Source organism: Polypterus senegalus, chromosome 10 (genome assembly GCF_016835505.1).
Source record: "Polypterus senegalus isolate Bchr_013 chromosome 10, ASM1683550v1, whole genome shotgun sequence".
NCBI lineage: Eukaryota > Metazoa > Chordata > Cladistia > Polypteriformes > Polypteridae > Polypterus > Polypterus senegalus.
In genome coordinates, this window is record NC_053163.1 from 10,795,531 (window position 1) to 10,859,977 (window position 64,447).

The following is a 64,447-nucleotide window of genomic DNA, read 5'->3' on the forward strand; positions in this document are numbered from 1 at the left end:
TGATGAGTGTTGTTGTCATATATATATATATATATATATATATATATATATATATATATATATATATATTTACACACACACACATAAACATATATATATATATACATATCTATACATATACACATATATACATACATATATATCTACATATATACACACACATATATACACACATATACATACATACACACACATATATACACACAAATACATATATATACATATACATACATATCTACATATATACACACACAGCTATTTCGTATCAGTGCAATACGCTGTTTGTTAAAACGGTTGACTCCTGCTCTTACATGCAATAACAAATCAAATCATTCAGTTGTCTTTGCTCATATGTCATTTTAGAGCTGGACGCCTGGCATCTTTTTTTGGCCACAAGTTCGTTTCTGTTTGGTGTGAGGTTCTGTGTTGTGGAGATTCTCAGGATGGATTGCAGGTGCTCATCAGTGAGGCGACTCCTGTGTGCTGTTTTGTTAGTCTTTATCACTGAGAAGAGCTTCTCACACAGATATGTGCTACCAAACATGCACAAGGTTCGAGCCGCATGTAGACTGACTTTTTTTGTTCTTCAAAGTCACCAAAGCGCCGTGCAAACTCAGTGCGCAATAACTCTAGCTTCGCAATAACTTGCAGCATCATAAGGTAGACTTGATTAACGCAGTGTTTGGCAAGGCAGCTGAAGCGCTGCATTATGGGATCTGTAGTTTATTGTGTTACCAGCGCTTCATATACCCGGGCTTTAATAACAATAATACAGTATATAACATGATCTCCCGGGCCGGATGTGGCCTGCGGCCCTTGAGTTTGACACATATGGACTAAATAGAACTTGAAAAGATATATTTTTCAAATGTGATCGCGCAATTCAGATAGAGTTGACGCAAGACTACAGCCTGCATGCCTCAATGAGTCATCCTCCCTCGCTCTTACTTTTTACCGCTCATCTAATGAATACACTGAGTATGGCTTTACCAAAACAATCATTGATGGCGAATAAAGTATCCATTATTCGAGTATGTAGAGCGGGATATATATATATATACATATATATATACCCGCGTATCGCAGCGAAGTAGTGTGTTAAAAAAGCTAGAAAAGAAAAGGGAACATTTTAAAAATAACGTAACATGACTGTCAATATACAGTATTTGTTTTGTGAGTGTTACTGAGTGTTGCTGTCATCAAGGATTTGATTATCATTATTTCTTTCAATCAGGTTCGTATTTGTAGGATGTGTTGTGTTCAAGTTACATTCCGTGTTTGTCAATCGTTGTAAAGATGACAGGTTTCATTCATCGATTCATTTCTTACTGCATCAATAAACAGCTCGTCTTCTTCTTTATCTGAGACCTGACACACTGCATGCACGGTTTTTTACACTGTCTTCCTTTAGCGGGACATTGACTTTTTCCAACGTGTGCTTTGTTTTGGATTTATGAATATGCTTATCAGACCCTTCATATTTTTTGCTGCCTTTTCAATTGTGTAATTCGGTTTTGTTCAGCTCTTTGGAACTGTTGCTTTTTATCTGTGCATTGCGTCAGTTCACGTGAGCCACTCGGTGTACATGCATCGAAGGTTCCCAGCTGTGCTGGTGCCATCTCGTGCTATGTCCATAGCTTTATTTAATGTTACCTTAGTCCTGGCACTTAAAACTTTCTCTCGCAGTTTCGCTGAGTTTGTGTCAAACACCACCCTGACCATCTCATCTTCCTCTCCATAAGCACAGTCCTTCACCCGTGAATATTTACCCGTGGCAGTTTGCTATTGGATTGCCGCTGACGGACGGCCTTATATGGGCAGGCACTAAATTACAAACGCCAGCGGCAGCCTGTCTATGAACTTAATTTAAAGTGTAGGTTTACATCGTGCTTTGTTTCAAGTAGCAGAACTCATGAATATGGTTGTATATGTCACTCGCTCGCTTCTGATTGTTTCGCTGCCTTCTCAATTATATAATGCATGTTTTCTTGAGCACTTTTTTGAGCTCTTCCTGGTTTTCTATGTACTGTGTGATTACATGGGAGGCGTGATGATGTCACACGAAACTCCGCCCCCACGGCGTTCAAGCTCATTTCCATTACAGTAAATGGAGAAAAACTGCTTCCAGTTATGACCATTACGCGTAGAATTTCGATATAAAACCTGCCCAACTTTTGTAAGGAAGCTGTAAGGAATGAACCTGCCAAATTTCAGCCTTCTACCTACACGGGAAGTTGGAGAATTAGTGATGAGTCAGTGAGTCAGTGAGTGAGTGAGTGAGTGAGTGAGGACTTTGCCTTTTATTAGTATAGAAGATTATTACTTATTATTTGACTGAAACCTTTCTATAAAGTTGACTTGTAAATTCTGAGATACAACTGGTCACATTTCTTTTGATTTTCAACACAAGCACACACAACTGAAGCGACTTGCTCATGGTCACATACTGTCAGCAGCATGACTTGAACCCACAGCCTCATATTGTATACTATTCATGACCATTGTTAGTGTTATTTTTTCATTTGATTTTGATATTTTTTGTTTCATTTAATTATGTCAATGTGGAAAGTCAGTTGTTAATTTTCAGATTTACACGTTGATATTCTAAACAAACAAGTGCAATTTCCTGCAAAATAATTTCATTAAGATACACTATATATATATATATATATATATATATATATATATATATATATATATATATATATATCTATCTATGTTGCCCTCTACTGGATATTTGGTGCTGTTAGTTTAGTACTATTTCATCTGCTACTGTGTCCATGTGGGTTTCCTCAAGGTGCTTCAGTATCTTCAAACAGTCCAACGCCATACAGGTTAAGTGAACTGGCACACTTGAATTGGCCCTTGTTGTGTGTGTGTGTTCACCCTGCGATGGACTGGCACCCAGTCCATGTGTTATTTCTGCCTTGTGCCCAGTGGTTCCTGGTATGGGTCCAGCTACCTCATGGCACTACCTTGGAAAAGTAGGTTAAGAAAATGGATGGATGGATGCTGAATGATGAAAGTTCATGCCGTGTCTTTTAGAGAACCAAAAACCTATTGGCATTTGTACTTGCATATAAAAGAGAAAATGACTCGTTTTTGTCAGCTCCTATTAAAGAAAGTAAACACGTTAATCTGAAAGAATTCCCATGTCTTGTTGTCCCTGACCAGACAACTGCAGTGGGTTCAGCTTCCCTGACTCCACGGGATTTCATTGTAAAGGCTGTCCACAGAGCAATGCCATCTTTGTAAATTTCTGAAGATTGGGATGTCCCCACATGTTAGGATCTTCCTCACTTCTGCTTGTCTCTCCTTTGTAGCTATTTTGGGGAAGTGATGGAGGGAATAAAAGTTGTGCCCATAGTGCTATGTGAAATGTATCAACCTTCCATCCATCCATCCTTTATCCAACCCACTATATCCTAACTATAGGGTCACAGGGGTCTGCTGAAGCCAATCCCAGCCAACACAGGGCGGCAAGGCAGGAAACAAACCCCGGGCAGGGTGCCAGCCCCATCGCAGGTATCAACCATCAGAGAATTAACCAAACTTTTAATGAGAGTGTCGAGAACGTCTGAAATACGTATTCTAATTTTAGGATCAGTCTGATTAGTGCCTCATCTCTTTGTTAATTCAGGCCAAGAAGTTGTAGGAAGCCTTACCACCATTCCAGAGAGTGACAGGCGGACTCTTTATGATGTGAGTGTCTCCCAGTCTGAAGGAGCACACGTAGGTCCCTTTACTGTTCCTTGTATGGTTCTTTATTTTAAATGTGGTGGCTGATATGCTGCCCATTGGCTGTGAGGCGAGAAGCACACCATCTTTGTAGAGTTCAAATTGACCGCCTTTAAAAGGGGTTATTCTTTTATCTTTATGGAACAAGCATGTAAACTCCGCATCCTCATCCAAAATTGAATTCTCTTTTTCTCTGTAATGGAGGAACAAGACCTGTGAGTCTAAACAAAAAAACAGAAACAAATGAAACAATGAACCTTCAAGTTTGTTACAATAAATATGAAAACATGTTATGTATTATTATTATCATTACTATTATTTCATTTTCTACTTTAATTCTGTTAAACATACAGTCATATGAAAAAGTCTGGGAGCCCCTCTTAATTCTTTGGATTTTTGTTTATCATTGGCTGAGCTTTCAAAGTAGAAACTTCCTTTTAATACACGACATGCCTTATAGACACAGTCGTATTTCAGCAGTGACATTACGTTTATTGGATTAGCAGAAAAAATGCAATATGCATCATAACAAAATTGGACATTTGCATAAATTTGGGCAACAGAGATATGACATCAATACTTAGTTGAGCCTCCTTTTGCTCCTTTGAGCCTCTAGACCAGGGGCGGGCAAAGTCAGTCCTGGAGAGCCGCAGTGGCTGCAGGTTTTTGTTCCAACCCAGTTGCTTAATTAGAAAATGAGCCAATAATGTAATTTAATTGCTTAGTTAGTGCTTTAACTCTGGCATGTCGTGATTTGTGGCCTTAAATGGATGAGTAATTCTCATTCCTTCACTTTTTTTTCTTCATTTACCTTCCAAGTATTTAATTAAACCAATTAGTGCACGATAAATTCACACAGAAGTGTAAATGGAAACAAGCTAAATGGGGAACTGCTGGTTTCTTTTGTCATTTGTATCTTATTGCTAATAAGGAGCGTTTAAAAACGAAGGACACAGCTGTTTAAGACTAAAATAAGCAATAAGGGTTCAAAATCTTAACAAGTACTTCATATTAAGCAATTGGGTTGGAACAAAAACCTGCACCCACTGCAGCCCTCCAGGATCGACTTTGCCCACCCCTGCTCTAGACGCTGTCCTCCTATAGCCTGTGATGAGTGTCTGGATTCTGGATGGAGGTATGTCTGACCATTCTTCATACAAAATCTCTCCAGTTCAGTTCAATTTGATGGACAGCCTGCTTCAAATCATCCCATAGATTTTCGATGATATTCAAGTCAGGGGACTGTGACGGCCATTCTAGAACATTGTACTTCTCCCTCTGCACGAATGCCTTTGTAGATGTCGAACTGTGTTTTAGGTCATTGTCTTGTTGGAATATCCAACTCCTGCGTAACTTCAACTTTGTGACTGATGCTTGAACATTATCCTGAAGAATTTGTTGATATTGAGTTGAATTCATCCAACCCTCGACTTTAACAAGGGCCTCAGTCCCTGAACTGGCCACACAGCCCCACAGCATGATGGGACCTCCACCACATTTGACAGGAGGTAGCAGGTGTTTTTCTAGGAATGCGGTGTTCTTCTTCCACCATGCAATGCGCTTTTTGTTATGACCAAATAACTCCATTTTTGTCTCATCAGTCCGAAGCACTTTGTTCCAAAATGAATCTGGCTTGTCTAAATGAGCATTGGCATACAACAAGCGACTCTTTTTGTGGCGTGAGTACAAAAAGGGTTTCTTTCTCATCACCCTGCCATACAGATGTTCTTTGTGCAAATTGTGCTGAATTGTAGAACGATGTACAGATACACCATCCGCAGCGAGATGTTCTTGCAGGTCTTTGGAAGTGATCTGCGAGTTGTCTGTAACCATTCTCACAATCCTGCCTCTGGATATGCCACTCCTGTAATTTTTCTTGGCCTGCCAGACCTGCTGGGTTTAAAAGCAACTGTGCCTGTGGCCTTCCATTCCTTACAGTTGAAACTGACAGTTTAAACCTCTGAGATAGCTTTTTGTAGCCTTCTCCTGAACCATAAGACTGGACAATCTTTGTTTTCAGATCTTCTGAGAGTTGCTTTGAGGATCCCATGCTGTCTGTCACTCTTCAGAGGAGAGTCAAAGGGAAGGAAGCACAACTTGCAACTGACCACCGTAAATACCTTTTACCACTCATGATTGGACATACCTGTCTATGAAGTTGAAGGCTTAACGAGCTCATCCAACCAAGTAATCAGCATTGAGCAGTGACAGGCATTCAAATCAGCAAAATTACAAGGAAACCCACATTTTTGCACAGCCAGTTTTTCACATTTGATTTAATTTCATACAACTGAATATTGTGTCACTAAAAATCTTTGTTAGGAAAACACCGCAGTACTCCGATGTTCCTAGGAAATGAAAGACATACCACTGTTATCTTTTTTGTTGAAAGGAGAGTCAATTATTATGCAGGCTGAGAGGGGTTCCCAAAGTTTTTCATACGAGTGTACTGTAATGCACAAGTACTGCAATCAAAGTGAAAAATATTGTCTGTTCACTAAAATAAATACAAGCACGATATTGCAGTTGGTCTTTCTAGATTAGAGACCCCATCACTAAATTGTATTCTGTTGCGGGGTTCCAGAAGAAAAATTGTGTTATATAATAATGATACAAATTATACCAATTTCCAGGAAGCTTTGAAGATAAAAAGTATGCAAAAAACAAATTCCTTGGATGTAAAGCATGTAAATGTCATTCTGGGAGCGCTTCACAAATATTTTAACGGTTATGGAAAGAATAAAAACCAAAAAATAACAATGGCTGCAAACTAAGACAAACACCCACTAATATTAGATTAATACATAATAAGTAGGAATAGAAATACAAAAATGCAAATCAGAAGCACACAGACACATAGGAATAGATGCATAGAATGTGGAAAGAGAATCATAAAATGCCACGAAAAATTAAAGAAAATGCCAATTCATAATTATAGCCAGAAATGATCATGAAGACTGAAGCAAAAACATTATGTAAAACAAAGCAATATGCAAAATGAACAATCAAATGAGATAAAACCCAAATTCATTTTAATACAAAATATCAGACACTGCTATGGAGACATTACTGGACTCACTGAAGCATGATAGCTGTTGTTCTAATCAAGAATGAGAAAATAAAATCGGCTTTAGGGTTTCTAAATACTTTCGTATTATTCTTGCAACATTTTTGGTCAAAATATTAGATAATTAATTTTCTATTTCTTGATAAACTTAACTAGCCTAGAACAGGGGTAGGCAATGTCGGTCCTGGAGAGCCGCAGTGGCTGCAGGTTTTTGTTTCTTAATTAGCCGTCAATTATTGCTGATGAAGCCCTTATTGCTTAAGTGATAGTTTGATGCTTCATTTTAGTGGTCTCGCTTGTTAAGTTTCCCCTCCCTTAATTAAACAGCTGCATTCATTGTTTTAATGGCTCCTTATTAGCAATAAGATGTAAATGACAAAGCGGCAAGTAGTTCTCCATCTCGCTTGTTTCCATTTACATCTGTGTGTGTTCATCATGCACTGTTTGATTTAGTAAAACACTTAATAGAACAATGTGACAGACTGAAAATGATCTGTTTTAGGCTTCAAATCATTTGGATGATACCCTTGGAAAGGAAAAAATCTACAAAATAAGAACATAACATTGCAGACTAACAAGCCATAAAATTAAATAAGGTCTGAGATTGGCAAGGATTGGTTTCTAATGAAGCAACGAACGAAAATCTGCAGCCAACTTTGCCTACCCCTGGCCTAGAAGATAAGACTGACCTAAATGACCTAATTTATTATTAACCTGCTCACTATAAAAAAAAAACAATCAGTTTGAAGCATGTCTTATTTACCTTTAACTTTCAGACTAACAGATTTATTGTTTGTAATGTTTAGTCCTCCTGGACTCTCTTCTCCATAAGCACACGAGTAACTCCCGGTCTCCTCCACAGTAACGAGATGAAGTATAAAAGTGGCAGCTCCCAATTCTTTCAGTCCTGGTTGGGTTTGGACTTCACGGCCATCTTTAAATAAATAGAAGGCTCCATTTTCCGACTCATTTAGGTGGCTTGTTGGTACTCGACATTTGAACATCACTGTCTCCCCTTCTTCAGCTACTTCTTTGTCGGTGGTCACTTTTCCTAAATACAGCTGGCCTGCAAAGGCATGGCGGATTTGTGTTAAGAGTGGGCAGAGTTCAGAGCCCACTGTGTAGTAACTGGTCCAAAAGTTTACCAAACTGGTCTGAGTGGAGGTAAATTGATATATTTTGGCAACACTAACTTACAATAATTTCATTAATAAACATGTAAAATGGATTAACGGCTCCAACTTTATATTAGGTACCAGAAAAATATCTAAATGTAATGAATATATGATTTGTAATATAATTGTTGTGATTTGGAGTCCCAAACATAGCAACATGGGTGTAAGGTCTCCAAAAAGGACAACAAAAAACAAGGCTACAGCCTAACCAGCCCGCCCAAGGAGACTCACTCCAAATTCAACTTGCCTCAAAACTGCCAACTTCCAGCCTAGCAGACCCTATTGTTGTGAGGACCAGATGTGATTCTAAAACGAGAATACACGTCTGGGAACGATCCGTTAAAAAGTGTCAAGTGAAGAGGGGCAAAATCTTGTGCTGTAATGGCCCCACCTAGAGGGGAACTTCCTAAAACTCCCGCTCCCAAGTTTCTCCAGTTCATGCTTTTTAAACCAATCGCTGGGATTTCAGGGAAACAGCAAAATATACTGAACAAAAGACTTGAAACTGAGAGAAAATAAAAGCCCATATTGCTGTTATCCACTCAGGAGCTCAGTAGCACAAGGTATCTGAGACTTAATAATTAATTGCATGATGTAATGAGCTCTGTGATAGTGGAGACAGACAGACAGACAGACACACAAAGACCACCACAGCTACTGTGCGCCACACATTCGAGAAGCGCCCCATTCTGCTATGATAACTTTCTGTCATTTTAACTATTGTATTACTATATGACATAACAACAGCAAAAAGAGTTTAGATAAGCATCGTGGTCTATGGATATGTACCGTGTTAAAACGCTGCGGCTATTTTATCATGACGTGTTTGCATTTCCAATTAGACAGTCATGTTACATTTCTGTAGTCATTTGTTCAGATGTGCAGTTAGATGGTGGATGCCGTGTAGCCTTGTTCAGGGTTTACTGGTGTCATTTGGTCAAATTGTTGATCCGGGTGTTTTGAGTGCTGAAATCTGTGTCTCCTGAGGCTCTTCGTTATCTGCTCTCTTAATGGCAGTCCAGTCGAGGGAGTGTGGCACATCGTTTTACTTCATATTCTCATGAATATAACTTCCAATTCTTTCAAGCTATGACAACTCAACGGAGGCATAGCAGCCACCCACCCCGACACAGACAGACGCTAGAGGCACACTTTCAAAAGAACACTTGATTTTATTTTGTTTCTTCACTTGTCGGCATGTCTTCCCCGTTCCCACAAGTACACAACACAGTCTCCGCACAAGCACAATCACAACCCAATCCTTTGCTTTTCTTTTCCTTTCTTTTTCTCCTCCAGTCCTCCTTGGCAAGCTTTGTCTCCCTCCTCCCGACTCTGGCTCACCGAGTACTGTCTGCTGGCTCCTGTTATATGTTAACCGGAAGTGCTGCAGGTGTATGATGGCCTACTTCTGGTCGCACTTCCGGGTGTGGTAAAATAACCACCCATACGGGCTCAGAAGCAGCTGCAGCACCCCTGGATCCCAACAGGGCTGTATACAACTCCATCTCTAATAAAAACCTGCAGGAGTCCAAAGTGCCACTGTAACTCATGGGGGCTGCCATCTAGCATCCCGGGGAGGTAATGTTCTGTTCATACTTGTTTCCCCGGTCCTATCAACAACAAGACAAGGACCTCAGTGGTCCATGACAAAGCTTATATCAACTCCTACACTTTCATCATAATGCTGAACAACGAGAGCCCACACAGAACCTGCGACAACATGTCATTAACGTTTACCACTCATCCATCGATGCCATCAAATAACAATGTATATCCTGATGCTACAGAAAGGTTTTTAACCTTTTTTTTAAAGTTATATTTATTTTTAAAACATGCAATGTGCTCTCTGTACACGAAAAAGACATTTCTATGTCTAAAAGGGTTTTTTAGGAGATGGTTCATTGTAAACCAAAGCTTGCTGTTTTGTCAGACCAGTTAACAAGATCTCCTCTGATCTTTGCAGCTCAAAATCACTACCACTACTTTGAGCTCTGCCTTCATGAGGCATTGGATTGGTTTAAAAAACGACAATCAGTGAACCATCTAATTGTTCCAATCCAGTTTTATACAAAATTCACTCATGGTTGTCTCCAGCTTCAACGAGATTAAACAGACCCTAAGCAAGGCAGGCTAGCAAAATAATCAGAAATGTCACATAAAAGTCTAACAACAGGAAAGGTGACTTGTGTACAAAAGGGCAACCAAAGAATATTTACTAATGAAGCATTTATTAGTAACAACATTCAAAACGGCAAAACTAGGCAAAAATAGTTACTTGAAAGGCAATCCTAAGCAAAGAAATTCAAATCAACGATCCAGAAGAGAAAGCCAAGGACTGAAGGAAAACAAAGTAAGAAAACCAGAAATCAAAAAAAAAAAAAAAAGCAAAACTCACAACTCTTTTAAAAATAAAACCTGAATGATCTCCTACTTCTGAGCCTTCTCTGCTCTGGTTAAATGGAGGAGTAGTGACATCAGGGTGGCCCCGCCTCCTGGGGCCTAATCCACAAATCACAAGGAATATCAGGACATTTAAAAGAATGGTACATGACCATGTAGTTAGGATATAGCAGGTTGGATAATGGATGGATGGTACATAATTACAAACATCATACAAAATACACAAACATATGAACAATAATTCAAAAACAACAAAAATGGCAATAAAACACAAATATGTTAATAAATAAAGGGCGTGCAGAAGCAATATATAATAATGTTTGTTAATGACTTAATAATGAAATTTATTATAAAATGTTACTAATATATGAATTATTATTTAATGACATTTGTAACTATTTGACTGTAATTCATTTGTTAGTCATCATATGTTTGTTAGTGACTTCTTCATTGAAATTATTATAATATGTTTCCTTTCCTATTGTATGAAAATACTGATTAGTCAGAGGAGTAGTGAATTCTCTTAAAGTGATTTATGGCACTGGGTCAAAAACCTGCTCTCAGTTTAAATTGTGATGCATGAACTTTTGCCAAGAAGTCTTTAGCGTGTGGCACTGTGCTTTGGTGGGTGTAAATTATAAATAAATATATGTGTTCCAAAATTAAAGTTAGCAAGTAAATCAAAAAATGTCCGAAACTAAATATGTGTATAATGATGGCTTCAACAATTATTAAAAGCAAGCAAAGTCAAGCAGGATTAGAATGAAGTGAGTTATTATAACGCTAAAGTGTAGCAAATGGCATTTAATAAGTTACGTAAATGAAAAATCTTTTATAGAGTGTGTGCAAGTTGTTAATTGGGGTTAGCAGACATGGTTAAAAAGTGATACTGTGCTTCACGAAAATAGTGATATATAATAATAAAGAAAATAAAAACACTTTAAGTTCATTATTATTTAATTGCAAATGCAAGAGTACTCTTTTCATCCCACCAGCTCAGTCCACTTTAGGGTCACAGGTTGTAGGCTTTTTTGGCAACATCAGGTGCAAGGCAGCCTCCAGCACTGAGAAGCCAGACCACCCCGGCCCACCAGCGAAAGCTTGGTCTTAAAAAAGAAACTGTGGGCTATAAATGGAGTGGGGAGACTGGGATAATAAAATACTGAATGTGGCTTACAGTTTGGAGAAGCGGACGATTAAATAATAACACGAGGAAGACTATAGTTATCTACTCAATTATCTCTCACATTCATAACAAAACATTAATTGACTCTCACAAATTAGAGAATGTTATATTTTTTTAATAAAAATAGTACACCCAGTTGAGAAGAGAGTCCCCGTGCCTGTGGTGTAATAATTATAAATCAGATTATTTAATTTCTTCTCTTCTGCTTGCAAGCCTAACATTTTTATAGATTAATTTATTATAATTTTTATTATGTGATTGCATTTTTCTGATATAAAACACATACCTGATGAAACCAGGCAGAACACTGCAGCTGTAAATGAAATGACAAAACAACATTAAAATCAATTTCAAGCACTTTTCTCAATCATGAAGAGACTGTGAAGAAACCTTACCTGCTAAGATGATGTCGACTGTCCACTGCATTCTTGTTTTATGCTCAGTTAATCGTTTCTAAAAATGACTGAAAGGATCTGAAAGCTGACCAAGATGCTGTGTGCCTGAAATAAAAAGAAAAGCATCTCGTAAAGCACTGAAGTATTTGACCCTTAGACATGGACAACTTGCTACCTAGTGGGCGGTTTGAGGGTTTGGGAGGTGCTAATAAAACGTGTGGCTTTCATAATAACTCCCCTCTACTCTAAAAACACCTTCTGCCATTCTAAGGTTTTTCTGATCTTAATCATTGCTGTGAGCCACCCAACTGTCCATTCGCAACAAGATAACATCACAGCTTTTCTCTGCAATTATGTAACCCTGAGAAGGTAATGCATTGAAAAAGCATTCAACACCAACAGTTTCGTCTGCAGACATCCCATATTTCCCAGGACATTTCAGCCCTAATTTAATTGCTCCAGCCTATTCTTAAACAATCTTTACTTCTCCCACACTTTAAACATGACTAATATCCCATTGATGGAACTTCTGCAGTCCTTGCAGCATGAAACTTGATCCTTGAAGCTACCATACGATTAATCACCAAACACATCAAGATCAGATGATTGCAAAACTCAGAAGACGTCAACATACAAGCTGAGAGTGCAGCTTACTTTAGCGGCCCACACACCCCCAGGAGAGGCGAGAAACACATTCCTCAATTAGAGAATCACCACATCAAAGGTATGGACCTCAGCTAGAGAATGATCAGCCCAGCATCTCCAACTATCAAATAACAATTTACAAATTCTGTTTTTTGCATTTGAGGTCAGCAGTTTGCACGTATAATTAATAACATGTGGACCCATATGATCTGAGCGGGTATGTAAGACGTCATCCTACTTCCATTGAGTTGTCATTTGTGTGAACAGCATTGATCTCAGTGAAGGATTTGGGGTTCACAGAATTGTAATACTGTGTTTTCTCTTGGTAGAATCCTCTGATACTCTACTTCCCCTTTGTACAGTTGTGGACAAAATTTTTGAGATTGACTTAAGTGTTGGTATTCACAAAGTTTGCTGCTTCAGTGTTTTTAGATCTTCTTGTCAGATGTTTCTATTCTATACTGAAGTAGAATTACAAGCATTTCATAAATTTCAAGGGCTTTCATTGACAATTACATTAGGTTTATGCAAAGAGTCAATATTTGCTGTTTTGAACCTTCCTACTTTTTCAAGACCTCTGTAATTCACCCCGGCATGATGTCCATCAACTTCTGGGCCAAATCCTGACTGATGGAAGCCCATTCTTGCATAATCGGTGGATTTTTCTTTGTTCACCCGTCTCTTGAGGATTGACCGCAAGTTCTCAATAGAATTAAAGTCTGGGGAGTTTCCTGGACATATGTTGTGTCCCGGTGCGAAGAGCATCATTTTTTTTTCTTTTTCTTTGTGTATGTTGCTTTAATTTATTTTACCCTGGCAGCACCTTGGACAGCAATGCAGGTCTTGTGTGAACCCGCCCCTAATGCGATTGATTCGCTGGACAATCACTGACAAGGTAGTTGGGGCGGGGTTGAGACAGGATTTAAGATGGCCACTGCTGTTTGTTTGGGGTGCTTGCTTGGGAGAAAGGTGTCCTGAACTGCTGTGAAGGGACTAAACGTTTGGACTTTTTGTAAAGTGGTTTGCTGCTGGCTGCAAGGGCGACGTCGTCAGGACCTGAAGAGAGTGGACTACGGTGCGGTGGTCCAAGTCCGGAGGGAAAAGTGGCGTCGGCGGCGGCAGGGGATATTTGTCCCTTTTTTCTCTTTGTGTCCAGGTACCCGATCAAGGCAAGTGAGCGAGAACACAGAGGCTGATCGGGTGACGCTGAGAGAGATTGGGAGTGGAACCAGGCTGACGGAATGGACGGCGGGTGGACCAGAACGGACAGAGCGAGCGACTCAGACCCCCGCGATCCCCAGTCAGCCTCAAGGGAAGTGGCTAATAGCGAGTTGAGAGTGTGTGAACTGGCCTTATGGCTGAGGAGGGGGAAAAGAGGGTCTGAGGGTTTTTCTTTTGGCTCTTTGCCGTAGGGTCCGTGATGTGACGGAGGAGAGACGGCGACGGCGGTGTGGAGCAGCAACAGTGATTGGCTGGTTGGAAGAATACCATTGCTGGATTGCTGCAACTGGACACCGTTGTGGATTATAGGGAAGGTGTTCAGCACTGGAGAATCAGGACTTGTGAGAACTGGGAACTGAGCATTTGAGCACCGGGGACATTGGGCGCTGCCAGGGGTTTTTGGTATTCGGTTATTTTGGTTTAAGTGAGCGCCTCGTGGTGAGAGCACGAAGGCCCAAGAACTGTTTAAGTTTGTTTAGTTATTTCTTAATGTTCAAGTATTGGGTTATCGTTTGTGGAGTTTAGTTATTCATTTTTTTTTTCCCCTTTTATGCTTCCCCCCCATCCCTTAATAGTATTTATAGTGTGCTGTGTTTCCCCCGAGTGATATAATTTGAGTGTTGTGGGTATAAGAATTGAGTGCTGTGTTTTCCCAGGGTGATATAACTCGAGTGCGGTGTGAAGAAGAACTGAGGGTTGTTTTGGTTATTTTGGACTGCTGTGTTCATCACGGGTGGGTGGGAGTGGGGGCCCGGACCAAGGGGAGAGACTTACCATCTGGATAGAAAATCTTGCTCATTCAATAAATGTGTATTTGAACTTGCCGCTACGTGTGGTCCCTCTGTTTTGTTGTGCTCCGGAGGTGCCAAAGGGGTGTAACAAACTTAAACGATAAACCAAAATAAATTGCTGTTTGGGTCTTTTACCCCGGGCCACCACACGTGGACCCAAAATGTCTGTTTTGTTCCCTGAGCCTCTTAGTTATCACTCTTGCCTTATGGCCTGGTGCCCCATCATGCATTGTTGGTCACCCAACTGTTCTTGGATAATTGGGAGAAGTTGCTCTCGGAGGATGTGATGGTGGGAGCTGGTTAGGGATATCGCCCGAGGCATAGGGTCAGGACAGAGAGTGGGCTCCCAATGGCATCTATTTACATAGGAAATCGTCACAAAGAGAAATCTGTAAAAACTAACTTTGAAGCATAGGATAGACCTGCTGCAATGACAAATTCAGAAATCTCCCCAAATGAGCCACCCAATCACCGTTTGGAGACTATTCATGATAAATCTTTAGTTTAAGTATTGCTAAATGTTGCAAGCAGTTTTCATAAGTCACAAAGAGGATTTATACGCAGAAAAAAACAAGAACGGGAGGAAAAGAAGAAGCAGAACAGTGGTAAGTAGCAGTGAACCTCTAATGTTGATTTAATTAAGTATGGCTGTGCTGAAGCATCTCGGACACACTGAACGAAAGAACAGACAAAGTGTTTTACAACAGTAGGGGAAAATAGCTGATGTTTCATCTGGAGCAAAAAAATCAATTGAATCTATCAATAAAACAAAATATACAACTTGAATAAAAGCCGACATCCCAAATTGGAGAAGAAACTGACAACAAAGTCATTTGTCCATCCAGTGGTGAAAGATTGAATGTGGGTTTAGTGGACCAGAGGAAGGGACAGGAGCAACCGGAAACACCTGAACAGCAATGAATTCTGCATTGAAGGCAAGTTCCATTTGTTCACTGTCTGTGGAGGGTACCGTTGTGTCCTGCATGTAGAGCTTAGGTATTCCAGCCAGCAGTACAGACAGCTTCACTTGTCAAAAGTATGTAGTCATTTAGAGCTGGTTGGGAAAATACATGCTTAGGAGGACCTCATTAACCCTTTTGGCCTGGACACCATATTACTAGTACATATACAGTAATCCCTCGCTATATCGCGCTTCGACTTTCGCGGCTTCACTCTATCGCGGATTTTAAATGTAAGCATACCTAAATATATATCATGGATTTTTCGCTGGTTCGCGGATTTCTGCAGACAATGGGTCTTTTAACTTATGGTACATGCTTCCTCAGTTTGTTTGCCCTGTTGATTTCATTCAAGGGACGCTATTGGCGGATGGCTTAGAAGCTACCCAATCAGAGCATGTATTACATATTAACTAAAACTCCTCAATGCTAGAAGATATGCTTCCCATGAGGTGCTCGATTGTTTGCTCGTCTCTGCCTCTATCTCACCCTCTCTGACATTCTCTGCGCCTGACGGAGGGCTGTGAGCAGAGGTGCTGTTTGCACAGAAGCTGTTTGCCTAGTGAATACAGACACACCTCTAAGAAATGCTGCTTTATCGCGGTGCTTCGAAAAGCACACTTATTTTTTGATGGTTTGCTTTAATCTCGCTCTCTCTCGGACGTTCTCTGCGCCTGACGGAGGAGATGTGAGCAGAGGGGCTGTTTGCTTAGAAGATACCGACGCTCCTCTCAAAAATGCCGCTGCAAACTTAAAAGCACACGTATTGATTTTTTGATTGTTTGCTTTTCTTTGCGAGCGCTCTCTCTCTCTGAAATTCTCTGCTCCTGAAGAGATCTATTTGCATTCTTTTAATTGTGAGAAAGAACTGTCATCTCTGTCTTGTCATGGAGCACAGTTTAAACTTTTGACTAAAGGGTGTTATTTCATGTCTAGAGGGCTCTAATAATGTTAACAGTGTGGGAGAGTTTATAAGGGCTTAAAATATATACAAATAACCATACAAACATATGGTTTCTACTTTGCGGATTTTCATCTATCGCGGGGGGTTCTGGAATGCAATCCCCGCGATCGAGGAGGGATTACTGTATATGCGGCTATTTTTGAAAAGTACAGGTACGTTTGCAGCCATTGGTCCCGGGTGTGCTGCTATTGGTGCAGACTGGCGAGACTGGCATACAGTTCACGAAACACGGAAGCGAAAATGGACTCTTCTGGACTATGTGCACCACTTTCACTTTTAGTTCCTGAAGAAGACTGAAGTATTTAGCAGCTATTGTATAATACAGTAATAGTGATTTTTTTTTTATTTTATTTTTGAGCTTCCTAGACACTCTAAAGGTACAATATCTCACAAAATAATTTTCCCATAAAAACTGAAAATCCTGGGCCCTAAGGGTTAAGATCTTACTGTGCTCCACAGGTGACACGAATAAGAAAAAGGAAAAAAAAAAAAAACATTTTGATGGGAGAAAAAAATTGGTGGGAGGAGGAAAATCGATAAGACACAGTTTAGTAAACTCTGGCAGCAGTAATTCCAGTCTAGTAGTGGAGGACATGAAATTTGAAGGTACTATGAGAAGACATGCAAACTACCCTCATGAAAAGCTGACCAAATCATGGCACATGTACACACTCATAGCTTTTTCTGTGAGAATGACCAAGACTGTGCCACTAACGTTGACACTCGATCGTCCTCACGATCATTCTAGCATACATGTACCTTCTGGTAGTCTACAGCTCGGAGCGGGCTGGCGGTTGGTGCCTCACAATCCCGTCTCAGTTATTCTAACAGCAGATTTTATGTTGTTCAGTCAACGTGATGCTGTTTACACGCTATATTTCAGTCTACTTGTCATTTAAATGTGCCGTGGCTGTTAGTATTGCACTACATCTCATCCTCACTCTACTTATCACTGCTGCCTATGATGAAGCAGGTTTTTCATTTTTAAATCTGTTTAAATCTCACTTGAGACCCACCATGTGATGTGCCTGGAGAGTCTCCCATCCCAAGCTCACATTTACACAGAGCCCAGTGTTCTTAGGTCTTTGAAATTGGAAGACATGATAACTGCAAACAGCCATTTTGAAATTTACATTAATATTTTTACCAGACATTTAAACATTTCTATGTTGATTTATTTATTTTTTTTGTTACATATTAGAACACTAGAACAATCTAGACAAGAACAGGCCATTCAGCCCAACACAGCTTGCCAGTCCAATCTACTTTATTCTTAATTTTATTTAATTCTTCTAAAATAACAACAGGTCAAGTTTTGTAAGGTCCTTAAAGTCTTACTGTCTACCACACTACTTGGTAGTTTATTTCATGTCTATGTCTTTCTGTGTAAAGAAAAATGATGTACAATTTGTATTTATTATTATCATCATGTGCACCTGTCATTTATTTTGAACTTTATTTACTTGTTTAGATTTTTTAATTGCTCTTTATTATTATTATTGAGTTTCTATTTTCTATATAAATGTTTTATTAATATATGTTTTTCACATAATGTTAACCAGCTTTGTGGCGTCCTCTGTCACTTGTTCAGTCTGTCCCAAAGGCATCAGAAAGTGACACTGCTGTGGAAAACATCTGGCATTGTAAAGTGGGCACCTCTTCACCTAATCGCTACAGGCCAGTGGGACTTCCATCTCACATCATGAAGACATTTAAGAGACCAGTCCTGGACTATATGAGTCCTCTTGTAGTAGACCACCTGGGCCCACTGCAATTTGCCTGCCAGACAAAGATATGGAGTGGCGGATGCAATTATCTGTCTACTCGACAAGGCTTCTTCTCACCTGGACAAAGCTGTCAGCACCGAGATGATGACGTATTTTGATCTCTCTGGTACCTTCAGTACCATCCACCTAAACCTTGTTGAAGGGTAAGCTCTGAGATATGCAGATATGCAGGTGGATGAACCTGTGGGGTCCAGATGATGGACTAACTGATGGGCAGACCGCAGTTTGTGAGACTCAAGGACTGTGAGAGCACCACAAGGCCTGTCTGCTTCTCTCTTCACTCTGTACACCTCTGATTATAAATATAGATAAATATAACAGCAGGTCAGGTGTCTTACAGAAATTCTCAGATGATTCTGCACTTATGGGGGTGTATTGATAAAGCGAATGAGCCAGAGGAGAGGAGTCGGTGGAGAACTTCTTTTTGTAGACCTCTACAAACAAATTGTGGTGAGGGACAGATCAGGACGGGCAATTCATTTCCATTGCCATAATGCAGGAAGCTTTTAACAAGAAACAAAACAAATTCTGTAAACAGCTGTTTTTAATAACAAAGGCCTTTCCACAAGAATTTCCAAATTATTCCATTTTAAAGAAAGATAACTATGTGTACGCTTGTTTGTTTTATTTTTTTGTTTTCAGTCATATTGTCTTAAACTTGGGAGAAAGCTGCTGTGACAGACGGTTTACCAAATCAATTACAGAAAAGTAATAAAAAAATAAAGATACATATATTTTTAATTTGTTTTTTAAATGTTTTCATTCCAAGTGCTATCAAGAGAAAGCCCTCTTCACAGTCCTGCTGGCATCACAGACGAGGCAGAAGAGCACAAGACACACCAGTGCAGATAAAGAGAGTCTGATGATGTTGGCCACAAAGTAGGTCTCTGAAAGAGAAATTCACATATTTAAACTTTGTATATTTTAGTCCATGCCCAGCCAGGACACCCCTTCGGTATATGCTCAGGGGAGCAGCCATGGATTTTGCAATACCTGCCCCTGGACGCTAGATGGCCGCCCTCCTGGGTTGGAGCAGTGCCTCTGTTTCCCGCAGGGCTCCACGGGAGTTGGAGTTGGGTGCGGCCCTGCTGGGTCTCACAGGCGCCACTAGGGGGTGCTGTAGCTGGGACTCCTGGGCCATTGTGGGCAGTGTTTTCACCACACTTGGAAGTGCAGCCGGAACTCGGCAATCAGACACCTGGAGCATTTCCGAGTGGACTATAAAAGAGGCCAGCAGCCACCACTCCAGGAGCCTGAGTCGGGAGGAGGAAGAAGAAGCTTGCCGGGAGGAGTGGTGGTGCAAAGAAGTACTATGTGTGTTTGTTTGGTGTGCCTGTGGGTCACGGGAGAGATGTGTCCCACAGGTGAAGAGAAATAAAAGTTTCTTGAGTTTATTTGTGCTTCTGGTGTGAGTCTGTGTCAGGTCGGCATCTATAAAGACCCTTTGTTACAACACTTTTGATAATTTCTTAGAACATGATCAATCAAATAAAAGTGCTCTTCAGTGGGGATTGAAGAGACTTGTCTATAATCAGTCTCCCCAGAAAAGGAAAATGAGAAAATATGAAAAATTTGAGATTTACTTGTATTAGTTTAAAGACAAAGAATTCACATTCTTTACCAAGGCAATCAACAATGGAAATAAAAGTGCGGTGAAATCTGTTTGTTGAGCGCTAATACAACTTAACCATTGTTGCTTTAGTACACTAGAACATTCAGGAAAAAAAATAAATAACAACTTTGCAATTTGAAAAATCCACGCATTCAAAAGGCGACCCTATAAAGACCTAAATCAGAAGGTGACATGGCTCTACCTAATTTTCAATTTTATTACTGGGTGGTAAACATGCAAGCTATAAAAACCTGGACATTGACACAAATAGATGAACACACACAGGCTTGGTGTGCCACAGAAATGAAATCCGGCAGCACTTCTTTATATTCCTTGCTTTGTTATCATCCATATACTAACAACCCAATTGTGCTTCATTCATTCATATTATGGAACCAATGTAGGAAGCACTTCAAGTTAAAGAATATTTTATCTGTGGCACCGCTACATGATAACCACCTCCTTTCCACCCTCTCAAACTTACACAGTTTTTAACGTTTGGCAAACATACAGGATTAAATCATTTCGAGATTTATATATAAATAATGTCTTTGCATCCTACAAACAATTACACTCCAAATGTAGTCTCACGTCAACACAATCTTTCCACTATTTATAATTGAGAAACTTTGCTAAACGAAATCTGCCCAGTTTTCCTCACCTCCCACCTATTTCTATTCCAGAAGAGATACTGATCAGTCTTGGGGACTCAGACAGCATTTCTATAACATATAAAAACATTTTAAAGTCCCTCCCTTTTAAAGATCCCAGAGTACAGTGGGAAAAGGTTCCCTTACTCAAAATTTCAATAACGGAGTGACAGGCAGTCACATACAGAATTCACTCGAGCTCAAGATGTGCAAAATATTCAAATATTCAACTTAAAATCTTTTATCAGGCTCATTTTAAATTGTCCAAAATGTTTCCAGTGCAAGATCCAACCTGTGAACGTTGCAATCGAGCTCCAGCCACATGTTTTGGGCCTGTATCAAATTGACATCATTTTGGACCAAAATTTTTAAATGCCTATCAGACCGCCTTGGTGTCCCAATCCCTCCTAACCCACTAACAGTTGTGTTTGGTGGGCTCACAGAGGGGCTTAAAGTGGAGAAGGACAAACAAACTGTGATTGCCTTTACTTCACTATTGACATGTAGACTTACTTTGCTCGACTGGAAGAATCTTAACTCACCTCTGTTAAGTCAGTGGGTAACTGATGTTATATACTATTTGAAATTTGAAAAAGTCAAATTCGCATTTAGAGGATCTGTACAATACTTTTTTAAAATCCTTGCAGGTCTGATCAATAACATTTTAGAATAAGCATTTATATTAGGGAAAAGACTCCTTTCTCTCTTTACTACTGTTAACAATTTTGCTCTGACTGTTGGCCTTCCTCTCTTTCTCACGGGTGGGGGTTGATTTGAATTTAGTTTTGTTAAGTTTGACTTGATTGCATGGAATTTCATATGCATTTAATAAATTCAATAAAAGATCAAAAAAAAAAAAACCTTCCTGATGGTTCATATTAAATTAAAGTTACATACCCACTCTTGGCTTGGTCTCTTTAGGATCAGCACCTGAGAAACGTTTAAATAAAAATAATGTGAAACACTTCCTTAGAGTCTCAGATGTATTAACTGGTACTGAGCACTTTCTAAATTCAAGCATAGTCTAGAGCTTCATTTGGAGGAGGTCATAGATATAAAGCATTGGTACCACTTGAGTTTCAGTACTGAAAAAATGAATCTGTTACTCATCTAATCTTATGTAACAAGACCTTAATAAAGCTTCTTTTCACAAAACTTCTAAAACATCGGCAGATTGGTTATTCATCTCTGTGCAGTGTGGCATATTGACATGCTGGTAAAAGGACTTGTTAATGTGAAGGGTTTACAGGTCTGATGCTAAATATGTAATATCAAGAGAAATGGGTCTCAGTTAAGCTACCTCAGAGCACTACAAAGTGAAGGTTTGTTAGCAGGTCACATTGCAGAGATGAATAAATGCTTTGTGATCTCAGGACTACCCAAAAAAGACATCAATCAATTGCAACAAGCTGCTAGAATCTTAACCAGGAAAAGAAAATCCCTCCAGTTCTGATGTCACTACATTGGTTACCTATGCCATTTAGAATTGACTTTAAAATACTGCTTATGGTTTAAAAAGCCTTAAATACTCTTTTTCCTTCCTATATCTTGGAATGTCTTTCACCCTACACTCCAAATCATAACCTTAGATCTTCAAATGAGTGTATGCTTAGAATTCCAAGAGCTAAACTTAAAAGAAGTGGTGAAGCGGCCTTCCGCTGTTATGCACCTAAAATCTGGAATACTAGATTACCGATAAAAATTCATCAGGCTAATACAGTGGAGCACTTTAAAAAACTGGTAAATACCCATTATTTTAACATGGCTTAACCTTGATATATATATATATATATATTAATTATCATTATCATTGATGGTGATTCTGAAATCCATACTCACCCCTACTTTCTCTTCTGTTCTTTTACTGTTCTGTTCCACCACCTGATCAAAGTATCGTGATGTCCCTACATTGATGGATTAAAGGCCAGAAGTCCACATGACCATCATCATCAAGTTCTTCCATTAAAACCCAGAATACCATGAGGACTGATTGTGATCACTGATGTCAGGTAGAATGCCTAGCGGGGGCTGGGTGGTCTTGTGGCCTGCAGATTTTGTTTCTTTTCTTCAGCCGTCAGGAATATTTTTGGTTGTTTTTTTTTTCTATCTTCCCAGGCCATTGGACCTTACTTTTATTCTACGTTAATTAGTATTGCTTCATTTTATTTTTGTATTTTGCCTTTTTTTCTCTTTCTTTATCGTGTAAAGCACCTTGAGCTACATCATTTGTATGAAAACATGCTATACAAATAAATGTTGTCGTTGTTGTGTTAATGAAGACCCAAAGAAGTGTTTATTAAGGTCTTGTTACCTAATAATAAATGAGTAACAGATGCATTTTTGCAGTACCTAAACTAAAGTATCACCAAAGCATTTATTTCCCAGATCATCTTCCATTCCATATTTTCTGGTCATGCCGTTCATTGTGCTGTATAGCCTGATGACTTGCTCTAATTGGTTTTGAATGCACTTGCCTGTCTCCTTTGCATCACGAAAATCTGGACTGCCACTTGTCCCGTTGGTCACCTCTGTTTAAATAAGATGAGACAAGATGATGACATTATTATTTTTAAATAATTTTTCTGTAGCTGTGTTCAGTGACAATTATCACATACCCCATTTATGAATTCAATTGCTTTAAAAATCCATTTTTGCATTTTGTGGGATTTTCAACTTTAAGTTACTTTTTTGAAAAAAAGAAGACAATCTAGTCATACTGTAGCTTGAAGACAATGGAGCTGCTTGAAAATCGCCCAAATGCCTCCAACTCCCCTTCACTTTTACATGCCAGTGTTTACAATTCACTGCACTGCGTAGATCACTTAGTGATGCCAAGGTCGAAATTGAAGCAAAGAGGGGATTGGTAGATCTCTCACTTTATTACGTTAGGTCTGCACTGACATTAGTTACTTTTAGATCATCATTAAACACAATTCTTTTTTTTGGCCTTTTGCTGCATAAGACGTTAAATGTTACATACGCTGGTTCATGTACATTCATGATTATGAGAGTATGGGGGCTATTTGAGTATCCTTTATGTACGGTTTGTCATGATTCAGCTTTTGATATTTGTATAGTGCTCTCCATCAAGATACATTTTTTTCCCTTGATTCTCCCCTCTGCTCCACAGTTTCAAACTACAAGTCAAACAATTCAGATGTGATTAAAGTGCACATTGCAGACGTAAATTTAAGGGGATTTGAATACATTTCGGTCTCGCCATATAGAAATGACAACCCTTTTTATATATTTTAATCACATATGTGTATGAATGAGTAATTTCAGTTTGTGTTTTTTAATAAATCTCTAAACCTTTCGGAAAGCATGTTTTCAGTTTGTCATGGTGCATTACTGATGGACAAAAATGTCAGATTTATACATTAAAATTTAAATCTATAGCATAATAAAATGTGCAGAAAGTGAAGGGGTCTCAATACTTTATGAATCTGCTGTATTTGCATTCGCTGCCCTCAATAAAACTTTCAGCTTTTCACAAGTCGCATGGCTTTTATTAAATGATGCTTCCAACTTTCTAATTATTGCTTCTTAAAAGTTGGTTTTATAAAGAGGTTATTATACCTACCTTTTGCATAATCTTTTTTTCTATTGTTACCAAATAAGATGAACTTCAAGACTGTAACTGTTGGCTAGTATTAGTTTTATGAGAAGTTCACTCACGTCGATTATAAACGAATTTAATGAACAGGCTTACCTCTGGACCTGAAGATGTAAGGTTTACTCTTAATGGTGAAAAAGTCTCCCAGTCTGAAAACGCACATGTAAGTCCCATCATTGGCCAGGTTGACATTCTTAATCTTAAATTTGGCCGCTGACAATTGCAACACAGACTGTGACCTGACAAGCACTCCATCCTTGCGAAGTTCAAAGGAGCCCAGTGGGTTGTTCTTTATTCGCTTCTCTTTTGTTAACCAGCAGGTAAAATCCAAGTCATGTCCTGCTGCCGAATTCTTTTCATCAACTTGAAGAAGAAGTAGCAGCTGTGATTCTATAAAAAAAAAAATATAATACATATTTTTAGATTGCCCAGAAGTTGACTGCAGTTTTTTATTTTTTCCATTCTACTCTACCTCACTGAAGTATTGTGTGTGGAATGGTAGCTCCTGAAAATCTTATTAACTATTTGATTGTGTGTGGTTTGTTTTTTCACCTGTCATCAAAGACACTGATCAGCAAAATAAAAATTATTTTTCACTCCCATCAAGAATTTTAGTTGTACTTTATAGATTTTAGGGTGCAGAGAGTCAAGCGGCCAAGTAGTGTCGTAGACAGTATGACTTTAGGGACCTTCTTAACTTGGATTTGATTTTATTTTGCAAGAATTAATTGGACAGGACTGACAAGCTGTACTCAGCTGAATGTCCGGTTCTTGCCTAAACCTTTATAATGCTCTATAGTTTTTATCTCAATATATACTGGGAATGGAAAATACTCATGTCATAAACCAAATTTAACTTATTTAAAAAAAAAAAAAAATCAATCATCTTTTTCTTTCAAAAACGGCACCTTGTACTGAATCTGATATTTCACAGAAACGGTTTACAGTGAAGAAATTCCAGTTACAGACATGGATTTAAATTGAACAAATTTTATTGTGTGGGTGGATTTTTGCGCAGACTAGTGAAGACAACCATTATTTTTTTTGTTAAATAATAGGGAGAGGTCTGGGTGATAGAGGTGGGAATTGAGCTGGTAAAGGAGTTTGAGAAAAGGGTCCAGAACTGAGTCAAGTGAGTTTGAGGGTCATATTTTATGACTGCACAAATCCTATACTGCTCACAAATTAAGAATTTGGAAGCTATTTTCCACAAAAGTGAATAATGAATTAGTTTAATGAAATTATAATGTATGTCAGGAATCAAACTAAACAGTCTTTTAACATCTCAGTGTCTTATTGTTGTATATTCAGTTTTATAAATGCAGAATATTTTTCTACTGGTTAACAGTAATCTACAAATAACAGCTACATATAAGTTAGAGGTGCTGTTTGTTCTAAAGTAGAACAAACAAGATGTTTGGTACATTTATATGTTCGATTGTGACAGTTTCACAGTATCTATAGCTACAACATCCTTAATATGTTTTAAATTTAAAGCATGTTACTTACGTATGTAATAGATGTGTGTTTTTAACTTTTATGTGTATTTGATATTTTGTCATTTGGTGTGTTCAATGCTGTAAGCCATAAAATAAGTTACATAATAAGTGCTAATTAATATTTTGAAATAACAAATCTAATTTTATATGTTTGCATATAGCTTGAAATCTTGCAACGCCAAGTATAAAAACAAGCATTGCAGCATTATCTCAAAATCTGAATCCATTTTCTGTAATGAAAGTATGCAATAAGTATGGTTTGTTTCAAAGGTACAGTACATTGGTAGTGTAGCAGAGAAAATAAATGTGTGCAAATGAGCATAAGGAGTATCACCTAATATGCCATTGCTGATAACACAAGAATATACTGCATGTCTTCAAGTTACCTTACCCTTAATAGTCAGACTGAGTGAATTGTTATTTGCATCTTCCAGATACTCCGGACTGTCTTTACCAAAGGCACATGAATATTCCCCGGACTGCTCCACCGTGATGCGTTGCAGAATGAAGGTGACGTTTTTCTGACCTCTTACACTGGGCTGGGTCTGAACTTTCTTCCCATTTTTGAATAAATAGAAGGAGTATTCTTGCTGACTCCATTGGTGATGTGAGGCTGCAAAACATTTCAAAGTTACCGTCTCTCCTTCTTCAGCAGTTTCAGTGTCGGCTACGAGTATTCCTGAATAGAATTGTCCTGCATTAACAAGGAAAAAGGAAATTATTGAATCGTGCGTGGTTTCCTTGTTCACATGTCATAAAAGATTATAGAACAATAGGAATTGGGAATTTAGCCAGTCAAGAAGTATCAGAAAAGGGTCCAGCATTGGATTAAGTGAGTCCAATTAAGGACACGAGCAGAGAAAGAAAATGCCATTTTGATAAAGCTGAAAAGTACCTTGAGTCAGCCCTAAGAGCAGCACTTTCTTTGGTGGGTATGACATGTATTACATCAGAAATATTTATCTATCTATCTATGATCTTTTTTTGACCATAAACCTTGCAAAAATGATACATTTTGCAACATTTCCAAAAAAAAGACATATGTGGGAGGAGGTTAAAGCTATCATATATAATAATGTACAACCTTAATTTAAGACTATAAAATGACAACAGAAGTTCAGAAGCAGTTTCTCTATGACCAAACAGTGAACTTTGTGAGCTGGAATGTCAAAGGTCTCAATCATGAATTAAAGAGGAAGAAAGTATTCTTTCTCCTCTAAACACCAAGATAGTATTTTTACAGAACACTCACTTAATTAGCAAAGAGAGAGGACTGGCTAAATATTCCACCTCAGCTATAAAAAGACAACTAGAGGTGTGGGAATCTTAATTCATATTGCAATTTCATTTGCAGTATCTGATCCTGAAGGGCGATGTGTGATGGTGAAATTATTTAGTTGTAAAGTGATTTTGATTAATATCTAAACACCCAATGTGGATGATAGAGACTTCATCAAAATGTATTTACATCCATTCCTAACTTGAACACTCATACAATTCTAATTGCTGGAGACCTTAATTGTGTTTTAAATTCAGATTGGATTGGTCTTCAACTATAGGAGCGATAACATTTAATACTGCAAAAGTAATCACACTGTTTTTAATTGATCATAACTTATCAGACCCATGGAGATTTCTAAATCCATACTTAAGATCATATTCCTTCTTTTCACCAGTAAGATAGGTGAAATATAATGAATTTCCCTTAATATATTTCCAACTATATTACAACTATGACATGCAATAGAGTGTGTGTCCAAATTCAAGACAAATTGTTCATTTCCTACCTTTTCACCCGAAAAAAGCTAAATGCGGTGATTCTAATTTATTTCGAACCCCCGTAACCCACTAATATTAGTTCAAGCTTTTCAACTTTTTTAGTTTTAAAAACTTAGTTATTGATAAGCTTATTATTTGTGCTTTGCCACAGTCTGCTTTGATCTAGAATATATCTAAATTTAAAAAAAGCTATTAGATAGTTATTGGATGATATTTTCAATGTCATGTTAATTTATTTTAAAAGTATATTTCACTACATAATCTTAAAATATGTAATCTAAGGTATATTGCACAGCCCTTACAATACATTTAAGAATATACAATAATAGTTTTCTAAGATATCTTGTACCTTATAATACGCCTAATATTTTAAATACATTAATTTATATATTTTTAGATGATTTTAAATATATTGCAATATACAAAAATGGCAATAATGTATAATATTTTACAACATATTTCAGTATTTTGTAAGAAAAAGCAATATATTTAGCATTAAAATATTTTTTTACACATTTTAAAATATATTCATATAGAGAGTAATATATTTTTTAAAATATATTTTATATACATTACATTTTTGTGAGGGAATAAATCTTAATATAGTGTAATGGGGAGTCATTTCCAGTAGTAAACTGCCCTGTTCACAGAAACATTGCATCCCACAAAATGTTTTCTTGTAAATTGTTATTTTAAAAGTGTAAACCCTACTTTGCTGAAACTATTCTCAGATTATTAAATGTCAACAGGCTTCTCCAAAACAATGCCTCTAAAATCATCTGAGACAGAACAACGTTGAATGTTGAAAGATAAACACTTTGAACTTAACTAAAAAATCATGTGTAATAATTGAGAAATCATCGTTCTAGTTTTGGTATATTAAAGTTTAAATCATTAACCTCGAAACCATTATAGAGTTCTTCCATTATTGTATAATGTTATTATTATATACATAATTGAGACAAAAAGCATCAAAAACATATACTGGGTACAACTCATACAAATTACCAGACTGAAGGAGCGCTTCCTTAACTTTTACAGAATGTACGCATGCTAATTTTTGGAAGTAGTGGTATTAATTACATGATGCAGTAACAAAATGTAATAGGCAAACTTATTCTAATTTAATATATTTTTTTTAATATTTGGAAAATTCCTTACTGTTGAAGTGGTTCTTAAATAGCAAAATAAAAAAGGGTAATATTAATCAAAATTATTAATTCATTCAACTATTTCTCCTTTCAGGGTAATAGGGGTCTTGAGACTATGTGAACAGCATTGAGCACCCCGGGGTGAGACCCCAATCAATCACTAGGCACACACAAACTTACACCACACTCCCTCGTACTGGGCCAGTATAACGTCCAAGTAATACACACGTCTTTGGGATTTGAGCAAAAATAAAGCATCTATTCTAAATATTTAAATAAAGACAATTTTTTTCTGTGCCGTTAACTGTTTTTGTGTATTTTGAAAAAGAAATAATGTACAGTATGATTTCTGTTTATTTAGAAATGCTAAGCTCTTATCTGTGAATTATATTGTAAGCACCCATAAGATAACAGCAGTTTTGGCACGTAACAAATATATTTCTTCATGGAACATTTATCTACTAATATTTTAATTAAAATTTGGTACCTCTCATCTCATTAAAATACATTAAATACCTGCTAACTGAGCACATACCTGATGAAGCCAGTCGAACCAGAACAACTGCAAGACAAATTTGAAAATTATTAGGAATAAAGTATCGTTTTGAAGGCTAGCATTTAACAAAATCACAATGACAAAAGGGCTCACCTATCAGAGAGATGAAGGCTGCCCATTGCATGTTGTATTTTTGTGGTCAGTTTCAAGTTTCCACACAACACTCTCGTGCAGCAAAGACGTGTGAAACACACTAATCTCAAGCTCAACTGTTCTTCTGCAAAGATGAATTGGGTTTCTTTTTATCACCAAAACGTGAGCGTCTGTTTAAGTGTCATTGGAGAAAATTGCATGTGACGTGATAGAGAGACAGATATTAAACACAGAATGTGAACTCATTGGATTTGATCCTTTATGCTAAAGGTTCAAGTTGCAATATCAATAAATTGGGCGCCACTAGGTCAAGCGCATTACAGATGGAGTGATGCTTTTAGAGTGTGGGACAGGTTTTTAACATTAGTGCCCTGCAGTCTGTCTTAACTGCGACAATCAATCGGAATTCTGAAAATTTTTACTCATTTAATCATAACCTTAAAGTGCAACCATTACATCACTAAACCCAGAAAAATGTACACATTAGGAAAGCATTTTTGAATTCATCAAAATATTTCAGAGAGGATCCTAAACTTCAGAGTGGACTTATTTACATAACATATAAACAAACAGTATTAGGTAATAATGTTTTACAATATGTAACAAAGAAAAAGGTAAGGTGGGATGGCTAAGAGGACAGAAAAAACACAATTTAAAAAAAAAACTCCAGTTAGGCTGGAATAAAAAACAAAATTTGCAGGGGTTCCAAGGCCAAAAGACCACCCAGTGCTCACTGGGCATTCTAACTAACATCTATCTATTATACAACCTGCTATACTAACTACAGGGTCACGGGGGTCTGCTGCAGCCAATCCCAGCCAACACAGGGTGCAAGGCAGGAAACAAACCTCGGGCAGGGCGCCAGCCCACCGCAGGGCACACACACACACACCAAGCACACTAAGGACAATTTAGAATTGCCAATGCACCTAACCTGCATGTCTTTGGACTGTGGTAGGAAACCTACGCAGACACAGGGAGAACATGCAAACTCCACGCAGGGAGGACCCGGGAAGTGAACCCGGTTCTCCTAACTGCAAGGTAGCAGCACTACCACTGCGCCACCCTTCTACCTAACATAGATGGTCTAATTCAGTTCTCATGGTTTACAGGCTTCAAATGGAAAAATGTGATGATGACAGTTATGTGGACATCTGGGACACTCGCCATTAATTCCATAAACACAGCGGGCAGCACGGTACCTCGATCAGGAGGTGGTGACGGTGCAGAAAAAAAATTGACGCTGACAAAAATAATATAGAAAAGTTAGCAGGTTTCTGTTTATTTCCTTAGAATTGTTTCCAACTCATTCATTGATGGCTGGTTTATACAGGCAGTCCCCGGGTTACGTACGAGATAGGGACTGCAGGTTTGTACTTAAGTTGAATTTGTATGTAAGTCGGAACAGGTACATTGTTTTAATAAATGCTATTGTTGACCGACTGTAACCAAGTGCTGTGCAAATGAATGATGGACTTTCACACCTCTGACCTTTTTATTATTTCTACTTTATTTTCAATGGTGATAGTTTTTCTCTTCTTTACTGTATCACCAGCACTTGCATCAGATTTGTGTTTCAGAGACAGTATTGAAGGGTGAAGACAAAAGGTTAAGATGAGCTCTTCTGTACAGCACTGTACACGTTATCACAGCAGGAAGGCACCCGTCGTCAACACGTCTGATGTACTGACAAGAGACAACTTCCTGCTATGTGTGTAACAGTACAAGCAGGCTTGCTATTGAGAATGACTGAGGGCGGCGAGGGGGGGTTCATCACCAGCACACCTCACAGTCACCTCCACTACAATGCCTGCAGCATCAGCCCACCGAGAATGAACACAGGTCGGTCAAAGGAGGGTAGTGAATTGCCCCCATTCAATAGGCAGCCATCCGATGCACACTCAAATGCTACCCCTGCCCCATTCAGCCACAACCGAGTCACCGCTTGCAGCATTACCAGCCGTGTGCGCTGGGCGGGCAGTGAAACATCCCCCCTCTGCACCATCCAGCCTGCGTCCAGTCAGGAGCAGTAGCTGCGGCAGTGTAGTGGGCAGGCAGCGAACCATCGTCCTGCACACGAGTGATAACTGTGGCCCCGGTGACTATGGGCTACCGTGGGATACTACAGTGCGTGAGCAGCGAAATCACCCCCCTCCAGCCACCACTTACAGCATCCCCAGGCTGAAGATGACGGAGCGGCAGTTACTGAGGCGCATGCTGATAACATTTTCACTTTAATTTTGCAGTTTCACATTGTTGAGATATCTTTTTTTAATTATATGTTTCATTTTAATGTGACACCATCTTGTTTTTAGTAGGCGCCAGCATACTATGTTTCTGCTGCTCAGATGCGGGTCGTCTGTCATCACAGACACATACTGGAAAGTCGCTTCATATGGCATATCAGTGTGATGTTATCAGCGTGACGTTATTGAAGCTGGCTTCACAAGTCAACGGTTATCCAACTTTGTGGATTCTGTGAAAAAACCTTTTAGTGCTTTGATTCTTTGTTCATGTGTTGGGTTTGTCATATGGAAGTTTTGAGTTTTTGGTTAAAACTTTGCTAGTATTAACATAGTCAACACTCATCGTAGTGCACATTATTTAGTTAACCTCCAAATGCTAAAAATATTCCTGTTTCCTGCGTGTATATTGTTTGATTGTCACTTTTGAAATTTATCGCAGGATTTCCAGTGTGTGAGCAAGCATCGCATGTGCAGATGTACAGGTTTTGCCAGCTCCCAGCTCTGACATCCAACTTCTGAGGTAAATGGAATGCAGCAATAATTCCCCAATTTTTTATTTTTTTGAGTATTTGGCATTTATCAGAGTTTGCTTTTGTCTCTGCCATATTACTTACTCTTTTGTAGTGACTTATAGTCTATTGACGTTGTAAGTTTTGGATTGTTCTCTTTGTGTCATGGTTTATCTAGCGTTTTGTTTCTGACTCAAGTAAAGTTTTCTTTAATGTAATATTTTTTGCTGTATTTTGAATATTTTTGTTCTCTTGGCACTTGTTTGTTTGTTTGCTCCCAATAAAATGTCCCCATGTGGCAAGAAAAAGACTACAGCCCTCTTATTTTCCTCAACTTGTACTTTTAGCCATCATTCCTTCTTATCTGAGGCTACATTCCATCTATTCTTAGTGCATTTCGCCTCATCACATTTTGTAAAATAGTAGATTTTCCTTCCTGAGAAGCTCAGCCAAATGTTTTGTGTTGTTTTTGTAACGGAGGCTGGTGGTCCTCATGTTATTTGCATATCCCTCTATTATAAAAAAAAAATCCTGGAAAGGAAAAGCATGTGATCTTCTCGGAAGTCCTCGGAAGACACTTAAAAGACCCGTGAGACGCAAACAATATCAAATAAGAGCACGGCCAGCAAAACACTCAGTCGTGTAAAGGCACGTAGCACACACAGATCCTGTGCTTTCAGCACATATAAAGTGTATAAGGACAATACGTTCTAGATTAAACGTCAACGATTAAGCAAAGAAGAAAGAGCAGCACGGAGAAAAGAGACCCAAAAGCTTTGGAGAGAAAAAAAGGCAGATAACAGATTATGAAAGCAGTAAAATTCGAAAGTATTGTAGCACCCCAGTCAGGCTGAAGCATTTTTTGTTTTAAGTGACTGTTAGGTCCGATTGAGGGAGGGCGGAGTGCAGCACAGAAGACTAATAGCGGGGTATTGATTGATGCGGTTTGAGACCCGGGGGCATGAGGGGTTGGAGAGGGTGCTAGAAAGTTGTGTTTGGGGTTACGAAGTCGGCGATTGTTCAAGAACTTTTGTGACACTTTATTACGTCAGTTGCTACAGTATCAAAAAAAAGATAGTAAAGATTGCATTAGCGCAAACGAAATGAATCATCAGGACCAGGTGTAACTGAAAAAATAGCAGGACAAAGCGAGGTCAGAAATAAAAGGCAAAGAGAAGAAAACAAAGTCTTTTTGCCTTCTCATCATTCAATGCACAAAATGTAGATTTACACAATAATGGATCATACGCTATGAGAATCTGTGGTCCCGCACCAGTTAAAGCAACGACAAGTTTCGTTTCAAAGAAAACTCAATTCAGTCAGGTGTATATTTATGACCACGGAGAAGCGATGCAAATTTTAACAGGCGACAAGAAAGGTAATGTATATATTTTGCGAATAACATTAGACACCAAAGGAGAACATGATATGCCATTTGTATTAAAATGTTTACAGTTTCCCATGAGAATAGCTTTTGCAATGACAATTAACAATTGCACTATGTTCCATTTGACCAGGGAAGTTGGAATTTCCGAGTTCCCAATAGGATGTTGCAACTGGAACAACACCACAAGTCTGATTTCCTACTCAGAAAGTTAGAAGAGCCTCATCAGCACTGACCTCAGAATCAAAGATGGCTGCACCACATATCAACAGAAGTGAATTCAGCAGTATTAAACTGCTGGTTTAATGAATTGCAGTGAAACACAGTAAACTAAGGTGTAACGTCATTCCCAGCTCCGACGTCCAACTTCTGAGGTAAATGGAATGTGGAGATAGCTCTTCAATTTGTTTTTTGAGTATTTATCAAAGTTTGATTTTTTGTGTCAGTCATATTACTTACTCTTTTGTAGTGACATTTTAGTTCATTCAGTTTACAGGTTTTTTTTGTTTTCTTTGTGTTACAGTGTGCAGTAATCCCTCGCTATATCTCGCTTCGACTTTCACGGCTTCACTCCATTGCGGATTTTAAATTTAAGCACATCTAAATATATATCACGGATTTTTCGCTGGTTCGTGGATTTCTGCGGACAATGGGTCTTTTAATTTATGGTACATGCTTCCTCACTTGGTTTGCCCAGTTGATTTCATACAAGAGACGCTATTGGTGGATGGCTGAGAAGCTACCCAATCAGAGCACGTCTTACGTATTAAATAAAACTCCTCAATGATATACAATGTGCGCACCGAGCGGTGCTTCGCATACTTAAAAGCTCTAACAGCCCTTATAGATTTTTGATTGTTTGCTTTTTCTGTCTCTCTCACTCTTTCTGACATTCTCTGCTCCTGACGGAGGGGGTGTGAGCAGATGAGCTGCTTGCTCACTGGCCTAGAGGATACGGACGCTCCTCTAAAAAATGCTGAAAGACAACCTTAACATTGCTCCCTGCCTTGGGGCCACTTTATTGCGGTGCTTCGCATACTTAAAGGCCCAACAGCACATACTGATTTTTGATTGTTTGCTTTTCTCTCTCTCTGACATTCTCTGCTCCTGACACACATTCCTTTGAAGAGGAAGATATGTTTGCATTCTTTTAATTGTGAGAAACAACTGTCATCTCTGTCTTGTCATGGAGTACAGTTTAAACTTTTGACTAAAGGGTGTTATTTCATGTCTAGAGGGCTCTAATAATGTTAAAAAAAAAACGTATTTAGAAGGTCGTAAACAGGTTTTTTATGCCCTAACTGCAAAAATGTTAGATTTATAAATAAAGAATCCTACTTCGCAGAAATTCATTTATTGTGGTAGAGCCTGGAACGGATTAACCGCGATAAACGAGGGTTTACTATATCTATCTATCTATCTATCTATCTATCTATCTATCTATCTATCTATCTATCTATCTATCTATCTATCTATCTATCTATCTATCTATCTATCTATCCTCCCTGCTTTCCTGAAGTGGATGTCAAATAGGGGGGGCCACCTGATGATGCAGCTGGTGGGTTGTGGCCCCAGCTGTATAAACGTAGAAGCTTCAGTTTGCAATTATGCAATTTTTTTTGTTTTTGCTTTTCCTGTGGATTTCCTGGATTTTGATCCCTTGTTCTTGTTTAAGGTGCTCTCTTTGTTTTGTGACGCTGGGTTTGTTTCCTACAGGTTTTGCCTAAAAGGTAAAACCTGTATATTTTTTGCTCCTTCTCCTTTGCCTTGCTGTTTTTTCTACTTTTCCCTTTTCTATTATTAATGTGTAATCTTTGTCAGAATGCCTCAAATCTCAGGCTTACCACTGTTTATAAGGTGTTGTATCATATAACTTCTCCCCACCTTCCCTTCTACATCTTTAACCTCAGGCAATTAGGTGTAGTAAAAGACCAGCACAAGTTAAATTACAATTTAAATAATGTATTATTGATAATATTAATAAATGATAACAATATGCAGCGTACATTGAATATTGGCAACCATACAACCTGATAAATGCTAATGTGTAGTTTCAGGCAGCACACAAACTTGTTAGTAATTTAAAATGTCTCTAGTTAAATCCTCATTTTTAGTCAGCTTTCTTCAGAGCAGGCCACATGCCTGTCTCAATATGGCTGCCAAGCTGTGCTCTTCATTGTGTTGTCTTTTTTCAGTTCACGGTGAGTGTGATGCTCCTTAATCAGTTAGTAAGAGAGACAGAGAGGGAGGGGTAAAACAAGCAAATTTATAGATTTTCTGTTCAAACCCGACAGCCAATAAGGTGTTGTGATACTTAAAGGCTTCTGATACAAGCTAATTCCAAACAGCCATACTTCAGACCAATGGGGGCAAAGAATACCTTCACACCTACCCCTAAAACCATTTGTTCAGCTGATGTTTGCCGTCTAGACAGTTGGCCTCCATGTGGGGGTGGACTGAGAGAGTCCAGCAGAGAATCACTTGCCAAACTGGTTTGTGGCACTTCACCCAAACCTGTCATAAAATTAGAGAGACTCAGTCCTAAAAGGGGGGTACGGGTACATAACCATACAAATAAAGACATGCAAAATATTTATCAACTTATATGCAAAAATTCACACCACAGCACTTGCCTTTTGTGCAATGTGATTTTTGAATTCTTTATATAAATTCTTTAATTTTTTTAAAGAAACTTTGTTATTTTTGGCCTAAGTCTTGGTGGTGCTACTCCTGCCTTAGTATTCTGCAGTATTTTTTGGACTTTAAAGCTTGAGCCCCACATTGGGCCTGCTTAGTCTAGTCCGCTGATTTTTAATTGGCATTGTCTGTTGTGAGGCATTCCTGGGGTAGTCAGTAAAGGGATGGTTTGGATTGTGGGGTTTTTTGAGGCCTACACCCAATTTTGTACTTTATTGTGGCAGGGAATCATAACACTTTTGATTTCCAAATTTTATATTCATTACACATGCTTTGCTGCACAGAGGTCTTTCGTAGTGAGAAGTTATGTATGTGCAAATGCGGAAAAAAATCTAAAAGTGCATGCATGCGCCATCTAGTGGCTGTGCTTGAAAAGAGCGGACTGCACCATACAAACGTACACATATAGGTCTTTTGTTTATATATGTCTAATAGTTCAAGATGAACATGTGTAAATGGAGACACATTAAATGGAGAACTGCTGGTTTCTTTGTCATTTGTGTCATATCGCTAATAAGGAACAATAAAACAGGATGCAGCTTTTTAAGATTAAAATAAGCATTTAAGGTTGAGAAACACTAGCAAATGAGATGACTTAAATGAAGCAGAAAAAATGTCACTTGAGCAGTAAGTGGTTTAACAGCAACAATTAACTTCACGTTACGAAACTGGGTTGAAATAATAACCTGCAGCCACTCTGGCCCACCAGGACCAACGTTGCTCACCTCATTCTTAAATGTTTATGTTTAAGTGTATTGGGGGGAGAAAAAATCAATAACTGCATCTGAAGAATGTAAAACTTTCTGTTAGACTGTCCCTGCCTCCCATGAGCCTGTATTGAATTTAGCAGTTTTGAGACTTTAAATTTATTCTGTAATGCTTCAGTAGTAAAACAAGACTTTGGCAGATACATAGATGTGAAGGGCACTATGTAGTATGTAGTCTCAATACCAAATATTTGTGGAATCGGACAATAGCACATGAGTAGGGTGCTATTCTATGCCACTAGGTTATTGTATGTCTTTAATCTAGTTATTATTTTGCCAAATGGTACCCTGCTGATTTGGTTACGTGTATATTTGTGGCATTTATTCTACGATCTTGCATGTGATTTCAGTGTTTTTTTTATCTCCTAGCCAAAAAAAGCATGTTGGGTCATATTAAACATCAAGGCAATGGCAATTTGCATTTTTTGACGTTGACAGACTTATTAACAAAGAGTTTGCCCCCCATGAACACACTGTTAATCAATAATATTACACAGAACTGCTGAGGCATCCGCAGGGAAGCATCAAGAAAATAATGTCTGCAGCAGTGACACACGCAGAATTGAATTTTACACCAGGACGATATACCTGAACACACCGTTGCACCAGGACAGCTGTTTCTTTATATTGCATTGTCAGTCAAGGAGTTTTTGGACCAAGACAATGTGGTTGTGTGAGAGCTAGCCCGAACACCATCAGACCGACACCAGTATTTCTATCAAATACCCGTTTATTTACAGTTTTACATACACACACAGTGCCCCACACCAATCGCCCTTACTCGAGCCTTTTAATGTCCATGGGCCACCTTTTTTCCCTCCATCACTGGAGCTTCGTCCTCCTCCAGCACCCGACTCTCACACTCCGACTGTAGGAAGGCGGCCCCTTTTATAAACTCCCAGATGTGCTACAGATGGTCGCTGATGTTGTTCAGCGGCACTTCCTGGTGTGGTGGAAGTGCCGTATGAGCACCCAGAAGCACTCCGGGTGTCCCTGGAAGGTCCTTTCTCCACCTTCCCAGGTGTGGCGGAAGTGCAGATCTGCCAGGCTTTATGAGACTTGGGCCACCCCCTGGTGGTAACCACGGGCCCCAATGGGTTTGAGCCTCCCTGCTACTTCCCCGTGGTCCCCTTGGTATCCAGGGCGGTTGCCCCCTCATGGCCCGGGGGACGTATAGATCGCCTCCCGATCCTTCCAGGCGTCCTAGCTGGGTCTGGCCTCCTGCCACAGGTTGTTGCTTTGAACCAACACACCCCCACAATGAATTCACCAGATCTCATTCACTTTAACTTTGTTTTGTTCCCAAATTTAAAACTGAGACTGAAGGAAAGGAGTTTTGTTACAATGAAAGAAATCAAGGAAAAATTCTCATTAGGTTCTAGCCATGGTAACAAAAGAATACAGGAAATGCTTCCTGGGACAAGTGCATTGCAAGTCATGTTGTAGTGTTTTGTCAGTGAGTAAAATGGAATTGCTTTAAGTTGTGTAATAGTTTGTTTTTCTTTTAACAATTCCATGACTTTTGGGTTCCCATTCATGGATCGATAAATTGAATTTTATTTGTCTCAAAGGTAAACACCATTTACAGAAGCTCAAGAAATATTATGACAAAAAGCAACAACCCCCTTAAATACACTAAAAAATTATAAAAAAGAAGAAAACCTTTGACATGACTAAATATGTGAGAGCTGGCCCAGTGAGGTATCATGAAAGAGCCACAAAAGTGTTTCTTGACACATTTCTGCTGAATAATTTGTCAGCTGAAAGTCTTCTGTGCTAGTGTGTCATAGAGAGGATCTGCAATATTGTTCATAAGGACACTCAATTTTGTCTTCATGCTGTGTTCCGGTACCACCTCCAGCAAGTCCAGGGAGCGTCCCATAACTGACCCTCTTTTCTTACTCAGCTTGTTGAGTCTATAGGCCTCTTTTGAAGTGATGCTGACCCTAGCAGCGTTTTCTGACACAATTATTGTCCAGTAAATAATTTGTAGTTAGAAGCCCTCAATTCTGATGTGTCACAGAGAGGATGTGCATCATTGGTTATAGTGACCATCAATTTTGTTCTGTTTTACACAAGTACTAGGTTCAAATAAAATGTTTTTTATAAAAAAAAATTACCTTAACAAAATGTTTCTTCTTAATAATAACCAGTGGATGAAGCATAGTAGATTCCTTTATACTGGACCCAGGAGTACTTCCAGTGTTACCAAATTGCACTTCTGGGTCAGTCAGAACCTCAGTGTGACAAGAAAGCCTGCCTCCAGTAGCCCCATTAGTGGCAGCTAAGGACCCCAACAGGACTGCCCACAAAAAACTTGTGAGTGTCTGAACAGGAAGCACACGAGAGGGATGTCACCAACTAATATGGGAGCACATTGCCCTGGGAAGCTGTCTCCCCCTGTCCATGTGTTATAACAGCCTCCCAACCAGGAAAGGTACCACTCACCAACCTGGGCAGGATACCCAACCACCCACATCCTTAATTAAAAAGACCTCCTGGCCAGGTAAAGAACTGTCCTGGATGTTAGCCAACCTATGTTGTCTATTATAAAACCTTCAAAGCCAGTGTGTCACACAGAGGATGTCAACCATTGGTCATAGTGGCCAATAGTTTTGTCTTCATGCTCTGCTCCAGTGCTACCTCCAGCCAGGCCAGGGAGCATCCCATGAATGACCCTGCCTTCTTACTCAGCTTATTGATTCAGTAGTCCTCTTTTGAAGTGATATTGACCTCAGTAGCATTATCCATCCATCCATTATCCAACCTGCTACATCCTAACTACATGGTCACGGGGGTCTGCTGGAGCCAATCCCACCCAACACAGGGCGCAAGGCAGGAAACAAACCCCGGGCAGGGTGACAGCCCACCGCAGGGCACACACACACTAAGCACACACTAGGGACAATTTAGAATTGCCAATGCACCTAACCTGCATGTCTTTGGACTGTGGGAGGAAACCGGAGTACCCATTGTACGTTAAATAATTTGTTAGCTAGAAGCCCTCATTGTGGGTTGTTACAGAGAGGAAATGCATTATTAATCATAGTGGCCATCAATTTGTCTCCATGCTCTGCCCCACTACAGCCTCCAGCAGGGCCTGGGAGCATCCCATAACCGAGCCTGCCTTCTTACTCATCTTGTTGATTTGGTGAAACTTTCTTGAACTGATGTTGTAAACTGATGATTCTTTTCTACTAACATAACATTCTCAAAACTGCTTAATCCAGTTCAGGGTTCTGGGTGATTGGAGTCCATGTTGGCAGTATTAAGTAAAATGCAAAAACCAGCTCTTGGCAAAGTTCACATAGGAGCCCAAGAATCAGCTAACATGCACGGGTTTAAGAAAGTAGGAAGAAAGCTGGAGTACCCAGAAAAACGGCCACATAAATATGGACTAGACATGCAAACTAACAACGGATAATGACCAGATGCAGAATTCGAAAACAGGATGGGGAATCTGCAAGGCAGTAGTGATGAGCAGTATGCCACCATGCCATCTTTGTTATATCGGGCATTTTTGTAATTATTAGCTGCACTGTAATGAAGACAAAATCAAGTTTCTTTTTTTAATCAAGCTTTGTACTAGTTTATATATATGTTTTTCATTCACTAAAAAAAATAAGTCTTATAAATATAGCTTTTGTTAGGGAGTGTTCACAGTTGAATTAATAATTTCAGCAGTTTTTCCTCCCCCAACGACTGTCATTCTGAGAAGACTCACATCATTCTAACCACATTCAGTGCATCTGCAAGTTTCTCTGCAAAGGAAAAATTAGCTTCTGATAGAATTAGACGAGGTAAGCAAGCAGTGGGTGACAAAGCTGCCTCTATTTTTACATTCAGACAACTGCCGAACAGCTCGTCACTCTTACGTTCAGTTTAAATGCGGCCAACATGCGCTTCACTGTTTGATGCAAAAACAAAAGAGAAAAGATAAAAAGTCCAAAGCAAGCAAACAAAGTAGGGAAATTCTAACAACTCAGGCAACTCTGGAGGTGTTAGGACTCCAGCACACCACCCACTTGTTAGAGGCCCAAATATACACTCTGCTTATTGATTAAGCTTTATTTTTGCATTTCCATTTTTTTCAGCAATAGCTTTAACACTATAAGCAAAATCAACAATTTGTTTTGTTTACATTCTTTTTTAAATTAGATCTAATTCCACCAAATAAAAGACAAGGTCACTCCACAGGACCAAAGTCAACCTTATTGTGTACTCTTTCTCCATATCCCATTCCAATCTAAGGGGGTCCTCCATCTTTTGCTTTGCAAATTTTTTTTAATTGTATTTAGATTAACGCATGGCTCTGAATAGCAAACCCGGGGAGTTTTGGGCAGCCTAAAATTTAATAAAGCCCTGAAACAAAGTGGAGACAAGTTAAGCTGGAGGGTACTTCAGTGTCCTGTGATTTCAGCATACAGCGAGTGGAGTGGTATGTTATATGTCCGGGTTTTGCGTGTAATCTGGGAGTACACCACTGGGTCAGGCTGATTCGTGGGTGAGATGCTGGTGTCACGTGCCTTGTGTTGCAGTTCTGAGTAGTGGAGTGTTGAGTCAGCATTCTAAGGAGAGACATAATAAAAGAGTCAAAGAGGATGGCTACCATTGGTAACATTGCTTCTTTAATCACAAATTGACTGACTGACTAGCTAACATTACAAATAGAAGCAAATATAACCAATATTAGGATGGCACATTGGAGCAGAGGTTAGGACTGCTGTCTCACAGCTCTAGGTTCAAATCTCAGCCTAGTCACCATGCATGTGGAGTGTGCACTATCCATACATTTCCATCTGGTTCTTCAGCTTCCTCCCACATTCCAAATACACGCGTGTTCGGTTAAGTGATGTCTATACACACATGAGTGTGTCCTGTGATGGACTGGCATCTGGGAGAAAAATGAGCATGAATTGCCAAAGTTAGAAGCAAGAAGTTGGGTCACATAAGGGGTCACTTTGGTTCCTGTTAGTCCTCAGTCATCAGTGCATGCAGGGCTGGATTTTGCTCTACACCAGATTTTAATAACCGGATTGATGAATAACTTATAATAAAAAAAATAATAATAATTGAATGAATGTAACTCTTTCCAAATTCAATCTATCCATTTTTAAAAATCTGCTTAATTCAGTTTTCACAATCCTGACAGCACTGGGCAAGAAGTAGTGAACTGACCCAGGACTGTGTGCCAGTCCATCACACGGCTCAGGCTCACTCAGGTCCACTTATAACAGGGATCTTCATTCATGAAAGCACTGAGAAGCTATATAGCTAAATACCAAATTTCATTATCAGCAAGGACTGTCTTGTAATTAGGAAATTTGTTGGAATGAAAACCTGCTGCCACTGCAGCCCTCCATGACCGTGAGAGAATACCCCTGATTTAGAGCATCCGATTAAACTAACGTACATATTTTTAAGTGTGGATGGAACACCAGATTTTCCCAGTCTTTTATATACATGGGAATAACAAGCAAACTCCACATGGACAGCCACCAGGCTAGGATCTGAATCCAGATCTCTGGCACCAACCACCGTCTCACCATACTACCCCTATAAAAACTCTGTGAATGTTACAAGATGAACAAACTTTAGCGCTTACCTCAGATGTAGAGGATGGATCCATTTGTGCGTCTGCATTTGAAACTGCCAAGTAAAAACATAAATCATTTTTAACAACTGAATTGGCTGTTTGGATTGAGTAAGTTACAGGTGACATTCTTTTTTTATTATCACAGAACGAATGCAAGCAATAAGAGAGTGAGAGGTTAGGAGCACACGCTGATACAGCGCATTGCTGCACCCACCACACGACAAACCAACTCAGGATCCAGATTAAGACGCGAGTGCAGCCATGCAATGGGTGACACCTCAGCACCACACTAGTTCAGAAGGAGTGCAGCCAGTGTGAGTTTTTTTATGGTGACTGGAGTGCCAATTCTGCCATCAACTCCCAGGTTTTTCACTGCAGGTTGGAGGGCCTACATGCAGGGCTGGATGCAGATTAACGTCAAACCCAGGACGGAGCAATTGCAGGTTAAGGGCCCAACAGAGCAGAAGGATTCAAAACCAGCAACCTTCCGATTGGAAGTGCAGACCCCTAATCTCAGAGCCACCACTCTGCCGACAAGCAATGAGATACGCAGTTAAATCTCATTTTAGCATCATTTCATTAAGGCTCACTTTAAGAAATCCTTAGAACATCAGGACAGTTTGGACAAGAACAGGCCATTCAGCCCAAGAAGCTCGTCCATCCAGTTCACCAGGATTGTCTAAAACAGTGGCTCCAAAACTCTGTCCTGGGGACCCCCTGTGGCTGCAGGCTTTTGTTCCAACCAGATTCACAATAAGTGATAATAATTGTTAATAACTGATATTATTTAGTTATCTGGTTGTTTTCTCTCATCTTATTTTGCATTCCGAAAGGCACAGCATTATGATTTTTACATTATATGATATTTAGAAATATTTGTATTTTTTTGCTATAGCTTTAAGATAGATAGATACTTTATTAATCCCAAGGGGAAATTCCCATACTCCAGCAACAGCATACTGATAAAGAACAATATTAAATTAAAGAGTGATAACAATGCAGGTATAACAGACAATAACTTTGTATAATGTTAACGTTTACCCCCCGGGTGTAACTAAAGAGTCGCATAGTGTGGGGTCTCCTCAGTCTGTCAGTGGAGCAGGACGGTGACAGCAGTCTGTCGCTGAAGCTGCTCCTCTGTCTGTAGATGATCCTGTTCAGTGGATGCAGTGGATTCTCCATGATTGACAGGAGTCTGCTCAGCGCCCGTCGCTCTGCCACGGATGTCAAACTATCCAGCTCCGTGCCTACAATAGAGCCTGCCTTCTTCACCAGTTTGTCCAGGCGTGAGGCGTCCCTCTTCTTTATGCTGCCTCCCCAGCACACCACCGCGTAGAAGAGGGCGCTCGCCACAACCGTCTGATAGAACATCTGCAGCATCTTATTGCAGATGTTGAAGGACACCAGCCTTCTAAGGAAGTATAGTCGGCTCTGTCCTCTCTTGCACAGAGTATCAGTATTGGCAGTCCAGTCCAATTTATCATCCAGCTGCACTCCCAGGTATTTATAGGTCTGCATCCTCTGCACAGTCACCTCTGATGATCACAGGGTCCATGAGGAGCCTGGGCCTCCTAAAATCCACCACCAGCTCCTTGGTTTTACTGGTGTTCAGTTGTAGGTGGTTTGAGTTGCACCATTTAACAAAATCCTTGATTAGTTTCCTATACTCCTCCTCCTGCCCACACCTGATGCAGCCTTTAAATGCTAAAGGCTGCAACTGCTTCAGAATCAGAACCTCTAATTAGTCAATAATGGAAAGGCAGAATGGAAATTACGATGAACATACAGTAAATAAGTAAAAACAAATAAAATACAATATCCACATTTAACTGCTTAATTTTTATTAAAATGTATTAACACACTTACTGTATTTCTGTAATTTCTTCATTGACCACAAAACACAGAAACTGGTAAATAACAGCTCACTAAATTAGGCTACAAGTCCAAACAAAAACCGGCAGCCCCCAGGGAATACCCAGGACCGAGTTTGGGAACTGCTCTAAAATAACTCCATGTCGATATTTGAAGGTTCCTAAAGTCCTGGGGCCTCATGTATAACGGCGTGCGTAGAATTCACACTATAACATGACGTAAGCACATAAGCCGAAATGTGCTTATGCACAGAAAAATCCAGATGCAGGAATCTGTGCGTACTCCAACTTCCACGTTCTTCCGCTGCATAAATCCCAGTCAGCATGAAAAGTAACGTTCGTGCACGCGCCTTATGTCCCGCCTCAACTCCTCCCAGAATTACGCCTCTTTGAATATGCAAATCAATATAAATCACCCTTAAGTTCAGCCTTCTGTGAAAAGACAATGGGAAAAGCACGGGGGAAAATCTAAGAATTTCAGCGAACACCAAGTGGAGGCAAAGGAAAAACATACTATTTGTTCAAATAAACCGTGGTATAATCAACAAAAGGAAGTTGATCGAGTGACTTAGCGTGTTGGAGAAACTTGAAAGCTCAGATATCAAAGTCGCCGTGAAAAGGCGAGTCGTAGTCCACTGTCTGAGTGTCATATGAAAGCTTATTAGGGTACAGAGAAAAAAAAAGGCACACAGTGGGAAAAAGCACGAAATGTCAACTTCAATCTCAAAATTTCCACTTTAATCACATAGTTTATTTTATCATTAAAGTAGAACATCATAAACGTCATCTTAAAATCGTTTAATTAAACAGTTTCTCAAATCGCATCGTAATAGACATTAAGCCATGTGTAAGCTTAGAGCGCCAATTCTTTAAAACATTTAAGGAACCTTGAAATATCTTCGTAGTATATGTTTAATTATTCTATCCTTCACGCCAGACCCAGTGAAGAATATAGATTATTTAAATGAAGTTAAAGTTTTACCTGTATAATATAATAAACATATTTTGCTGCATTTCATCTTAAAAATGATATCGTCATCATATGTAAATACGCGCTTTATAAAGTGGCCCAGGTTGTGCGATATTATAACTGTAGTGCAAGTTTACAGTGAGGTGATTGTACTTATAAGTCCAAACAGTTCTACAAGGAGCACTTGATTGAGTGCGTTTATAGTTCTTGGGATGAAACTGTTTCTGAACGGCGTTTTGCCGTGGCTGAGGTAGCGTGTGCCTGATGCTGTATACCGATAATTCTCTTTCCGAACAGCTGATGCTGTGATTCACACTCAGATACAGTGATATAAATACTCCGAGTGGTGCAGTGAGAGTAATATGGAAAAAGATGATCCGCTGTGGCAACTCCTAACGGGAGCAGCTTAAAGAAGAAGAAGAAGGTGCAGTGAGAGTAACAACGCTAAAGCAGTTATTGTATTTGGAATATTATGACTATTCCCTGGACCATTATATTGTTACAAGTTAATTACAATCAGATGCATTACACTAATAAACAATATGCGGTTAGTTTCAGTGTATTTATAAAGCCGCGTCAGGAAAATAAAAGAGTAACCACACAGGAACAGTAGCACTGCTTTGACGAAGGGTGCCGCCAGTCTGCAAAACCGAGCGGAGAACTTGCATACGACAAGGTATGAGATACCGTGGAAAAGTGCGTGGCTTTACGCCAAGTGTAGGTTTTATACATCGCGATTTGAACGTGGAAAAGTTCTTACACAACATTTCTGTGCATACGCACCGTTTATACATGAGGCCTCTGCTCTTTTCCACACTACTTGGTCATTTGTTCCATTTGTCTGTGGATCTCAGTGTGATCAAAGTTTACGCTCCTAATAGGGTTATCAATGGCTGAATTGTCCTTTGTGGCACCACTGAGTTTCAAACCCCAGACACAACTACCACAGACACAGTCCTGGCTTTTCATTTACACAAATAGTGCACCTTTTACAGTCGTCCCTTTCCAAATGCCCAGAACAAACAGAACTTTTCTTTGTTTTTTCCTCCACTCCTCCCAGTCGAGTGTTGCCTGTCCTTTCTCCCGGCTCTGACTATCTGGGTCAAGTGGAGGGCCGTTTTTTAAAATCTGACCCAAGAGTACTCAGTTTTTGCCCACTGGTTCAGACAGGACCACAACGATCCTTGCACATTTGGATATCAGCTATGGATCTGCACGTGCCATAATACCTGATGTCCATAAATATGCACAAGATGTCTCCTCAAACAGTTTACTGACCGGCATGAGTCAACATCCTTGGGGGACTTTCAGCAGGTTTCACTCCTGCTGCCTAAAGGAATGTCACAATGGTGCAGTTCCACAGTGGAGTCTCCATGTTCATTTGACCTTGGCTTCAACTAGACTAACGGCACAATATTTGAATTACCCATAAGTCATTGCAAACATGTGGTGTCACATCAGCTTCTATCTGCTGCAGTTACTGCATAACTTTCATATTGTCTTTACTCTTTATTTTTCCCTCGTATATGTCTGTAGTCTGATAGACCAAGAGGAAGCGTCAGAGAGTGAGTGGTAACCGTAATACTACACAGGAAAACTGCAATAGTGTCTACTGAAATAAAACCACCCTGGTTACTTTGTACTTTTAAAAAGAAAATAAACGGAACGTCTAGAAGTTTTTCTGCTGTTTTTCTGTTGTCTTTTTCTGAATCTTTATCAGCCTATGTTAATTACAGTTAGCATCCACTTTTAATAGTACGAGTGAGAATTTGAAGCTATATTTTAATCAGTGTATTTCATCATGTCAGTGATTCAATCTGTAATTGAATTAAGGTATAGCCTGGGTTCAGTATTTCAACATTCTAGATTCAATTTTTCATCTTTCTAAGACAGCAAACCTCCGTGTAAGGATGTGCGTGTTGTTTAATTTCTGTGTAGTATCCGATGCTGCCAGAATAGGTACGAGTCAAGTGCAAAATATAAAGTGTATTAAGAAGGTAATGCAAATGGACAAGTGGGTATTCATAGTTTGTAAAAGGTAAGAAATGACATATTCTCCTACCCATCCATTTTTTAGTCATTTTAAATCATTTCGTGGTAAACCAATACACAGGACACAATTCCGACTTCAGGGAACGACTGTATGTCCTCTGTCTCCTTTACGAGTTTTAAGTACGTCATTCTTATTGTTGCATGTTGTAAGAAACATTCAGTAAAGCTATTGAATAGTCATTTTAAAGAAAAAAAAAAAATTAAACATTATTTACCCACTGAAAAAATGTAAAAGGAATTTAGAGACGCAGATCTTTGGGTTTTTAACCTGAGACACACCTGACTAAGCCAAAATGTGGTGTCGCTAACCCTCTTTTCTATTTTCTTTAAAGTGGAAATCGCCTCTACCTATTTTCATCCAGTAGAGCTGTTTGAAAGATTGATAAGCTCACTTCCGTTGTGAGTCAAGCAAGTTAAGAATGACTTAAACAAATCAGTGAACTTGAAACTAAAGAGATTCTAAACTAGCTTTGTGGAAACATAGCAAATAAACAGACACGTGGCTGAATATCACGGAAGCAAAGAAAATCAAACATCGAGTGCACCAAACCACAAGCACAGTTAAAGATAACACAGCTGCCTTGGTTTTCTTTTAGAACATAAAGATAATTTGGTTTTTTAAAGCCACTTTAACATCAAAACTAGGAAAAAAAAAAACTCCTACTGCAACAACATCTTTTATACTCCACTGCTGATGATGTCTCTCTCTAGCAATCTACATACCGAACATCCATTCATCCATTATCCAACCCACCATATCCTAACTACAGTGTCACGGGGGTCTGCTGGAGCCAACACAGGGCGCAAGGTAGGAAACAAACTCTGGGCAGGGCGCACACACGGGAAAATTTAGAATCACCAATGCACCTAACCTGCGTGTCCTTGGACTGTGGGAGGAAACCCACACAGACACGGGGAGAACATGCAAACTCCACACAGGGATGACCCAGGAAGCGAACCCGGGTTTCCTAACTGCGAGGCGACAGTGCTACCCACTGTGCCGCCTCATATCAAACATGGCAATGAGAAACAGTAAGGGTTTGATTCTAAACACAAAATGGCAGTGGCCATGGCCAAAACAGATGCTCAAAATGGCAGCAGGTGACATCATCATCTTTATAACAGTAACAGTTTTAAACTCCAAGAAAAACAAAAGCAACATAGGCCAAAACTGAATATATAATTCCCATCCATCCATTATCCAACCCGCTATATCCTAACTACAGGGTCACAGGGGTCTGCTGGAGCCAATCCTGGCCAACACAGGGAGCAAGGCAGGAAACAAACCCCGGGCAGGACACCAGCCCACCACAGGGCACACACACAAACACACACCAAGCACACACTAGGGACAATTTAGAATTGCTAATGCACCTAACCTGCATGTCTTTGGACTGTGGGAGGAAACTCACGCAGACACGGGGAGAACATGCAAACTCCACGCAGGGAGGACCCAGGAAGCGAACCCGGGTTTCCTAACTGCGAGGCGACAGTGCTACCCACTGTGCCGCCTCATATCAAACATGGCAATGGGAAACAGTAAGGGTTTGATTCTAAACACAAAATGGCAGTGGCCATGGCTAAAACAGATGCTCAAAATGGCAGCAGGTGACATCATCATCTTTATAACTCCAAGAAAAACAAAAGCAACATAGGCCAAAACTGAATATATAATTCCCATCCATCCATTCATTATCCAACCTGCTATATCCTAACTACAGGGTCACAGGGGTCTGCTGGAGCCAATCCTTGCCAACACAGTGAGCAAGGCAGGAAACAAACCCCGGGCAGGACACCAGCCCACCACAGGGCACACACACAAACACACACCAAGCACATACTAGGGACAATTTAGAATCGCCAATGCACCTAACCTGCATGTCTTTGGACTGTGGGAGGAAACCCACGCAGACACGGGGAGAACATCCTTTTCAACAAACTCCACGCAGGGAGGACCCAGGAAGCAAACCCGGGTCTCCTAACTGCAAGGCAGCAGCACTACCCACTGTGACACCGTACCGCCCTATATAATTCCCATAAGGTGAAAAACCCCTCTGATTTAAGGAATAAAAATGTTAAAAATCATTTAGCAACTTTATTGTATTTATTATTATTTTGTAAAACGTTTTTCCTTTTTTTCCTTGCAAAATTACTTTTTGCAGGGATTTAATAATTATTATTATTTACATGTATATAACACTTTTTTTACTACTCAAAGCACTTAACATAGTGAGTTGGGAACCACGTCAACCACCGCTAATGTCCAGCATCCACCTGGGTGATGTGACGGCAGCCATTTTTCTGCCAGTATGCTCTCCACACCTTAGAAGTTAGGTAGAGAGAGGGTAAGAGAGAGAGACAATTAGAGACAGGGGATGATTTGGAGGGTAAAATGAATGAGGCTGTGATGGGATATTTAGCTAAGACATTGGGGTACACTCTACTCTTTTCAGTAAATGCCCAGTGATCTTTAATGATCACAGACAATCAGCACCATCCGAGGTACAGCACCATTTTTACAGCACAGTGTCCCCATCACTGCACTGGGTGGTCATTGGGATCCACAGTCAGACCACAGGGTAAGCGCCCCCTGCTGTCCTCACCAACACTTCTTCCATCAGAAACCCAAGCTTTTCCTAGATGATCTCCCATTCAAGTACTAGCCGGTCCCAAACACAGGTGCTATGGCTCCTGATGTTTTAATAAATATAAATGAACAAACCTCTTTTTGAAGTCACATAGAATGCAATTCCTCCTGTCACCACCAGCAGAATCAGCAGAACGGCCCCACCAACCATATAGAGAGCTTTAAAAAGAAAACCAAAACTTTTAATGAACGTTAAACCCATATTGTATCGTCACCTGTAACTCTCACAATTGTTGCTCCTAAACCCGCTAATATAACAGGAGGACATACGTGTTGGTGTAATCACACAATCCGTGTACTTGTCTTTGCTGTAATTTCAGTCTTTTTTTTTACTTCTTTCCCAACATATAAACATGCGGCTTTTAAACTGGAGTGGGGATGCTGAAAAGCATTTCTTCAAACAGTCACAAGCCTGCTTTAAATGGATCTAATTTACTACAAAAATATCTTTTATAAATGTTAATCTCCATTTTGAAACACCAGTTATCAGCATTACTGGTTGCTTGAGTTACTACCATAGATGTCATCTCAGGGAGGCAAAGAGCAGCTGCTCCCAATCCTAAAGCTGTGGAGGCAATGGACTCCCAGTCTCAGAGAAAGGTCTACAATGGTAAAAATGAATTGAAAACTCCATACTAGATGTATTAGAGTCCATACTGTATGTTGCTACAGGCTACTAAGGCTACATTCAGACTGTAGGAAAAGTGGCTTAAATCCAGTTTGTTTTACTGTTCAAATTAATTTTGTTCATCTAATACGAATTTGTACCGATATCTGCCCTAAATTGGCAAAATTGATCAAAATTAATTAACCAGATAAATGCAACCTAGTAGACAAGGAGGGATACTGGCTACGTACAAAACTGCAAATTACAGTGCAGGACACATGTGCATTCAAATTACTAATTACAATTACAATTAATTACAAATTAAAATTACAATTAATTAAAAATTACAGTGCAGGACACATATGAATTCATCAGCTCACGACAGCCAGCGCTCAAACATGTATTGAGTGAAAATATCCCTCTTAATAGTCCATGTGGACACGAGGACAACACGCAAACTCTTCACAGAGAGCAACCAGGACGTGATCGGCAATTTATTTTAAGAGATGTGGTGGCAAAATATTAAATTGGTTTAGTTTTATAACCTGATAAGATTAGAAGATCTTAAATTCACCTACCTGTTGCATTTGTGTTGTCAGGTTCCTGAGAACTGGATGTATTGTCTACTAAAATAAAATACACACAAAAAAAAGTTGTACAAATTCTTACAAGCCCCATTACTACCATACACACAGTTTTTAAATACTCTTATTTAACTTCAGATGTCCTTTTTTCACTTTTATTCTCTTTATTAGTTTTAGTTATTTTCAAAACCCAATTACCTGTTGGTTTCGAGGAGAATCCTTTTGCTGTAAAACAAAAAAAAACAAATGAAACCCCATAAATGCCTGGCAATGAACAAAGCAGCATCATTTTTATTTCTTGAAGGATCGTGACTAGTGCTGTCTGAAACGGCAGGGTTTTGTTTCCTATACAATTTCACTAAATTCCCACCAAAATTTGTTTAATGTGCAATCTTGCATCTGTGACATTTTGACACATTGTGGAAAGCAATTCATATTTTCTCCCTAAAGAACATTCCAAGAATTAAACTTCTGGTCTCTTCTTCAGTTATCCTCTGATGCTGCTGCCAGCCACCCCAGTCTTCTGAGGCTCCTTCAGTGTGGCTGCACACGCTCATACCTGCCTTATGAAATGCCTGCCTGCATATTCTGTGCTAATTCTGCCTCCTGCTGCCACTTGGAGTTAGCAGTAAAACAATCTGCATTCACTTTCTCCAACTCCTTAAAACAATCCATGGCATTGTTCTTTTGGTGGCTTACCAGCAATCATATAAAATAGCAGAAGAAGAAGAATTACCTCTGAAGTACGTGCTGTGGACCAGAGTAAATTGTGCCATGCTTCACATTGCGAGAAAAGTGGCAGATAAAATGAAAATATTTATGTTATGTCTTATTTAATTGTTTCGTATTTCTCTTTGTCTTATTGTAAGTATGATGGTTCACTTTGTTTTTGTAGCCTGATTCTGAATCTGACATCACTTTTGTAGTCAGAGTCTTAGCTTTGGTGTTGTTGATTTTATTTGGGATGTTTTCACTGCTGTGCTTATCTGAACTTCTCATTATCTACAAACCAGAGCACACATGGAGATCTCAGCGTACTTTAGATTCCAAGGATTAATAAACTAACAATGGGAGGGTGAGCTTTTAGTTACAGTGCCCATCCAAAGGTGTGGAATGATCTGCCTGCTAATATAAGAAATGCCCCTTCAGTCTCAGCTTTTAAATGCAGGCTGAAGACTCAGAAATTTAGTCAGGCATACCCTGACTAGAGCTGCTGATTAAACGGTATGTACTGCATTTCTGTTTCTTAGTCATTTGTAAAGGACTATAAGTAATGCAACATTTATAATCTGTTTAACCCTCATCTGTTCTGTTTCCCTTCTTGGTATCTGGACATTGCACTTGATGCCAATGCTCTACTGCCAGGCTCTTGTTCTGCTTATGCAAAAGTCATCTTAGATAAGGAAACATTGGAATCATCAAATGGAAAGACTCTCTCACCAGATTGGACTGTCAATATAGTCTCTACATATAGAACTCCCAGGAGTGAGCAGGTAGCTAGTTCGCCGAGGTCTCTGGCGCTCTGACTTTTTATTTTTAACTTCCTCTTGTACGATTTTAATCTTTTCTGTTGTCAATTGGCCATAGTTCATCAATTAAAAAAGCTTAGGGGTAACTGTTGACTGTAATCTAAATTTTAAATCGCATATTAATCAGATCACTAGGACAGCATTTTTTCACTTAAGAAACATAGCTAAAGTTAGACCTCTTATATCACTGAAAGATGCTAAGAAATTAGTTCACGCGTTTGTTTTCAGTCGACTAGATTACTGTAACGCACTCCTCTCAGGACTACCCAAAAAAGACATAAATCGTTTACAACGAGTGCAGAATGCAGCTGCTAGAATCCTAACTAGGAAAAGAAAATCCGAACACATTTCTCCAGTTTTGATGTCACTACACTGGTTACCTGTGTCATTCAGAATTGACTTTAAAATTCTGCTTATGGTTTATAAAGCCTTAAATAATCTCGCCCCATCTTATATATCGGAATGTCTGAAACCTTATATTTCAAATCGTAACCTCAGGTCCTCAAATGAGGGTCTGCTTAGAATTCCAAGAACAAAACTTAAAAGAAGTGGTGAGGCGGCCTTCTGCTGCTATGCACCTAAAATCTGGAATAGCCTGCCAATAGGAGTTCGCCAGGCTGATGAACTGCTGAAAACACATTACTTTAACATGGCCTTCAAATAACTTCACTGTAATTAAAATCCTGATACTCTGTATATCCAACTCCTTATAATAACTATTCATGGTAGCTCTAAAATCTGTACTAACCCCTACTCTCTCTTCTGTTTCCTTTTCCGGTGTCCTTCATCTACTCAAAGCACCGTGATGTTCCAACAGTGATGGATGAATTAAAAGCCAGAAGTCTGTATGACCATCAACATCAAGTGACTCTGTGAGAACCCTAAATCCAAAGAGGACTGTTTCATTTATGTTATATAGGATGCCCAGAGGGGACTGGGTGGTCCTGTGGCATGGAACCCCTGCAGATTTTATTTTTTTCTGCAGCCGTCTGGAGTTTTTTTTTTTTTGTTTTTTTCTGTCCACCCTGGCCATCGGACCTTACTCCTTTTCTATGTTAACAAATGTCTTATTTTAATTTCTTATTTTGTCTTTTGTTTTTCTTTTTTTTTTCATTATGTAATGCACTTTGAGCTACTTTTTGTATGAAAATACAAAATAAATAAATGTAGTTGTTGTTGAATTAATTAATGGACAGCTATTGTTGATTTCCATTTTTGTTTAATCATTTTCTACATTGTTCTCCAAGTGTTTCTGACCAATCTGTATCTATATATCTTTCAGTTCTGTATGTGGTAATCAGTATAATCTGAATTTGAGGTTTAACTGAGAATTCTTCACAGTGCTCTGCACCTTAAATTGTATCGTATTGTATCATATTTTGGTTACTTTTATTGTGGGCAAAAGAACACAAGGCTGCTGTTTCCGCACTTTCTCACCCAAGTTTGCAGGGTCAAAACACCCTTTTGTCAACCCTTTCTGTTCTTCTAAGATGTATTTTTTAGTAGCTATCTCCTGGTCTCGACTCATGCTTGACTTTTTGACATTCAATAAGGCCTTGGTAACACCAAGGTAGACCTTCTGGTTTTTGAATCTTTTTTTGATTTTTCATTGCATCTTTTTTCCCCAGATATTTTTAAAAATATTCTTCTTTGGGCTTCTAGCACAACAATATGGAGCAATTGTGTGAATTTTGCTAGTTATTTCTTGAACTTTTTTGCAATGCGAAACTCCAAGTTTCAATTTCACGTGAATTGTTTCAGTCATCACTAATCACGACAAAACAAATTTATTCAATTCATTTAAAAAAAGGAAAGAAGTATCAACCTGCTTTTAACCTACTGATAAAGATTTATTTGGGCAATCCTACCATATACTCGTGTCTGGTATTATTATAATGGTAAGTTCATCACTACTGCAACAATTATGGGATGGACTCATGTGCCATTCCAAGTTGGTTTACTTGTACTACAAAACAGGTTTTTGTTCTTTTACCAGAGACCAATAAAACTATTAAAAATGAATGCATGTATTGTTACTATTCTTTAAATCACTGACCAGTGGTGGTCCAAGACCAGATTTACCAGGGGGGCTAGGCTGTGCCTAGTGTTTTTTCATGGTGGCCCAGAACATCACTGTAAGTAATTAATTAAAATTTTATCTCTTCAGCACAGGGGTCATAACAGGCCTGTTGGCCCCCGTCTAAAACCGCCTATGTCACTGACCATCAAAACTGATTTTTTTCTCCATTTAGGCTGATCATTTGCAGAATTCTCTTGGTGTCGTTAATAGTCTCAGGGCTGTCTTTTAATCTTGATCTGTCGTTCTGTATGTTACACAGAGCACTGGACACAAAACCATCACATCACATACCAGGTCAGTTTACAACCACCAGCCTACCAAACCTGCACGTCTTGTAGATGTGGGAAGAAAACTTTAGGAAATGGAGAAGAGCCAGCAGAGGATCGTGCATACTTCATACTGATGGTGAGCAGGATACAATTCAAGCCAAGTCTATTGGGGCTTTTTAGTCAGTCTCATAAAATTAATGTGGCATAACTTTCTTTGGCGTGTATCTGATAAAATATTAATGAAACATCTTTAGATTATAATTCCTTTTTAACAATTATGTTACTCCCCCTAAAGGACCAGACATTTTGATTATAAGATGACATATATGCAGCGGCCTTACCTTTGTCTTGGAGTCTCACCGGTTGACTCTTAACTGTATAAGCATCTCCCTTCCTGAACACACACACATAAATCCCATTTTTGTTCTCACTGGTGTGCTGAATCCTGAATGTGACCTCTGGTGAGGTGTCAGCGGATTGTTTGGACAGCAGCTCTCCATCCCTGCGAAGTTGAAAAGAACCTCCTGAGCTGCTCTTTATCTTGGAGTCTTTAGGAAACGAGCAGGTAAAGGTCACCTCCACTCCCTCAGTTAAACTCTGTACTTGAAGAATAAGCAAAACTTGGCATTCTACAAGAAAAGAAAAGAAAACAAAATGCTAAAGGAGTTCCATTGACACATCTGTATGTAATGCTATACTCCAGAGACTATGCAAGAGTTAATTTACACCTGATTTATTCCTGTTCACTCTGTTTATAAAGTGTTTAAGGTACCAGATCCCACCGAGCTGATACCCTGTTTACAATCAGAACTGGTCAAGATTTGATAAAGTGTCAGGTAGGACACAACATGAATTCCTTTCATCTATCAATTTAGTGCCCTTACATCATTCAGTGTTAAAGGTAAAGTAGACCAGACGTTATCCAGACAGCACCAGTGGGGAGAATGAAGTCAGGGGAATGACACCAGTCCATTTAAGTGGAAGCTCAAGGACACACTGGCATTCACTTTAGAGTCACCAATTAACATAAACCACCTGTCTTTTAGAGGAAAACCATAGAGAAGCTCACGCAGAAATGGCGAGTATAACCAACCTACCATTCAGACAGTAATTCAGCTGGGATTTAATGAAAGTGTTTAAATAAAAACTACAGTATGATGTTTTATTATATCGTACCTCCATTGTTTCAGAGTACAGGTTACAGAAGATTCTGCTTAAGTTGTATAAGGCACTGATACGGTTTACAAAGAGAGTTTGCATAGAAAAATAGTTTACCGTCCCTAAGGGGAAACTGAGATTTTACAGAAGCTCAAAAAATATAAATATTATAACAAACCCAACCAGGATATATAAGACCACATTTGCAATAAAGTGTGCAGTTTTGGTCTCCACGTTACCAGAACATCATTACAATACCAGAGGGACTCTAAGAACAACATGCTAGACTACCTCACAGCTCCAGGAGAGACTGACTTACAATCTCGTGGGATTTACAAACTCACACCATTACTGAATGGGCTTTTATGTCTGACACCACACCCAGAGGGGGTTTCTGTGGGCATAGACTTTGGTACCCAAATACCAGAACTGAATTAGTAGATTTGTAAAATGAATATCAGTGAAAACAGAGGTTCAGATTTAAATGACTACCTCAAACTCAATAAATTTTGGGTGCTCCTCATCAATTAATCTTCTTTGTTCATTTATTATCTGTATCTGCTTTGTCCAATTCCTATGTAAAAGTTGTTTAATCCTAATATACTCAACCACACATCATCAGTGTGTCCATGAAGACATTGCAGAGCCTTACTCCAATATATCGTATACTGCATACTTATAAAATATTGAGAGTTCATGACATGTGGAGGCAGAACCTGATAACCTTTCTTATGATTCATGCAGCGCATTTACTATTAACTTATGAGCTAATATATGAGAAGCAGTCTGTAAAATTTCATGTGATGAAATAAGAATTTTGCACCACCATTCATCTGTTGTACTACAAAGTTACCAAGTAAGGTTTGATTAATGTCTTTATATAAACTTGTCTTACCTTTGACTCTGATGCTGACTGAATTATTAGTCTGAAAGTCTCCCAGTCTGTCTGGACTCTTCGTCCCATAAGCACACTCGTATCTCCCAGCTTGTTCTGCTACGATGGACTCCAGTGTAAACATAGCAGTTCTTTTGCCACCAAAAACGGTCTCACTCTTAACTTTCTTCCCATTATGAAATAAAAAGAAGGAGCCTACTTGACTCTGTTCCCAGTGATTTGAGGCCACCATACATCTCAAAGTTAACTTAGACCCTTCATCTACCGTTTCCTGGTCAATCAGGACTTTTGCTGGAAAGAGCTGTTCTGTCAAAATGTGAAAAATGGACAGATGTGGACAAAGTGTTCAGTGAAAAAAAAACCTTAAAATATTTATGAATATTATATCAGTTTCTGTTGTATTTGTTTTAACAAAAATTCAAGCAATTACCTCCGAACATTATTACAGCCAACACTGCAGATTTGTATGCTAAGTGCATCTGCAAACAGCTTACCATTATATACTAAAGCTTCATCAGTGTCTGTTGAATTTTTGTGTTTATGAGAAATTAACAAATAAAATTAGTTAGGTTTCATGTTGCTTTGCACAATATCTTTTAGGAGCAATATAGTATAATGCATTTAGTTTTCTCTCTCACATCTTGCTTTATGTCAAGATCACATTTGATGTAACGTTTTTTACCTGCAATACACTAGAAAAGCATTGGGATGAAAAAAATTAAAACGTAAAAGTAAAACCAGTGCAGAACCTGAAAGTTCACTTTCTATGGGAAACTTCATATGCAAACAGTGTAGAGTTACAGAAACTATTAACAAATGAGGAACTTCAAAACTACAGCATTAATGTCGATCTGTTGTGTTATCAAATCTGCTTAATGGAGGTCACGGTCACATTTGGTCCAGGACAGACGTCAGCAACATCTCACTAAATGAAGGGCAACCAGCACCAGGTGAAGGAGGAGAACATTACATGCTAAAGTATCTATCTATCTATCTATCTATCTATCTATCTATCTATCTATCTATCTATCTATCTATCTATCTATCTATCTATCTATCTATCTATCTGTCTATTATATTGTGCCTCAAGTGTCTATCTACTGTACCCATCATATATTGCCTTTCCTATCTACCCATCTTATCATACAGTGCTTTCCTATTTTTCTGTTTTACTTTTGTTATTTAGTGCATTTCTTGTCTATCTAAATATCTATCTACGGCATTTTGTACTATTATTTATAAAATTCAATGTTTGTCTGCTAAACAGTTTGTGATTTTTTTTACATTTGGTTTTTAAATTTACGAGGGAATATTTGTCGCATTCTGTTTTTATACAAGTAAAGTTTTATACATAATCAAATATGTTGTAGACGGAGTGCATTTATAAAGCTGAACATATGGTGTTAAATTTTGTATATAAATTAGAGTTTAAAAAGACCCAGGGAGACGTCCTGTAAACACAATAAGCTTAAAATATATTTATTTTTCGGAAATATAAGTATTTAAAAAGGTTTGCTTTATTAGACTAGCATAGAAAAAACAATAACTGTACACTAAATTGATAAATTTAATTTATGTGTTTAAAACCACAACATGCTGGATTAATCTTTCCCTGGTGCTGCTGTGGTAGGACACATTAATGATAAGCGGTGTAAGAAAAGTCCGCAAATGTCCATTATTTATTAGTTAGAAGTTTTCAGATTGGTGAATTTGAACAGCTAAAATTCTTGGACCTTAGGAATTCATAATCTAATAGCACTGCTGTTTTGTGAAAAGCTGTAAAACTATTTACTTTAACCATTTACACCATGTCAGTATTTTAGATGTAGATATGTGCTTTATTTTTTCGTAGCAGAAACAAAGTATCACTTATGTTTAAAGAGTTAGAGCTCAATTTTGTAATATTGTACATATAATAAAAGTGACCACTGATTTTTTTTGTTTAAATATAAGTTATATTTTGAAATCAGAAATAGCATATATATTTTTATATAATATTTTAATTATATATATATATATATATATATATATATATATATATATATATATATATATAAAATCTCAAAATGTCATTTCTGATTTGAAAATCAGTATGTTTACTCTAAAAAAAATCAGTGGTTATTTTTTTGAAAACATGCATGAAATCATGAAATTCATTTGTAGCTTTTCATACATATCAGTGATGCTTTATATGCCGTATATGTATTTGGTGTATGTGTACACAGTCATCCTGATATGAAGCCCAGCCTGAACCCTTTGACTGTCTCCAGTCTGCATGTTCTCCCTGTGCCTGCATGGTTTCTCCTCACGATATTTTAGTTCTTCCCCTCCATCTCTAGACTATGAAGTTAGCTGACAGTTGGACTCTAAAAGTGGGAATGTGGATGCCTGCCCTGTGATGGCCTTGTGTTCAGTCCAGTGTTTGAATGTTGGTTTGCACAAAATACTGCCAGGGTGGTCTTGTCCCCTGCAACCCTGAATTATTTACGTATGTGTGTGTGTGTGTGTGTGTGTATAGGTTTAGTGAAATTGGAGTGAAAATTGAACTTATTAAGAAGAACTTTAATTCGTGTGTGTATATATATATATATATATATATATATATATATATATATATATATATATAAAATAAAAAAAGATGTACAAACCCTAATGTTACATTGTGTGTAACTTTTTAAAGTTATATTGCACTAAACTCACAAGTGAGGGTGCTCTTATTCAGAATAAACAGAAATTAAATTTGCATTTTTTAATGTTACCAAAATGTTTACACATAATTTTATGTACCTATAATGTAAATATAAAATGAGCTTATAGTATAATGTGTCCAAATATACTTCTTCATATACCGTATAGTGCATTTAGTTTGATTATTTTTTTATTTTATATTTGTAAGGAGAAAAAAAATGTAAGAATATTTTCAAATATCATTCACTACTCGTCTGAACTTAAAAATTCAATATTCATTTTTAAAGATTAAAATCTCCTCCACCTACTTTACTAATTATTTTATCTTTAGAAAGAACAGTTTTGTTCAAGTGTATATATCAATCATTATTGGTTTTCTGGTGAGGTGAAAATGCTTACCTGCTGGAACCAGATGAATTGTTGCCACTGTAAAAGAAAAATGAGATTAAATCTATAATTACTACAATGACAAATGTGTTTTTTGTCATGAAATAGAATTAAACAATTACCAATCACAGTCATACAGATTGTCCATGGCATGTTCATCTTCAATTAGGTGTTAGGCTGAAAAGTTGGCTGTAGAGATGTAAAAGTCAGCGTGATGTCGACTGAGATTCTGAACAGAGAAGTTAGGCGCGTGTGTCTCCGAATGTCTACGCTTGAGAGTTGCTAATAGAAGACGAGCACACGACCGCCTGAAGTAGCTCGCATACATTCTGTTTCATGATGTCTGTATATGCTGTGCATGATCTCTGTGTCACTCATAATTTGGTTTTGGCTCTGATGATAAGACATTAGCCACAACTGTCAAGTGTGCCTCCAGATAAAGTGCAAACCTCTATTCTACAGTTTTAAAAATGTTTGTATTATTTTTGTTTTGCTATGTGATTGCATTTTTTAACAAGCCATATTTCATTTTTTTCCTTTGGTGGTTTTGTGATTCTTTCATATTAGTTTTTTTTTTTTATAATCTAAGTAGTTACAGGCCTGCAAAATGAATTGTTTCCATTTAATGCATTGTAAAGACATCCTTAAATGATTATTTTGCTGGGGCTCAATTTCAGGCTTTTTTTATTGTTAATTATTTATTTTCTTTTTCCTAATAAAATGTTTTTGTGTTGCTATTCTTTCTGTATTTAATTAAATTTCATTAGCTATCATTATTGTTAATAATTTTGTATTGATTTACCTAGAGTATCATAATTGTTTTGTTTTAATTCATTTACAACTCATTCCTCTTTATGTTAAACCCAAGGAGGTGGGACCCCCAAATATGCAGGTATGCCGCTAACAGACCAGCCACCTGAGTTAGTAAAGTTTAGTGCAGATTGCCATTCTTTGATCTTAAACCTCGGATGTTTTGCATTGCTGTGCCTCTTTTGTTTCTTTATTGTATTTTTACTGTAATATCTTGGTCCTTTTGCATTACTAGGTCTCTTGATGTTATTCTTATTCTTAATAAAGTTGTGGCCTTTGTAAATCTCAGCTATTGTATAGTATTTTACATTTTTTTGACATTGTCTTAATAGTAATTTTTTTTTATTGACTCTTTAATTAGTTATTTTGAAGCACCTCTCATGTCAGGCAACCTTAATTAAGAGAAAATATTACTATTACTATTACTATTAATAATGCTACTCAGTTCTTTTCCTTGCTCATCCACTGAGGAGATCTATTACTTATTCTTCTTCTTCTTTCGGCTGCTCCCATTAGGGGTTGCCACAGTGGATCATCTTCTTCCATATCTTCCTGTCCTCGTCATCTTGCAATGTCACACCCATCACCTTCATGTCCTCTCTTACTACATCCATAAACCTTCTTTTAGGCCTTCCTCTTCTCCTCTTATCTGGCAGCTCTATCCTTAGCATCCTTCTCCTAATATAACCAGCATCTCTCCTCTGCACATGTTCAAACCAACACAATCTCAACCACACATCATCAGTCTGTCCATGAAGACATTGCAGAGCCTTACTCCAATATATCGTATACTGCATACTTATAAAATATTGAGAGGATATGACATGTGGAGGCACAACCTGATGACCTTCCTTATGATTCATGCAGGGCACCTTTACTATTAACTTATGAGCTAATATATGAAAAGCAGTCTATAAAATTTCATGTGATGAAATAAGAATTTTGCACCACCATTCATCTGTTGTTCTACAAAGGTACCAAGTAAGGTTTGATTAATGTCTTTATATAAACTTGTCTTACCTTTGACTCTGATGCTGACTGAATTATGAGTCTGAAAGTCTCCCAGTCTGTATGGACTTTTTGTCCCATAAGCACACTCGTATCTACCAGCTTGTTCTACTACGATGGACTCCAGCGTAAAGATAGCAGTTCTTTTGCCACCAAAAATGGTCTCATTCTTAATTTTCTTCCCATTATGAAATAAAAAGAAGGAGCCTTCTTGAGTCTGTTCCCAGTGATTTAAGGCCACCATACATCCCAAAGTTAACTTAGACCCTTCGCCTCTCTGACTTTGTCTCCCAACCATCCAACTTGAGTTGACCCTCTAATGTCCTCATTTCTAATCGTTTCCATCCTCGTCACGTCCAATGCAAATCTTAGCTTCTTTAACTCTGCCACCTCCAGCTCTGTCTCCTGCTTTCTGGTCAGTGCCACCGTCTCCAGCCCATATAACATAGCTGGTCTCACTACCATCCTGTAGACCTTCCCTTTAACTCTTGCTGATACCCGTCTGTCACAAATCACTCCTGACACTCTTCTCCACCCACTCCTCCTGCCTGCACTCTCATTTTCACTTCTCTTCCATGATCCCAGTTACTCTGTATTGTTGATCACAAGTATTTAAACTCATCCACCTTCGCCAACTCTACTCCCAGCATCCTCACCATTCCACTGACCTTCCTCTCATTCACATGTATTCTGTCTTGTTCCTACTGACCTTCATTCCTCTCCTCTACTAGAGCATATCTCCACCTATCCAGGGTCTCCTCAACCTGCTCCCTACTATCGCTGCAGATCACAATGTCTTCAGCAAACATCATAATCCACAGGGACTCCTGTCTAATCTCGTCTGTCAACCTGTCCATCACCATTGCAAATAAGAAAGGGTTCAGAGCTGATCCCTGATGTAATCCCACTTCTATGTTAAATGGATCTGTCACTCCTAAAGCAGACCTCACCACTGTCACACTTCCTTCATACATATCCTGCACAACTCTTACATACTTCTCTGTCACTCCTGACTTCCTCATACAATACCACAACTCTTCTCGAGGCACCCTGTCATATGCTTTCTTCAGGTCCACAAAGACACAATGCAACTCCTTCTGGCCTTCTCTATTCTTCTCCCTCAACACCCTCAGAGCAAACATTGCATCTGTGGTGCTCTTTCTTGGCATGAAACCATACCGCTGCTCACTAATCATCACCTCACCTCTTAACCTAGCTTCTACTACTCTTTCCCACAACTTCATGCTGTGGCTCATCAATTTTATCCCCCAGTACTTACTATAGTTCTGCACATCTCACTTATTCATAAATATTGGCAACAGTACACTTCCACATTCCACCACCAGGTTTCCTTTTCCTCCTTCCTGTGTCCAAATGTCACGCCATGCACTCTTCTTGCTGTCTTGCTTACCACTTCTGCTACAGCAGCTTGACCAGCTATCTGGTAACTTTTCATTGCCACGCAGTGTCGGTCTCACCTCCTCCCTAAACTCAACCTTGCAGTCTTTCTTTTTCAACTTCCACTATTTGATCCTTGGCTCTGCCCTCACTCTCCTCCTCTTCTTGATCTCCAACATCATCCTAGAGACCACCATCCTATGCTGTCTAACTACGCTTTCCCCTGCCACTACTTTACAGTCTTCAATCTCCTTCAGATTGACTCTTCTGCATAGGATGTAATCTACCCTTGTGCATTTTCCTTCACTCTTATACGTCACCCTATGTTCCTCCCTCTTCTTAAAATATGTATTCACCACAGTCATGTCCATCCTTTTGGCAAAATCCACTATCCTCTGACCTTCTTCATTCCTCTCCTTGACACCATACCTACCCATCAACTCCTCGTCTCCTCTGTTCCCTTCACCAACATGTCCATTGAAATTCACTCCAATCACCAATCTCTGTCCCTTGGGTACACCGTCCATCACTTCACCCAACTCATTCCAGAAATCTTCTTTCTCATCCATAACACACCCAACCTGTGGAGCATATGCACTAAGAACATTCATCATCACACTTCTAATTTCCAGCTGCTTCATAATCATTACTCTATCTGACTATCTTTTCTTTTCCAAAGCACTCTTGACATACTGTTCCTTCAGAATAACTCCTACCCCATTTCTCCTCCCATCCACAACATGAGAGAACAATTTGAATCCTCCTCCGATCCACCTGGCCTTACTCCCCTTCCATTTAGTCTCTTCCATATCAACCTTCCTTCTCTCCATCATATTCGCTAACTCTCCCCTTACCAGTCATACTGCCAACATTCAAAGTTTCTACCATCAGTTCTACTCTCTTTATCTTTTTCCTCTCCTCTTTTCTCTGTCCACATCTCCCCCCTCTTCTTCTCTTTCTTCGGCCAACAGTAGCCCAATTTCCGCCAGCACCATTTTGGCTAACAGTACT

The 64,447-nt window shown here is 38.9% G+C and overlaps 2 protein-coding genes and 1 long non-coding RNA gene across 5 annotated transcripts in view; all 3 read right to left on the reverse strand.

Annotated features, from left to right (window-relative positions):
• The window catches only part of LOC120536187, a 24,541-nt gene extending 12,487 nt beyond the window's left edge, over window positions 1–12,054 (reverse strand). For both annotated transcript variants that reach the window (XM_039764517.1, XM_039764516.1), the window contains exons 1-4: window positions 11,962–12,054; window positions 11,853–11,879; window positions 7,569–7,871; window positions 3,666–3,959 (exon numbers count right to left, since the gene is read on the reverse strand). In XM_039764517.1, the coding sequence (XP_039620451.1) occupies window positions 3,666–3,959; window positions 7,569–7,871; window positions 11,853–11,879; window positions 11,962–11,992 (655 nt within the window). In that variant the 5' untranslated portion in view covers window positions 11,993–12,054. The remainder of the gene's footprint in view (window positions 1–3,665; window positions 3,960–7,568; window positions 7,872–11,852; window positions 11,880–11,961) is intronic.
• Window positions 12,055–26,320: 14,266 nt separating this feature from the next.
• LOC120538403 lies at window positions 26,321–29,360 on the reverse strand. The gene is made up of 3 exons (XR_005635451.1): window positions 29,285–29,360; window positions 29,171–29,197; window positions 26,321–26,399 (listed from the first exon to the last, which is right to left on the reverse strand). It is a non-coding gene; the product is annotated as an uncharacterized LOC120538403 (long non-coding RNA).
• Window positions 29,361–41,068: 11,708 nt separating this feature from the next.
• Window positions 41,069–60,522, reverse strand: LOC120536188. 2 transcript variants are annotated; one of them, XM_039764518.1, is made up of 9 exons: window positions 60,343–60,522; window positions 60,233–60,259; window positions 57,146–57,451; window positions 55,434–55,721; window positions 51,413–51,439; window positions 51,209–51,256; window positions 50,099–50,182; window positions 42,493–42,536; window positions 41,069–41,455 (listed from the first exon to the last, which is right to left on the reverse strand). In XM_039764518.1, the coding sequence occupies exons 1-9, from the start codon at window positions 60,377–60,379 to the stop codon at window positions 41,288–41,290; spliced, it is 1,029 nt and encodes a 342-aa protein (XP_039620452.1). In that variant the 5' UTR covers window positions 60,380–60,522; the 3' UTR covers window positions 41,069–41,287. The 2 variants fall into 2 exon arrangements, with proteins under 2 accessions (XP_039620452.1, XP_039620453.1); XM_039764519.1 differs by having other exon boundaries at window positions 57,146–57,446; window positions 60,343–60,368.
• Window positions 60,523–64,447: the final 3,925 nt, after the last annotated feature.

Excerpts from the sequence above, each read along its gene's own strand:
- LOC120536188 (XM_039764518.1), bottom strand. The coding sequence starts at position 60,379 with ATGAACATGCCATGGACAATCTGTATGACTGTGATTG. Across the intron at positions 60,260-60,342 it reads AATCTGTATGACTGTGATTG|TGGCAACAATTCATCTGGTT; the intron begins GTAATTGTTTAA and ends TTTCTTTTACAG. Across the intron at positions 50,183-51,208 it reads TGACAACACAAATGCAACAG|CTCTCTATATGGTTGGTGGG; the intron begins GTAGGTGAATTT and ends TTCTTTTTAAAG.